This window comes from Electrophorus electricus, chromosome 11 (genome assembly GCF_041902795.1).
Source record: "Electrophorus electricus isolate QZ-2024a chromosome 11, ASM4190279v1, whole genome shotgun sequence".
Classification (NCBI taxonomy): domain Eukaryota; kingdom Metazoa; phylum Chordata; class Actinopteri; order Gymnotiformes; family Gymnotidae; genus Electrophorus; species Electrophorus electricus.
Window position 1 is genome coordinate 9100439 of NC_137507.1, and position 72089 is coordinate 9172527.

At 44.0% G+C, this 72089-nt stretch overlaps 1 protein-coding gene across 4 annotated transcripts; it reads right to left on the reverse strand.

Moving 5' to 3' along the window:
* Positions 1–2271: 2271 nt before the first annotated feature.
* Positions 2272–53755, reverse strand: camk1da (calcium/calmodulin-dependent protein kinase 1Da). 4 transcript variants are annotated; one of them, XM_081723017.1, is made up of 13 exons: positions 53107–53753; positions 22298–23381; positions 20663–20739; positions 19669–19800; positions 15900–15974; positions 12778–12916; positions 12424–12550; positions 10020–10095; positions 8080–8192; positions 7348–7426; positions 6455–6542; positions 6055–6310; positions 2272–5923 (listed from the first exon to the last, which is right to left on the reverse strand). In XM_081723017.1, the coding sequence occupies exons 4-13, from the start codon at positions 19749–19751 to the stop codon at positions 5793–5795; spliced, it is 1167 nt and encodes a 388-aa protein (XP_081579143.1). In that variant the 5' UTR covers positions 19752–19800; positions 20663–20739; positions 22298–23381; positions 53107–53753; the 3' UTR covers positions 2272–5792. The 4 variants fall into 4 exon arrangements, with proteins under 4 accessions (XP_081579143.1, XP_081579142.1, XP_026876355.1 ...); XM_081723016.1 differs by lacking the exon at positions 20663–20739 and having other exon boundaries at positions 53107–53755; XM_027020554.3 differs by lacking the exons at positions 20663–20739; positions 22298–23381 and having other exon boundaries at positions 53107–53752.
* Between the last annotated feature and the right edge of the window lie 18334 nt (positions 53756–72089).

Genomic DNA, 72089 nt, shown 5'->3' on the forward strand with positions numbered 1-72089 from the left:
CAAGGTAAACCTCTGTTTTTATAGCCTGTCCTGCAGACCTTATACTCACCAAACCCCTGCTGGAGAAGTCATCACTCCGGTGTTTGTGCAGGTGTGTGTGTCAGTGTATAAATACTCAAGTAAGTGGATAAAATAGGAGTTTAAAATGTTTGTGTGTGTGTGTGTGTGTGTGTGTGTGTGTGTGTGTGTTTGGGAAGCCTGATTCTTTTATGATCACCCCTTATTTTCCTTTAGCCCTCAGGCAATGAAAGCCTCAAATGAGCAAGAGAAATACCACAAACACAAACTGCAACATTCTTCAAGGATTACCAACCTGGAACAGCCCTCAAACTCCAAGACCAACAAGACTCACATATGTGAAGATACTGACTAGGTCACAGATAAGGAATATGGGACTGGTGTTGCTGGATGTATAAAATACACACTTATAATAGCACTTTAATGTTAGTAGCTCTGGTCAGGTTAAAGGACAGAGCAGACTGTCCATGAGAGAAAAACAATAAAGGATGTACATATTACATTTACGTTTACATATTAACCTTAAAGTCACTCAAACCCGCTCACATGTGCTTCAAGTTTAGAGCACTCCATGAGCCAGAGACTTCTGAAGCATTTTATAAACAGCATATTTGTGCATAATTTATGAGACTACAGGAACACTATGATTGGAACATGAATTCAGGCCTGAGCTGTGGTTCTGGTCTGAGGATTTAGGGGGCATCCGGTGGAAGCCCTCTCCAGCCTTGCTCACATGGCAAGGAAAGGATGCCCATTCTGCTGTTGCTATGCAACATACCAGCCAGGAAGGTCTGCACAGTCATGTGATCCAGCAGAGCACGCTTTAGGGTTGCCCTGCTGAGTTCATGCATGCTGCTCAGTGCTACATGCACGGCAGGCTCAAAAGACGATGGCTGGCCATATACCCATACGGCCAAGGCAAGACGTCATTCTCCCTTTACACTGTATCTGTAATATCAGTAGTTACTCACAAACAATATATGCCACTATAATGTAATTACTGAGGACATGTGCAATATCACATATGGATCACAGCAGTGCACTTTACGGAAATGCAAAAGTATCAGTAGGTTTCCACAGCAACAGCACAGATATTGTCTGTTTATCTCAATGTTAAAGTTTTATGTCTGTTTGTGTTGTAACATCAGCCCCCTCAAACAAACAAACAAACAAACAAACCATGGATTACTATGAACAAGTGAGAGAGTACTTGTGATGCTGTTGTGTAAGACCTGTCAAATCAGATTGGGTTAAAGCTCAAATCAGCTGTTAGACACAACCTAAAGAACAGCAGGCTACACTGGGGACTACACTAGAAGGTAAAGCAGGAAGTTACTCTGGACACAGTCCACCTTCACAGCATAAACACTGGAAAGGAATTGGAAGGAAGACACACACACACACACACACACACACACACACACACACACACACACACACACACACACACACACACACACACACACACAGGTGTTGCTGGTTTTATTATTTCCTTATCGTTCCTTTTACTTTACTTTAAGTATTTATTATTATAAGTAGTACTAGAATTTCCTGTATATGTTTCCTGTATATTTTTGGATGTTTTGAAATTCCATTTTCCTCGTGTGGAAGGGACGGAGCGAGACGCGTGTGAATAAGGAGTTTCTTTATTTTCCACTTTAGCAAAGAACAAACGAAAAGCAGTCCAGCAGTGCGCTGGCCAGTAACAGGAAGAGTGATTCAACAACTCAGAGCAGTGAGCCACGTTAGGGCACCAGACGTGATACGCACCCTGGAGGAGAGAACCTGGGGCTTTAAACACCACACAACAAAGCACAGGTGAACATGGTCAGAAATACGCCGATTGGGAGCGGTACAGGTGCGATGTGTGTGTGTGTGTGTGTGTGTGTGTGTGTGTAGCAGTGGGCGTGTCCCTGGGGCAAGGTGCCTGACGGACCGTGACAATTTGCTCACCAGCATTTATTTCTTTTCTTTGATTTTACATGACACTGTAATGTAAGCTGCATTTTAAATGTATAAAGTAAACAATGTATAAGTATTATATAAATATAGTTTATTATTATTTTTTACATTTTATTAACAGCTAAGAGCTAAGAGCAACCACGCCTGCAGGCACTAAGAATTGGTGACCTTGTTAGAATTTGTGACTTCATTTGTGACTTCTGCCCAGAAGCCCAAACCAAGCCCTACACACATGTACGTATCCTGCCTGGCTATGCTACTCACATGCCATGTAAGTCATGGAGACGCTAGTCGTGGTCATTCAGGATTTATTAGAGGGAAAAACAACATCCATTCCTTGTTTCTTTACAGCATGGTATATAAAGTCTGATATGTGCAGATGATTGTCAAAGGCATTGGATATGCAAGCCCCATGTTAACAGAAGTTTCACATCACAGTCACGTTAGCATTCATGTGCCACTGCGAAATATGGATCGTCTTTGTTACATGCATATAGAGTATATATTTCACATTTCACGGGGTGACTTTTGTTTGAAGAGGGTTGCCATGGAGATGCGGTGATCACAAGACCTGCAATGTCAAAGCTTTTCGAAAATACATCAACACTTTGAATGTTGAATTTATAAGCGCTTCAAACATGCGTTGCATTTCTTTATAAAACCATGTGATGCCTTCATGACAATTTCATACATTTTATATCAGCGGTGCTGCTTGCCTGTCTCCAGGGGTACCATGTTGCTCTTTGGAGGATCGTCAGCAACTCTAGGGATAGGTCGGAAAAACTGCACAGTTTAGAGGGTGGCACAGATACTTTCAATCACAGCTTTTCATTTAAAGAGGCAAACGCGACGCCTGAGTAGATAGAGACATAAGAAAAATGTCATTGTGGGACACATTTCCATAGAAGTGCTTTTAAACCAAGTACTATGTATAAAATGCCCACCATTAACATGGACTGGGAGATGGACTGTGGAATGCACAAGGTTTGGTTTTGTCCAATAGTGGCATGATATTCTTGTGACAGCTAACAAGGAGACAGACAGACGCTGACTATCAGACAGTCAATAAAACATACAAAGGCAAGTGTACAAGACAGGGTGAGCATTACAAGACAGAGTTGAGTGCGTATGGGTTTGTGGGTGTGTACCTTACACTGCATCAGAGAATCAGAGAAAGGCAGCATTCAGAGACCAGGACAAGAAACATTTCATAATTTAAACATTCCAAAGATCTCTCTCACACACACACACACACACACACACACACACAGACACACATGCATACACATACACAAACACACACACCCACGATTAGAGCATGCTCTTTTCAGGAGCAACAAAACGATTGTACTGAACACAGTCTATTTACAATGCCTTTGGACCAACAGGTTGATAACTCTCGACATAAACACAGAAAAGACCACAAAAGCAAACACTCAAGAAATAATGACACAGCTTAGGGTGTATCTACATGGTTACACAAACGTCCACAGCCAGCAGTGAACCTGCAAGTGGGGGTTTCGCAGGCATGGCTAAAAAGACTGGATGTGGGTGTTGAATGCACAACTGTCCCAGTAATTGGCCCAACTCCCAGTGAACACGGCGTCAGATGTCAGGGGTTTTTCCTTCTGATCCTCTCAGCCTGTCAAATGTGCTGTGGCCATTAGCTCTTTCTGGAGGGATTGGACTTTCTGATTAAAACTCCCTGGACATGACACATACAACAGTCATAACACATTTACACTTATGGACACACACACACACACACACACACGCATGCAATCACACCCACGAATACCTTAACAGAAAGACAGAGATACATACAGAACTTCATGCATCTCACTGACCAAAGAGCAGTATAAAACCCCCCTCGACAGTAATGCACAGAAAATCGGTCGTCATTGAATTCTGTGAGTCTACTCTCAGCTAACTGCACACACACTCTTTGCAGTCTTCGTAATAACGTATTAACGTCTGGTCCATACTATTTCTTTTCCAGCAGCCATGACAGAAACTGCCAAGAAAGAGCCAACACCTTTCAACATGAACTATGGACAAAGACAAACTGGTGTACAGCAGTCGACTAGTGACATAACGAAGCTATGACTATATTATAGAAACAAATCGAGAAGACACTCCTAAAAGACAGCAATGGATGTTGCATGCAGATTCTGATGGCACTTAGGAAAATAGGATGTCACTTTCAGTCTCTCTCGGAACAGATATTCCCAACAGCAACATGCCATCCAGGCTGCAGGAGGAGTGCTAGGAACTCGGAATCACTTCCGGTCAGGGGGACCAGAACCTGTAACCCATCTGTGCACCCACAGCCAAAAACCCTGCTCCCTGAAAACCTTCTGGGCGTGAATGAGTAAGCCATGACTTAGCCCTTTTCTGATAATTTAAGCCCAAACCTTCTGGATTTGTGTTGATACAGGTCCTCTCTTATTTACAGTATACTTTTCCAGGTATTTACCATCTGGCCAAATCAAAATGTTATACTGTTAAAAGGACATTATGATTATAATTATGGCCTCACTCAGGGCCTCTGATAGAGAGAACAAAGACAAAGTTGGTGTAATGTTAAATTATGATATAAAGAATATCCCCTAATCCATCAAGGGCTCTGACCTGGGTGTCCAGTCACTATGGATGTAACTGTTCCAAGGCATGGAAGGGTTGCTATGGAGATGAACATTATGATGCCCAGTGCAGCTGTGGAATTCCCTGAGAACTCGGAACACTGGGTAAGCGAACGTGTTGCCATGGCTTTTCAGGGGCTGTGTGTGTGTACGTGTGTGTGTGTGTGTGTGTGTGTGTGTGTGTGTGTGTGTGTGTGTGTGTGTGAGCGCGCGTGTGTGTGTGCGCGTGTGTGTGTGCGCGTGTGTGTGTGCATGTGCATGTGTGTTTGTGTGAGAGTGTATAACAGTTCTACCATCTTCAATAATCACTGCTTGGGTACCTATGGTGTAATAACTAAAAAAAAATATATTTGAGGCAAAAATTAGCATGAGTGTCTTAGATGACTCATCACTCTTCTGTTGCGCCATACTGTCATGATTTAGAAAGTTGAATAAAAAGGGAAAAGTAATAAAACACACTGCAAATTCAATTAAGTTGAAGTCTGCGGTGACCCCAATGTGAGGTTATAGACCTTAACAATCTACTCACAGTCAGACACTGCAGGACACCAGCACTTCCCACAGCATTCACTCACAGCCCGGGACAGTCACACAGGGTTTCTAAAGCACTTCTGCAGGGTCACGAGACAAAACCAGAGAAAGACTCTGGAAATAAAGATGCCAAAAAAACCCATCTCTGTCCAATCAAACGGCGAGAGAAAAGAGAAAAGGGAAAGGTGGGAGGAGCTAGAGACGCAGAGTAAGAAGGTGTGTTTTAACGTCGGTCCGGCCCAGTACTACGGGCAGACGCGCTCACACTCACTCACGCCTTCCTCTGGTCCTGTCTGAGTCATATCTGCAGGGTAAGATGGCTGCTGTGATTCATAGCACATACAGAACACGCTCCTTCCAGCCACACAAGTGTCACTTCATCAAGTCTCGAGCTGGTCCTGGCCGTCCCGCCTCCGCATGCGCCGTGCCCTCCCCCCTCTTATGGCTCGGAGGTCAAATGGCGGGACAGATTGGTGGTGAGCGTTGAGTGGCGTGCAGCGTTGAGTCTCTCAGTGTTCATTATGGCGATCAGTGGGTGGGTGAGTTCTCTGCCGGTCCTTGCGGCAGGGCGGGGGGTGGGCTGAGGGGCGTGGCTTAAAGGGCAGTGGCCTCCCAACTCTCTCCCCGCAGGACCTGGCGTCACTTGGTCCCAGTTAGCACAGTGCTCACCGGGGCAACTGAAGAGGGGTGTGGCCTGCAGGGCTCTGCCCCCGTGACTGGGGATGTAGCTGTAGATGCCAAAGAGCAGGAAGTGTGGGGAGGGGCCGTACCTGGAATAGAGAACAAGGCACGTCGATGATTCACATGCATACACATACACACACACACACACACACACACACACACACACACACACGCACAAGCGAGCCACACCACCGCATCTCACAAACTTCCCACTTACAGTCTTTGCGTGCTATGGTGGGAGACTCCGTGGTCACGTTGTTGATGTGGTACTGGTTCTGGCTCTGAGCGGGCTTCTGGTTGGGGCTGGCAGTGGTGGTGCTCTGGTTAGACGGCGGGGTGGGCGTTCGCTTGGTGGCCTGCGCGCGGGCGTTGGGGGTCGTGCCAGGCTGGCTGGCATCCATGCTGCTCCCCATGCTACTTCCCAGCTGCAGACGGCGCATGTGCCTCACCACCGCCGTGGCGTTGAAGGCTTGCTGCAATGGGTATGCAAACACAACAGCACTGGTCAGGGGCTGGGGGCAGGAGGGACCACCTGCAGGACATTGGTCAGGGGCTGGGAGCGCATTTATCTCCTAGGCTGAACGGCGTCACAATATCAGCTCATGAGCAGGACTTACCCTCCATTTACTTTTTGCAAAGTTTTTGCGCATTTGACGGCTGACGGACTCGTGGATGTTCTTACAGAGCGCAGTGTCTCCAGCAATCCTGGAATACACATTTACAAAATAAAAGCACAATGCAACGCAATTAGTATCCATGGGGCTTTTACTTTGTAAACCCGATTCTAGTAGCAGGCATAACATTTCTCTGGAACAGCAGCCCCAAAAAGAGTATGCAAATCAATCAATCAAAAATCTTTTTTCCATAAGAAAAACTGTAATTCAAAAAACACATAAATAGCTAAGACAACTGATGGATTAACTGCTTATGAACCAGAAGGAGCCACCAATCAACCCTTTTCCCAAATGATGTCATTTATTCATGTTATCACTAGTCAGTGATCACTGTCGATCAAGCTCTGCCCTCCCTCTCAAACACACCTTGGTCTACTGCGGTTTCTCATCTCTGTCCCTCCATTCCTCCTAACAGCTTCATAAGTCGGGCACTACACAACATGCTAACTGGTAATAAGAATTTCAGCACACATGGTCAAACTGCCTGACCCATGTTCTGATTGGCTAGTATTTACTCAGCAGATTTCCTGTGCCCTGGACGGGAGAATCAGGATGTGGTAATGGATCGATTGCAATCTGCTCAACCCACACATCTACCTGTCTGTGGTGGACACGCAACATTGTCTTAATGCAACAAACACCATCCTGGTAGAGGATCAAAAGCACGCTGGATCTGCTGACCTTGGCTCTCTTCCTCATATGCACGCATGCATGCGTGCACCACCCAACACCCTTGCACCCTCAGATACTACAGCAGTGTGCATGCTAGATGGAGCGGAGGCCAGCAGTGAGCCCCGGCTCCAGGCCCGGCACGAGGCTGGGAAACCCAGACTCACCACGCGTGGCACAGGGCCTGTTCGCAGGAGTAGCGCTTGGCTGGGTCCTTCTCCATCAGACTGCTGATGAAATCCTTTGCTGGACAGGGAGCGAAGACAAACACCTCAGAAACGCGATGCGCCATTTCACGGCCACTTCAAGCAACCAGTAAAACACACAAAGCCACTCACTCACCCTTTAGTCATAAGCAGCCGCAAGCACTTGTTAATTCAAATATGCAGACTGATAAACATTTTTGAACCAGAAGGACCTGGTATGCGGTCATGAGAGATTAAAATTTAGGTTTAATATTACTGTTTTTAAAAAGGTACTTGTTCTGCGTCATAGCAGTAAAGAATTATTACTAAAATAGCAGTTCAAGGCAGGAGGCTTTATCAAATAACCATTACTATCCAAGACTGAAATTTTGGAAACAAATATAATAGATGAGTAATGTCCTAAAACTGGAACCAGCTGTCAGAGGATAAACAGGATTAGTAATAAGACACTTTACGGTAAAACCAACGTTTCCCTGGGTTAAAACCACAAGGTTACTCATACATAGCTATGTGTGTGTGCTTGTTAACCTATGTGCACATGTTTGTGCAGCATTGTGAACTTGCTTATATCAATACATTCCAGTGATGCTATGCCACACACACACACACACACACACACACACACACACACACACACACACACACACACACACACACACACACACACACACACACACAAATACAAATGATCACCTGAATCAGATATATCATCCCAGTAAGGTGCATCGAATTCATAATCAGCCTTTAAGATCTGCTCAAAGAGTTTGGAGTCGTTCTCATCGTAGAATGGAGGATAACCACACAACCTGAAAGAGGACACAGGAAAGACCATCCGGCTTCACTAATACACATGGACAAGGTGGATATGAACATCCTACAGTTCTGTCCTCAATCACCTCTCACAACTAGCGAGATTCTCACAGATTTTGGATGTTTAAATCACTTAAGGCCCACACCATACCACTCCCACACCCACGTAAATGCACGCATTCTCATTCGCTTGAGCAAAGCCTCAGACACGATCACTCTCAACACTTCCAAGGTTCCCTTCTGTTGCTTTGGCTTGATGTGCCAGGTTGTCCCTCTGAGTCCAGACAAGCTCTGTGGACAGCCCTCACAGAGGTGTGAGCCAAGCCTGCTTCAGGGTTTTTTATGGACTATAAGTGCTACTGGGGAAAAAAAACAAAAAACAGCTGTAGGTATAAAACTTCAACCTCCAATTTCACTCCAAGTCTGGAGGTACAAAGGCAAGAGAAATGGAAGATGCTACGAAGCCACAGAGTCTGTGCACGCGCGTGGTGCTGCATAGTAAATACATATAAGGATGTGAAATTAATTGGCTGTGGAGCCCATGGCCTGCTCGGAAAGAAGACGGATGATTAGGTCTGAGCAAACAAGCATTTTAAAACATACTTTTCCAGGAATAGGTCTCCCCCCAATCATCAAAGCAGTTAAAACGCCTTTGCCGCACGGGCGCGTCTGCTAGCCGTGCCTGGCAGGGGGAGACAGGGTGCAATTTCCTGCCCGATTTCAGTCCGATGAGCTTTGTGTTTTTCTCTCGTGACATAACGTTAGCTGCATAAATGCTAAGAGAATTAGAGCTTCTCTCCTGGGTGCCAGAGAAATCGTCACAGCTGAAAGGAGGCCAGCCAAGTGTGAGATGGGGTCAGAGGTCAGGGATCCTGTCTGGAGGCAGCTAAGGGAGGAGCACTGGCAACAGGTAGATCTTAACACAGCCCTGTATGTCAGTGTTCTAGAAAAAAAACCACATAGTAAACAAATGCAAGCCCCGCCCCCAGCGCACATTAACACACACTACTGGTGTAAGTCGTAGCAAACCCCTGCCTCAGTACAGCTAAAGGGAGAAAGCCAGGGTGGACATGATGAACTCTGATCCTGTAAAGTCTTGAGGGACTGAGAGCAGCAAGCGCGCAGAGAGTAAACATGTTTCAGGAATCTCTAATTGAGATAAATGCCTAAGTAGCCAAAATATGCTCCGTACCACGGCTGAGAGGGAGCTGTGTGAAGGTTTTATAGGACATGTCCGGGGAGGGAAAGAACAATGTACCATTAACTTATTCTCTCAAACACAGACACAGACACACACACACATACTCATGCTTGTGATACTCTCTTAATGGGAATAGGCTGAACATGAGAAAGTGACAGAGCAAGATGTAAGACAAAAAAATGATGATTCTACCATCTACCACCCTCCAAACACCACACACACACACACGCACACACACACTTTCTGGCAGGGGACATTAAATACCTTTATTAATGAATCATGCAGAAACATTAAACCAGCACCAAAACATAAACACTATATAAGGAGTGGTGTGGAAAACAACATCTGTGAGGAATCCGAAGTGAAGGCCACACAGCTCTGAAAGGAGCGAGCTTAGGGCCCTGCTCCTGGACTTCCCCTAGGCCTCAAGGGATTAATGTTGAACTTAGGCTAACCCACCTGATCCAGCCCACCAAAGCACATGAATGTTTGGGATGGAAGCTGGTAGATGTTGGGACACAGGGTTGGTCGTGGCTTTATTGTTTACATGGGCTGCCTGGTTGGGTGCTCATTTTAAACTGAGGGGAGTGGTGGGGGTAAGAAGGAACAGTGCAGTACTCACAGGATGTAGGCAATAACTCCGATGGACCAGCAGTCGACGGCTTTGCTGTAGGGCTTCTGAGCTAGCACCTCGGGAGCTGAGGAGAGGAGAGAGAAAACACATAAGCTTGGACGTATGAGCCTGGACGCGTGAGCCTGGACGCATGAGCCTGGGCACGTGAGCCTGGACACATCAGCCTAGACACGCGAGCCTGGACACGTGAGCCTGGACACCCGAGCCTGGACCCGTGAGCCTGGATGCATGAGCCTGGACACGTGAGCCTGGATGCATGAGTCTGGATACCTGAGCCTGGACACGTTAGCCTGGACATATGAGCCTTGACACGTGAGCCTAGACACGCGAACCTGGACACGTGAGCCTGGACGCGTGAGCCAGACCATATCCATTCACCTGCAGCACTTCCTAACCCTCTCAGGCTGTGACTGCACACAGAAGGAACACACCGACCGGCTGGCTCCATATACTCAGGGAGATTTCCCATGAGCATGTTGGGCGCTGGTGCAAACCTGAGTTTGGAGACCGATGCGATTAGCAGGTCACAGTAACACTGACGTGAACCCGAACAGGTAGGGGCAGACTTGTAGAGACGCTCACACTGAAAACTACAGAGGCTGTCAACGGTCCGCACCCACACAGCTATCAATCCCAGCATGCACCAGGAGGCTGGTAGGGTAGGTCTCGACTCGCTCTCGTCATCTGACAGCTTGTTCTCTTTTCTGCCTCTCCCTCTCTCTCCCCTTTTCCCTTCCTCCAGTCAGGAAACAAGCTTTCATTCCCTCCACAAAGGCCTCTATTCTGTGCTTCAAAGCCCATCTAATCCTAGACTGGCCTATTGTGTTGGGAGGAGAGCGAGAGCGATGGTGCGCTTAAGGACTCCGCTGCTTATGAAAGCCGTTCGGAAAAAGCGCTCTCAACATGAAAACCTGAGGCAGACTGTCATCACTAAGGAGAGAGGCAACTCTAAACAGAGAGGCAACCTCCTTAAGGTGGTAAACACACACACACACACCTGCATGCACGCACACATGTATATATATATATATATGTATATATGCATTTATATATATATATATATATATAGTGGTAATAGTGGTAAGGGTTTCTGTAGCTGCAATGTGCATTGTAAGGCATCAGCAATAAAATATGAATGTCTGTTGAGTCGGGCCAGCGTAATCTTGCCGTAATCTGGAGTAATGAATGGATGAATGGAGTTCTATTCCCTGACACCTATCTGTAGTAGAAGCATCAGCACAGTTCTCGCCATAAGAGAAGTGCAAACTGTGAGAGAGAGTGGGAGGGAGGCAGAGAGAGGGAGAAGACTGACATCTTTATATATTCTCCTGTGGAGTGTAAATCAAGTCAAATCTAAAATATAGTGTGACAAGAGTGTGAGACCACGAGGAGGAATACCTGGTGATTTAACGTGCACGCACGTGCATACACACACACACACACACACACACACACACACACACACAAATAGCAATTATCATAATGATGTCAACAGTGTATTTAACAGGACCAGCTTTATTTATCTACTTGGAAAACTCACACTTGCAAAAAAATAAGCGACAAAGATCTCTCTCTCTCTCTCTCTCTCTCTCACACACACCTGTAAAAGAAAAATGCAGCACAGGGCAGTTCAGACATCAGCACATGCTCCCAGTTCTGCCCACTGTGTGTAGTCACGGGTGTGCTGACGACACTGTCACCATGAATGAGCAGACGGGACAGGAAGACAGAATGTAATCACAGTGGAGGCCTAAGAGGTCGTTACCTATATGACCCAGCGTCAAACGTCTGAACAGACTGCAGAATCAAGACCAGCTAACAGCTCTCAGCATCTACTTCCATTATTATTCTGATATAAATTATGCTGTAAAGTCTTCTAACTTTCATCTTTTCCAAACAATGCAAGTTCTGTCCACAAAATAAACCCAAAATTAATTATACAAATGTGATTATGTGGAAATAACAGCAGAAAATCATGCGATAAACTCTATCCACACTGCTTTTTAAATGTAGCCTTCTCTGAAAGCGGACTGACGCTTAACTAAATGTTAGAGTGAGCCTCCAAAGCTGAAAAACACCCCCTGAAAAAAGACATGCTGTTGGCAAACGTGTGTGAGAGTGACTACAGCTCTGGTATGCTGCACCATGCCTAGCCATTCTGGCTCAGAGTGGTTGGGTTGCTCTAATCTGGAGGCTGTGATGAAAAGGAGCTCCAGATACAGGACACACACACACACATGATGTTATTTAGTCAACACCACACACGCGCATGCACACACACACACACACACACACACACACACACTGGGCACATGTGACCTTCACAACATTAAACACTGATGAATTCAACAAGCTCACACTGGTGTCAATATGAGTGTGTTTCTTCCCTTACCCACATATCCTGGCGTACCACAGGCTGTGGACATCACGCCCCCTGTGCCTTCCATCTTAGAAAGGCCAAAGTCACTGATCATGATCTTTGAGCCGTCCTGAGGGTTAAAATAAAGTAGATTCTCTGGCTGTGGAGGGAGAGAACACACACACACACACACACACACACACACACATACATCCACACAAGAAAGGTCAATTAATGTGCAAGAATGTAAACAAGTGTGAGTGTGAGTGTTGGGGAGGATGAGGGGGAGTCAGTGTGTGTGTGTGTGTGTGTGTGTGTGTGTGTGTGTGTGTGTGTGTGTGTGTGTGTGTGTGTGTGTGTGTGTGTGTGTGTGTGTGTGTGTGTTACCTTCAGATCTCTGTGTACAATGCCCATGCTGTGCAGGTAGTTAACTGCGTCCAGGACCTGTCTGATGAGCGTACTGGCATCTTTCTCTGTGTAGAATCCTTTTTCCACAATACGGTCAAACAGCTCCCCCCCTGAAACCCTACAGAGAGAGAGAGAGAGAGAGAGAGAATGCAAGAGACAGAGAGAGAGAGAGAGAGAGAGAGAGAGAGAGAGAGAGAGAGAGAGAGAGAGGGAGAGAGAGAGAGAGGGAGTCCCAGGACGTCAGCATAAAGTAGAGAGCTACAGAAACTACAGATGCTGGCGGACAGCCCGCAGCTCCCAGCGAAGCATCTCTTAGATGAGAGAGTGACGTGTGAGAGTGCATAATAAGCCTTTATAATAAACCACCACCAGGGGGTGTTAGAACTTAAGGAAACCATATCAAATCAAGCCCTATGAACACCATTAAAACATCAGACAGACTTGCTTCAAAAGCGATGGCATAAGGCAAGAACAAACCCACCCATCCAAACAGCAGGCTACATTTTTTATTTCATAATCAGCTGTTATCGTGACCTTTTTCTATCTTAACATTATTTTTTTCAGTTCATCAAATGAATATTTCAGAGGTTTAACGAAGAAAAGCAGACTTTCATTAGAACAATGTTTATGAAAATGAATAATTTTATCTGCCGCATGAGGTCTGCAAGACTGATCTTACAGAACGGCCAAAGCTGCAGAGAGGAGGAGCGTACAGATACGTCTTAAAGCCAAGAGAGATGATAGTCTGGGTCTGGATCTTAGTCCAAAGTGTAGCTCTAGAGATTAGTCTATAGTTTGGGTCTGGAGATTAGTCTAGAGTCCGGGTCTGGAGATTAGTCTAGAGTCTGGGTCTGGAGATTAGTCTAGAGTCTATATCTAGAGATTAGTCTAGAGTCTGGATATAGAGATTAGTCTAGAGTCTGGGTCTGGAGATTAGTCTGGGGACACTAATCCGGATGTGCTCCACTTTGGCCACTCTCCTTGAGTGTGTGATCTGCATGTGCGTGTGCACTCAATCCCGGAATTTAAACAGATGGTACAGTAGGACCCTGAGGGAGCGGGCAAGACCTCCAGGCTGTCTCCGGAGTACTGTCCACATCCCTGTCAGTATCCTCTCTCTCTCTCTCTCTCTCTCTCTCTCTCTCTCTCTCTCTCTCTCTCTCTCTCTCTCTCTCTCTTACACACACACACACACACACACACACACACACACACACGCAAACAGGCACACATAAATCATCCCTAAGATACATTTTACTTTTCATTCTTAAACACACAAATGCTTGCACATACACATGCGCAACCATTAATGTGAAATGCACGAGCAAGCTCCTAACGAGCTATCAAATTAACACTGGAATTTAAATTCTAATTAGGTTTTCTAAGGGGGGGGGGGGTGAATTGAGTTAGATCTTCTCCTGTGGTGCCCTCTTCTCCCACCCTCTTAGCATGAGTACCTAAGAGTGCTTTATACGCTACTACGTCAATCAGCTGCATCAGCTTAAACACTGACAGCAACCACGGTAACACGCTTCAATGTTTCATACACTTTTAAATGTATTTCTAAAGCCTCTGTTCATATGATTTCAAAACATTCTTTGTGGCACAAAAGATCTGTCATTTGATAAGCATTAAGCAAGAATAGGTTTTGGAAATATATATATTCTTAACCACAGTTTAATTACAGTTAAATACTACAAAAACCCCACCTGATCAGAGGTGCGTGGGTGCGTTGGATCACATAATGAGTGACCGTAGCATCACCCTATCACCACGGACACACCAGCTGGCTGATATTCAAGAACTCAGGCTTTCGTCATCATACAGCTAGGCTTGCTATCTAATTTAAACAGTGTGTTTGAAACTTATCACATCCAGTGTTTGCATGTTCAGAGCTGTATCAAACAGCTTTTCTATCTAGACCGCTAATGCTAGCTGGTTTACAGCTGGAACAATGGCAGAGTGAAGTGGTTTGCTGGTCGAAGCATGTCCTTCTCCTTCTGAATGGCACTTGGACCTGATGTCACCTATTCCATGATTGTCCCGAGCAATTCAAATTGACACAAGTTTGTGTGTGTTCTAGCGTAAATGTGTGTTAACCGTACAGTGAAAGCCTCCTCCTGTCCTTTTTTCTTGTGCTCCTTCTCTGTTACTCTTAGATTTCTCTCAACCCTTCTCTCTGCTTTCCCTCTCTCTTTTCTCAGCTTCAATAGCCACACACACACACACACACACACACACAGACACACACACACACACACACATATACACGTGCACATATTTCTGAGATAAAGCGCTGGTCAGTGGAAGGACATTCCTCTCGGTTTGTCTCGGCTTATAGTTGGTCAATGTGACCTTTGATCCCCGTGTTACTGGTACTATGTCCCATTTCTCAGCCCAGACTGCCTCACCTTATCATGATAAAACCATTACACCTGGGTAAAGATCACACTGGCCCACAGCTGACTGTGTGTGTTGTGTGTATGTGTATGTGTGTGTGTAGGAGTGTGTAGGAGAGTGTGTAGGAGAGCTGAGCCACCCACAGTTTCTAGAAACCCCCACAGTGGAAATTGGCAGTAAGTTCTTGAATACCAGTATGAGAACTTTATGTGGCATTTTGCCTTTCCAACTCCTCTTCCCCTGTAGGTGCAGCGAAACCCCTCTGCATGTAAACTGAAAGCAAATGCAAACCTCTGCTGCCTTAAAAGGTGCAGGTGAGTTTTTGCTCCTGACATTAGGCTGTTCTCCTCTGCATCTGCATGCCGAAATAAGTTTGATTGCTCACATTATGAAGCATTAGTCTTCTATTACATCCCCTGTGCTATTAGAGCACCAGATCACTGGTAAGGATTCTTATTTGTTAACAAGGTCTAATTACTGTAATGGCCTGCTTGAGTGGCAGAGCTCCACCTGCCATTCTGGATTTTACACACACACACACACACACACACACACACACACACACACACACACACACACACACACACACACACACAGATACTGAGAAGCTTAAATTAATCAGTATAAAAGCCTTCCAATCATAAAGTATCTAATTGACACTCATGCAGTTATGCACAGGGTGAAATGTATTGCATACTTACAGTTGCATTATCAGATACAGGTGATCAGAGCTTTCGTAGATGTCTTCTAGGGCTACGATATTTTCATGCTTAATTCTGAAAAGAAGGGGAAAAATAAACTTGAGACACACATATACACACACACACACACACACACACACACACACACACACACACACACACACACACACACACACACACACACACACACACATACACACACACATACCTCTCTATGCATGTACAAGTCCTGGGGCAGAGAGGGTTTAAGGTATCCTCACAGTAAGACTGCAAAGGTGTTGCTGACATCAGTATTTTAAGTCCGAAACACTACTGGGGTTATAAAACTGATACTTAGGGGAAGAAACAAACGAAAAGCCAAGATCACATAGATGCCATGTTGAGCTTCAAATCACGAAAGGTATTTGTCAAAATAAACTGGGACTTCTGAGCTCTACTGGGACTGAAATGTCAGTCTGTTGGGTGTCCATGGCAAGAACCATGTTCACTGCACAGGAACTCACGAGTAGTTGGGAAACAGCTCTACTTAGAAAGCACGTTGTGAGATGGACAGAGTGCGGCATGCGAGAAGTTTCCATCTGGCAGGTCTTTTCCCAGCCTCAGTGGAAAGCTTCAACACGGCATTTGACAGGGAAATCTCGGAATGCCTGCTTGAGCTTCTCAGAACTGAACTTGACCGCCGTAAGCTGCCGGGTGCCGCAGGAATGCCCACCACACAATGGACAGCTCACTAACACCATGGCTAAACATGGCTCAGCCTTCCTCCTCCCTCCTTTTCTTGCTCCACATCCATTTCTTCAGCACCTGTAGTTAATGCCTCTCTCTCTCTCTCTCTCTCTCTCGTCATGGTAACGGTTTCGCGGTGGATACGTGCATGCAGAATTGAGCGCTGCATTTTAAGCGATTGCTGATCGTCTTCCAGCTGGCACGGCAGGCCAGCCAGTGACACGAGCGAGCCGGGACGTGAGTACGCTCCCGCGGATAATGGAGCCCGTGCAGCACGTCAACAGCTGGAAGACGCGGAAAGGGAGACGCTGGGCTTGCTTGCACCAAGCTATTACCTGTGTGGCACTCACAGTGCACGTACTGAGCAGCAGGTGCACGGCTGTAGTGCAAGCAGAGCATGTGCACGGGAAAAGCAGACCCATGTTTGCAGAGAGGGGGGCCCTCTCATCTGGGTTTCGGATGATCAGAATGATGCAAATGCAAAATGCGGGCACACATCATAAGCTGTTGTTGATATAGCTTATGTATGTACAGGCCTCAATATCTGAGCCACAAGTAGCTATAAAAATGTTGTGTCCTAATGCCTAGGCGCCACTAGACTCTGGAACTGGTTTCAAACAACCGGCAGAGAACTAATAAGTGACTTGGAGAGTAACATTTATTTTCTAAACAAGCTTCAGAGAAAGAAAGGAACAAGTCTTTTTTTTTTTTTTTTTTGAAATGGGAAGATTACCTGCACATTGACATTTTTCTTTTATGAAAACACTGATTTTGTTTTTTCAATTGAGCTGTTTGGTGAGGCTGTGTTGTTTGAGTTGTTTGAGGCCGGTACCCGTGTCGTGTTTGGCAGACTCTCTGCTCCCTGTCCTCCCCTCTCGTCCCACCCCTGACAGCGAGTGGGCAGGAAAGAGCAGCATGACTCAAGTTCTGTTTCTGAGACCATGTCCTTTAATTACAGAGGGAGCGACGCAGAACAGACTGGGGGGGGGCATGGAAAGGAAGAAAAAGAAAGCGGGACTAATGGAGAGAACATCCTTATCCATGTTCAAATAAAAGAAAGAGAATTTCCACAATGGCTTGGCATGACAGAGCAGTAGCAATCACAATTATGTATCGTTGTAACAAACGAATGTGAGAAGGCCTAACAGATCAGTTGCCTTTCCTTTTTCAAATAAGCATGAGATCTCTTGCTGGGTGTACGAATCATGGTGCCCAGCGTCATCATGGGGAGTGAACTTGTCTGGCCGGCGACTGGGGTTGGAGGGGTGAGGGGTGCTAGCCAGCGTAAAGCAGGGCGTCTCATCACAGTGAAGTACAGAGAACCGTCTGTCACGGCATCTGCAGATACTGCAGATGCCATTTCTTTCTGCATATTTTCCTGAATGCATACTGTTATTATTCTTTTTTTATTTAATCTCTCTCTGGAGTAAAATCCTATTGATTACGTTTGGAGAACCCTCCCTCAGAAGCATGCCATAAAGATTACATCTGAAAAATAAATATACCATCACACACACACACACGCACGCACACACACACACACATACACACACAGATACACACGCACACACACACACACACACACACACACGCACGCACGCACGCACACGGGCGCACGCACGCACACACACACAAACACACATACAGTGTATGTGTATGTCCTCATTTAGTGTAAGTCCTGTTATTCATGTGTATTTCCTTAATCTAATAACAGGCCTATGGTGAGATGTCCTTCACGCATCTGGTTGCTAAGATATGACCTGAGGAAGACGGAGACAAAGCAGAGCATCAGTCACCTGAGCACGATTGCCGTGACAACTCTTAATCACACCTTCATAGGAGAGAAAAACCCTCCCAGCAAAAATCACACGGCAAACACCCAGGAGCAGACTTTCATATTCATTATAGAGCCGCACTGCACTGGCTATGGTCAACACACACACACACACTCACTAAGATGTGTATGTGTGTTTTTGCATGCAGCACAGTCCGCATTGTTCACATCTTGGCGGAGGAGTCTCACCTGTCTTTTAAACTCAGCATGACACAGGACGCTTTAACCAGCTACCCTGTGATGCAACATGAAAATCTGTGCTTTGGCGTGAACCAGTATACCAGTTATCAGATCCCAGTTAGGTGGGGGCAATGTTCTCTAAGTATTTTCCTTTAGCTTCCTAACCTGCGTGATAATAACAGCATTTATTCATGGAGCATGTGATCACGCTGAGCTGTCCAGACCACCTGTCTGGTGTGGGTTCTACTAGCAAAACACAGAACATCAAGCACAAAAGAAACATCACTTTCCATAATATCTGAGTGGGGGAGTGTGGTAGTGATACGTTTAGATTTTGCTAATGTACTGCGCTCTGTGTTCATAATCAATCTACGTTAAGTATTACGAAAACTTCATGTCTGACCTTCACTGCGCTGGAACAGGGATAACGCAAGGATTGCTAGACAAGTGTGGCCAGTGAAGGGTGAGAGCACCCACGCGAAGACCTTTAAAGAAGGTTCTTCTTCTGAGATGGTTTATGCTGAATAAGCACATGTTCTCCGGCTGTCAGCACTAAAACTTCACCAAGACTTTGCGTGTTTCTTCATCAAAGCTAAAAGGACATTATTATCCAGCACATGGAGAAATGAACACAATCGCAAAGTAGCAATCAACACATGAGCTGACAGAAGACCTGGCGAAGACCCCACTGAGAAGACCATGGCCTTGGTGTGGGCAAAGCCAGGCTGCCGTGAGTCAGGCCTGGACACACTGTGGACACGGGCACTGTGCAGGAGTACTGGGAGAAGAAGCTCTGATGCTTGCTGGCACTTCTCTCTCTCTCTCTCACACACACACACACACACACACTCCCATGAAAACAGATGACACAGTAGCCATAGAAACAGGGGTTAAATGGCAGTGAAGAAGTCTACCAGGTGCCCAGTGGAGGTACATGGTGTGAGATGTGATGTGTGTATGTGTGTGTGTGTGTGTGTGTGTGTGTGTGTGTGTGTGTGTGTGTGTGTGTGTGTGTGTGTGTATACCCACTTGCGGAGCACAGCGATCTCGTTCTCAATGCTGCTCTCCTTCCCCTTCAGGGCTTTTTTAGGGATGCACTTCACTGCAAACATCTTCCCGGTGGACCTCTCCTGAGCCAGGACTACCTCTGAGAACGCACCCCTGCAACACAACGAGAGAGAGGCAAGAAAATCGCTTTGCATCATTCATTACAAAGGTTGCGCTGAAATATAGGACCTGTCTTTCTTTCGCTTAATTCTCTGTGGAGCCCAAGGACGTTTTCTGTGTGTGTGTGCTTGTATGCAAGAGCACACTATGCAAACAGGGTTTTTTTTATGGTGTGATTTTAATGCTGTCATGACTAGAAGATGAATGGATGTCCAATCTCTCTCTCTTTCTCCTGCAAACACACACACACACACACACACACACACACACACACACACACCTTAATAGAAATAATGCTGTTCTGTCAGAATAACGATGGACTTTCAGGACAGGTGCTATACATTCACTGCCATTTTATCAAACCAGATAGTCCTAAACACACACCCACGCACCCCCACACACAAACACACAAAAAACTTCCACCTTCTCTCTCTACCTCCATCTCTGTATTCTTCTTTTTTCTACACTCTGCGTTTTACTCTGTACTGCACTACTGCATCACTTTGGCGGTATATGTCATTTTGGCAGTATTTCAGTAATATTGTGTGTAATGTCCTCACATACAGCTCATATTCATACTAATATCCTGTTCAAGTCTCAGGAAATACTGTCATCTTTTTACCACTCCAAATGCTGAGGCTTTTAAAGATTTTTAAAATTATTTCTACACCTCCTCATAGGTCACTAATGGCTGGCTTGCTAAATAACCTTAAAAAAGAAAACCAAATATCGGAGAGGAAAAAGTATGCAATTCTCATACAGTTAAAAACATTGCCTCCCCCAGCCCACCGTAGCTGAGTCCCAGAGTGACATTCACTGATTAATCAGGTCCATCAGTGAATTAACAGTTCCTCACCACCATAATGGAGCTCAGACAGCTCGATAATGGACTGGTCCGCAGGGTCAGCCAACATATAAACGCACAGGATCCCTCTGCACAACAAAGCACAAGGAGTGTCATCTGAGCACTGTTTTAAGATTACCGCCATGAACCCTGGTTTAAGATTACCGCCATGAACCCTGGTTTAAGATTACCGCCACGTACCCTGGTTTAAGATTACTGCCACGTAACCTGGTTTAAGATTACCGCCATGAACCCTGGTTTAAGATTACCGCCACGTACCCTGGTTTAAGATTACTGCCACGTAACCTGGTTTAAGATTACCGCCATGAACCCTGGTTTAAGATTACCGCCACGTACCCTGGTTTAAGATTATCGCCACGAACCCTGGTTTAAGATTACCGCCATGAACCCTGGTTTAAGATTACTGCCACGTACCCTGGTTTAAGATTACTGCCACGTACCCTGGTTTAAGATTACCGCCATGAACCCTGGTTTAAGATTACCGCCACGTACCCTGGTTTAAGATTACTGCCACGTAACCTGGTTTAAGATTACCGCCATGAACCCTGGTTTAAAATTGCTGCCACGTACCCTGGTTTAAGATTACCGCCATGAACCCTGGTTTAAAATTGCTGCCACGTACCCTGGTTTAAGATTACCGCCACGTAACCTGGTTTAAGATTACTGCCATGAACCCTGGTTTAAGATTGCTGCCACGTAACCTGGTTTAAGATTACCGCCATGAACCCTGGTTTAAGATTGCTGCCACGTACCCTGGTTTAAGATTACCGCCATGAACCCTGGTTTAAAATTGCTGCCACGTACCCTGGTTTAAGATTACTGCCACGTAACCTGGTTTAAGATTACTGCCATGAACCCTGGTTTAAGATTGCTGCCACGTAACCTGATTTAAGATTACCGCCATGAACCCTGGTTTAAGATTGCTGCCACGTACCCTGGTTTAAGATTACCGCCATGAAACCTGGTTTAAGATTGCTGCCATGTACCCTGGTTTAAGATTATCACCACGAACCCTGGTTTAAGATTGCTGCCATGTACCCTGGTTTAAGATTATCGCCACGAACCCTGGTTTAAGATTGTTGTCACGTACCCTGGTTTAAGATTACTGCCATGAACCCTGGTTTAAGATTACTGCCACGTAACCTGGTTTAAGATTACCGCCATGAACCCTGGTTTAAGATTGCTGCCATGTACCCTGGTTTAAGATTACCACCACGAACCCTGGTTTAAAATTGCTGCCACGTACCCTGGTTTAAGATTATCGCCACGAACCCTGGTTTAAGATTGTTGTCACGTACCCTGGTTTAAGATTACCGCCATGAACCCTGGTTTAAGATTGCTGCCACGTAACCTGGTTTAAGATTACTGCCATGAACCCTGGTTTAAGATTGCTGCCATGTACCCTGGTTTAAGATTACCACCACGAACCCTGGTTTAAAATTGCTGCCACGTACCCTGGTTTAAGATTACCACCACAAACCCTGATTTAAGATTGCTGCCACGTACCCTGGTTAAAGATTACCGCCACGAACCCTGGTTTAAGATTACTGCCAAAGACCCTGTTTTAAGATTACCGCCACAAATCCTGGTTTAAGATTATCTGGCCTAAAATGACTGCATACGAACCCTGGCTTTTCAGGTACTGCCTTATTAGCGCTAAAGCTGCGCTCTCTGAAGTTGAGACTGTAAGATGGTGCCATCGGTATCGGCCTGTTGGTTTGGGGGCTCTGTGAGCATCTCCGCCCTCCTGATCCTGGCAGCAGCACTGGTCACAGCGACACCATGCCAGACCAGGAGTCTGTGTCTGCTTGCTGGCATCTGAAAACACCCGTGTGCTGATGAAGTTTCTGAAGGGATAAACAGGAGCCGGGATTCATCTACCATCTGCCACAAGATGTAAAAGCTTTAAAGAACATGCAGTGGGGAATTAAACGGAATATTTGTCCAGGCAATCTGTGCGTGACACACAAACACACCAAGAGGGCTGAACACATAAATGCTCCTTCACACTGATATTTGCACACACTCTTGTACTCACACCCCCGTATGCAGAGGCACAAGTCAGATGAACAATAAAACGCCCTGTTTGGACAAGTGACAAATCTTTCCCTGAAATCCTCATTAAAATGCACAGATTACTCCCGTCTGCCTTCCTGCCTCTGCTACACGTTTTAGTGCGTGGGCGGACGTAGGTGCTTTGAGACTAAAACGCTACACCATCACCTGCACGACTGATCTCTACGGATCTGGATACAGAACGCATTCCTCAAGGCTCAATGTTGTGTGCACCATACACACAGACAGACAGACAGACAGACAGACACACACACACACACACACACACACACACACACACACACACACACACACACACACACACACAGTCTCCCATTAAGATGCCTGTCCTCATATACTGTATAATCCATTCATGTTTTAGGCAATCATTATAAAAGATTTTATCTGCCCATCCTTCCCACGCAAACACACACAAACCTAAGTTTATTTTTGTTTAGGTAGCTCATATGTTAAAATATGCATCACAGCCAAAATCAACTCATCTTGGCTCTGTAGCTTCCAGCCTTCTCTGTCTGCATGGAGGGATCATGGTAGACTCAGACAAAGAGAAAGACAGAGACAGAGAGAAACAGAGGGGCAGGGTAACACGCTCCAGCAACGTCTCCAACAAAGCCGTCACAGAAGATATTAGGCGCTGTGAAATGAATGAGAATGAAGTGAGAGTGGGAGAGGGGGGTGAGGAAGAGGAGGCTGTCTTCATCCTGCACTTCCTCAGTGGTCCATGTTGCCTGTGCTGTGGGCCGACTGCCAGTCACGGTAATGTGCAGGTGATGAATTCTCCAGTCTCTGTGGGTGGTTCCCTTCACGGTCATCACACTGAGTCATGGGTCATTACTGGACTTAACATCTCTGGCTAGGAGAAGCAAGCTTTACATTCACTGATTGATTTGCACGGCCCTGTTGAAGTAGCGGCTCAGTATCTCTTAGGACACATGTCCTCTTTTCTCTCAGACGATTATGTTGGCCTCTCATAGTGTAGTGTTAGAGTGTTTGCTAGCTATGAGTCAGTTTAAATCCAAATACAGATACTGAGCCCATTCAGTGATGTACAATTTATTTATTTTTGATTTCATCAGAAGTGATACACACGCTTTGCTTTGTGTTATTTGGTTTTTATACTGAGAATCATCTGTTGTGCTTTTTTTCCATTTGTTTTTTACTTGCTTCATTTTCCTTTTTTGATGTGAATACTGGTTGTACTTCTGCTGCTGGCCACTGAAGTCATCGACAGACACAGTGAACCTGAGGTCATGGGTCACACGTGGGCAAATCATTTCAAAACGTACAGCAGGATGGGCTCAATGAATAATAACCTAAACAGGTAGTAGCTGGACCAGTGGACCACAAACACACACACACACGCATGCACGTACACACACACACACACACACACACACACCGAAATCATGTAATTTTTCTCTCCAGACCACAGCTGTTGATCCGATGTAGGCCTCAGCTGTGTTTGTGATGTAATATCCATGTAGTTCACACAACAGGGGGTGACACAAAGAACAAATAACCCTACCAGGGTGTGTGTGTGTGTGTGTGTGTGTGTGTCTATGCACATATTTAATGTGTGTAAGAGGAGGTGTATGCAGCATGTAATGTACTGGTGGACCTCTCTCCCCTGTGCAAAACATTTTTCTCCCTTGTGCATAAAGACAGGCAGCTTGTGCCTGAACTGAAAATGAAACAGCGGTCTGTGTCTGGAACTGTGTCTGGCTCTACATGCGTGCCTGTGTATGTGTGTATATGCGTGTGTGTTCTCATGTCTGTTGGAGACAGAGATAAGAGCAAACCATGCAAACAGCCCTGAAACAAGAGGTACGATTCAACATCAACAGGTACAACTCATTAAAACTGGATGTGAGAGTGAACCTGAATAGAGTTAAAGTGGGAACCACTGAGTGAGTCACATTCAATCACTTCCTCTCTCTCTCTTTTTCACGCTCTCTCTCTTTCACATACACACAAAAACACACACACACACACACACTTCACTTAAAGGGAAGTGTTCCTATGCAGTCCTGAGGTGCTCTCTAGGGATTCACTGACAAATTATAGACATTGAATCCACTCGTCACTGTCTCATATAAGGAAACTGCAAGAGAGAAAAATAAAGAGAAAGAGAGTAAAACAGATGTCACGTCAAGTGTGGCCTCATTCAGGATTGTGGCGTCCTTGAGAACATTGTGATTTCAGGTCTTTTAGCTCCTTGAATACCACAGAAATGGCACTGACACTAGAGGCAAGGTTGCTCTAGTGCCAGCCTTGAAAGATGCCACCTTGACAGATGCCATGTAGTTTGATGCTAACATGCAACAAATGAAATGCAGCGCTTCTGAATTTTATGACGTGACATTTAATTATTTAACTACTCATTCTATTACTTGTCCATTAACCACAATTCAATGCACCATTCATTCTTAAATTGATGTCTTTATAAATTAGCATAATTTAAAACATTAAAAGACTTTTTAAGGGTATGGCTCTTGTCTGTGGTTGTTGCTGACTCAGTCCTAACGAGTTAGCACAAGTGAAATCAGAGCACATTAGAAAGACATCAGTGTAGGTGTGACCAAGACTGTACAGTACATCCACAGCAGTAGGCTGTTCATAGTGCATGATGGATGTTTAATACTGTGTTACATTTACTTTTAATGGACCTTGAGATTATTTCATGCATCAAAATGACATCAAAATATGTGAAACTCTAATAAACAAATATTAGAAAACAGAGTCTGACAGTCCAAGAGGCACAGAGACAGTCAGGTGTTCAGGTGTGCTGGGAGCTGGGTCAAAACAAAATATGGACTGTTAGTGGATCTCTGAGAACTGAACCGAGACTTATTTATTTTTGCAGTGGACTGGGTGCTATGACTGGGTGCTAGAAAGTTAAGGTTGCTCACATTGCACCACCTGAGCTTTAATGAAAGTGAGCAACACAACGTGACGAGCAGTGAACAGAGTGCAGTGCAAGTCTGCTGCTGGGAAGTCATCAGGCAAACACCAGGCCATTACCAGGCAAACACCTCCTGCACATATGGCAGTGGCCATTACCAGGCAAATACCTCCTGCATGCATGGTACGAGCCATTACCAGGCAAACACCTCCCTGCACGCATGGTACGTGCCATTACCAGCCAAACACATTCCCTGCACACATGCTAGGGGTCAATACCAGGCAATACACCTCCCTGCACGCACGCTAGAGGCCATTACCAGGCAAACACCTCCTCACACGCACGCTCCAGGCTATTAACAGACGACACCTCCCTGTGCGCACGCTTCAGGGGCCGCTACAACGGTCCCACTGTGTCGGTTTCTCAATGCTGCATGTGTGTAATCAACACTGGAGGGCAGTGCAGGGGAAGTGTGACCAGGCTCCCAGGTAACTCAGCTGAAACCCTGCCAATGGGCCACTCCATTCAGGCCTGTGTCTGTGCCCAGGCTGGCATACAGGCCGCACAAGGCAGCCAGATGGCAAGGGCGAGACGCCCCACACCCCAGTACCATGGGCAAGTGTTTTAAAGAGGCCCCACACCCCAGTACCAGGGGCAAGTGTTTTAAAGAGGCCCCACAACCCAGTACCATGGGCAAGTGTTTTAAAGAGGCCCCACACCCCAGTACCAGGGGCAAGTGTTTTAAAGAGGCCCCACAACCCAGTACCATGGGCAAGTGTTTTAAAGAGGCCCCACACCCCAGTACCATGGGCAAGTGTTTTAAAGAGGCCCCACACCCCAGTACCATGGGCAAGTGTTTTAAAGAGGCCCCACACCCCAGTACTAGGCGCAAGTGTTTTAAAGAGGTCCCACACCCCAGTACCATGGGCAAGTGTTTTAAAGAGGTCCCACACCCCAGTACCATGGGCAAGTGTTTTAAAGAGGCCCCACACCCCAGTACCAGGGGCAAGTGTTTTAAAGAGGCCCCACACTCCAGTACCATGGGCAAGTGTTTTAACGAGGTCCCACACCCCAGTACCATGGGCAAGTGTTTTAAAGAGGCCCCACACCCCAGTACCAGGGGCAAGTGTTTTAAAGAGGTCCCACACCCCAGTACCATGGGCAAGTGTTTTAAAGAGGCCCCACACCCCAGTACCAGGGGCAAGTGTTTTAAAGAGGCCCCACACTCCAGTACCATGGGCAAGTGTTTTAAAGAGGTCCCACACCCCAGTACCATGGGCAAGTGTTTTAAAGAGGCCCCACACTCCAGTACCAGGTGCAAGTGTTTTAAAGAGGTCCCACACCCCAGTACCAGGTGCAAGTGTTTTAAAGAGGCCCCACACCCCAGTACCATGGGCAAGTGTTTTAAAGAGGCCCCACACCCCAGTACCATGGGCAAGTGTTTTAAAGAGGCCCCACACTCCAGTACCATGGGCAAGTGTTTTAAAGAGGCCCCACACCCCAGTACCATGGGCAAGTGTTTTAAAGAGGCCCCACACTCCAGTACCATGGGCAAGTGTTTTAAAGAGGTCACACACCCCAGTACCATGGGCAAGTGTTTAAAAGAGGTCCCAAACTCCAGTACCAGGGGCAAGTGTTTTAAAGAGGTCCCACACTCCAGTACCATGGGCAAGTGTTTTAAAGAGGTCCCACACCCCAGTACCATGGTCAAGTGTTTTAAAGAGGTCCCAAACTCCAGTACCAGGAGCAAGTGTTTTAAAGAGGTCCCACACCCCAGTACCATGGGAAAGTGTTTTAAAGAGGACCCACACTCCAGTACCATGGGCAAGTGTTTTAAAGAGGTCCCACACTCCAGTACCAGGAGCAAGTGTTTTAAAGAGGTCCCACACTCCAGTACCATGGGCAAGTGTTTTAAAGAGGTCCCACACTCCAGTACCATGGGCAAGTGTTTTAAAGGCCAGCCAGCATCGACTGCATGCAACCTTCTATTCAAAACGCTAAACAAATGGATCTATAACATGTCTAACATTTCCAAGAGTCTTTTTTGGGGGGAGGGGCCCTTTTACACTGTGCTGCCCATTTGCTTTGGCTGACTGTATCCATTTAAAAGCCAATCACAATGATAGAACACTGAGAGGCTGATGATGTAACCTGCTCGCAACTACCCAACCAAATGTGAAAGAATTTGACCTCAAAGTTCTCAAACAGGGCTGTTAATAACACGAGCTGTGAAACCACTCAGAAAAGATTCACCCGGGTTTTCCCCTACAGATGTACTGAAGTGAAGTGTGACTGGAGGTGGGGGTCTAACACACCTCTCACACAGGAAAGGGGGGTTTAAAATTGCTGGGTGTGCTGCTCGGGAATTCAGTTGTAGTGTTGCTGTGGGGCATGCAGCCAATGGAAGCAAAGAGCATCCACACAGCAACGCTAACAGTAAGACCACCTTACAAAGCAGCACTAGAGACCCCAGAGCTTACACGGAGAGAGAGAAACGAGTGTTTACTGGCATCCAAACGCAGGCCTTCATAAAGACCAGCAGACCAGACCAAGCAGGAGCATCAGTGGCAAACAGGACCAGAAAAACAGTCCAAACAAAACCCAATACACAGCACAGACATGGTTATGGTTACGGGTTAGGGAGAAAGAAGGAAGGAGGAAAAGACTGTAGTTCAGAATTCTGTAGCAGCTAAACGACACTCCTATCTGCCAGAAGGCGATTTAGAAAGAGTCTGCAGGTGTGGAGGCAGGGGTGTGGCCAGGGGCCAGCGAGGACAGTGGGCGGGGTCTAGGAGGGGCTCTTCCAAATCACCTTTCCCAGAACCAGTCTTCCCTCTTTCATGAAACAGGCTGGGTAGTTATGTAAAGGGAATGCTGTCACTGCATGTGTTATAAACAGGACTAAGCGAGCCTATTTTGCGAAGCTGTCTGCGGTTGCGTAACATTTGTCACACCGGTGCTAACGGCATTTCGCCATCAGGAAAGCCAGTTATTCGTTTAAGGTGCAAAAGGTAAAGCCTTTTTCGAAGTCACTGAGTCGTGCTTCAAAAGAAGTGTGGTATAAAAAGGGGCATCTGTTATGTTTCATGCCTTATTTCATGAGACCCAAGGTTCTTCTGCAGTAGACTATAGATATAAATTACGGTGCCATACAACTGTTGTGTGCTCTGTAGTTCGAAATGAGATTTCAGCTAGCCTACCTCTCGTCTCTGCCAGTAAACGATACACATGCGAGACACTTGTGGACAGACCCAGCAAATGCATACACATCACTCACCGCTTGCTAGCTAACCACCCTGAAATGTGACTGACGTTAGATAAATAGCATTGAACATGCATTTACACTCAACGACGTAACATAAAGGAATGGCAACAACACCAGAAACAGTACACAGCCCATCCTTTAGCTCATGTCATACAATTTCAAGCAAGCACACGTGCCCACACGAAACACGAGCTACTTTTTATACTTAAAAGAATAGTTTGGCCAAACTCATTTTCACACAGATTGTTCTGAGAAGAATCATTCTGAATATATACCAAATCTTCATATGCTGGCCTCAGTCATCGTCATGAAGCTAAATGTTGTTACTTTTACATATGCAGTTTCATAAAATAGCAAAGCTATAATGTACCTACAGTTTTTATGTTCAAAGTGAAAATACTGCATCTTCCTCATTACTTTCCATTTTTGAAACTATTTTGCCTTTGAACTGGGAGGGACCCATATGCTCATACCAAGGGATACTAAATTATGCGCCAGGGAAAAGAAATTCCCATTTTCCAATATGGCTGACCCCATCTGGAACAACCAGAAAGAAAACAAATTTGCAAAAATAACCCCATAAAGACTAACAACATATCCACACAAAGGTTTTATAAAGGGCATGACAATCTATTAAATACACTGCACAGGTTGCATTTTAATGGCTTTGCAAGAACTGTGTGTGTGTGTGTGTGTGTGTGTGTGTGTGTGTGTTTCTGTGTGCACTCATGTCTGTTTGTACGCGCATATCTGTATGCGTGAGTGTACACTCAGTCACACACACACACACACACACACACACACACACACACACACACACACACACACACACACACACACACACAAACACACACTCACTGTAATACAGTGACTTTTAACCTGCTTTACAGGTTAAAAATAAAGATTAAATCCCTAAAAGGTTAGCAGCATCTCCAAAGCTGATCTGACCTCCACCAAATCCAACAGCATCCCTGTGAACACAGTGTGCTCAGCCATTGCCCACCCAGACATAGAGCCTGAACTTTAGACACAAGAGCATTAGCAGGATGTTAAAGCGGTTTGGAAACACTAAGGTCTCAGAGCAGGCCAACCAGGTCTCTGCTTAAAAACAGCACTAATTTAAACGCTCATGGCTCATGTGTACCAACCAAATCTAAATGAACTGACTTGTGTGGCTCCATAAATGCACATATAAAACTCATATAAATGAAAACCAGCTCAGTGTTCAGAAGTGTTCAGTACAGTGCTATTCACTTTTAATAGCTTAAACAGCTTTTGGTGTGTGTGAGAAAACAGATAAAAAAGACATTCATTGATATTACAACTATATAGGTTTGAATTTTGATAAAGTGTTTCATTTGTTTGTCATGAATATAAATTTTAATTTAAAAAGGGAGAAAAAAAAATTAAATACTCAAAGTCTGCTATGTGTACTTGCTAACATTCATTTATGCTGTACTGTGGTCCATTCACTGTGGCGAGGAGGCTGTACTGTGGTCCATTCACTGTGGCGAGGAGGCTGTACTATGGTCCATTCATTGTGGTGAGGAGACTGTACTGTGGTCCATTCACTGTGGCGAGGAGGCTGTACTATGGTCCATTCATTGTGGTGAGGAGACTGTACTGTGGTCCATTCATTGTGGTGAGGAGACTTACTGTGGTCCATTCACTGTGGCGAGGAGACTGTACTGTGGTCCATTCATTGTGGTGAGGAGACTGTACTGTGGTCCATTCATTGTGGTGAGGAGACTTACTGTGGTCCATTCATTGTGGCGAGGAGACTGTACTGTGGTCCATTCATTGTGGTGAGGAGACTGTACTGTGGTCCATTCATTGTGGCGAGGAGACTGTACTGTGGTCCATTCATTGTGGTGAGGAGACTACTGTGGTCCATTCATTGTGGTGAGGAGGCTGCACTGTGGTCCATTCATTGTGGTGAGGAGGCTGTACTGTGGTCCATTCATTGTGGTGAGGAGACTGCACTGTGGTCCCTTCATTGTGGTGAGGAGGCTGTACTGTGGTCCATTCACTGTGGTGAGGAGGCTGCACTGTGGTCCATTCATTGTGGTGAGGAGGCTGTACTGTGGTCCATTCATTGTGGTGAGGAGACTGCACTGTGGTCCATTCATTGTGGTGAGGAGACTGTACTGTGGTCCATTCATTGTGGTGAGGAGACTGTACTGTGGTCCATTCACTGTGGTGAGGAGGCTGCACTGTGGTCCATTCATTGTGGTGAGGAGACTGCACTGTGGTCCATTCATTGTGGTGAGGAGACTGTACTGTGGTCCATTCATTGTGGTGAGGAGACTGCACTGTGGTCCATTCATTGTGGTGAGGAGACTGTACTGTGGTCCATTCATTGTGGTGAGGAGACTGTACTGTGGTCCATTCACTGTGGTGAGGAGGCTGCACTGTGGTCCATTCATTGTGGTGAGGAGACTGCACTGTGGTCCATTCATTGTGGTGAGGAGACTGTACTGTGGTCCATTCATTGTGGTGAGGAGGCTACACTGTGGTCCATTTATTGTGGTACTGTGGTGCATTCTTCATATCATGGAGGCTGTGTGCTGTACACTGTTGCTGTCTGCACTGTTGTAGCCTGGATGAACTTTGTAATTGGCTTGAAACAAGTTAACATCTAAGATTTTTTCTGAGCTCATGTTCTTTCTCCTCATCAATTCAGAAATATATTTTTAAATCTGAAATTAAGCAACTTCAGAAAAGAGCGCACTTAATTTTGTGTTTGTATTTTTAGGGACTTGATTTAATAATCTATGAAATTCATTCATTCATTCAGCACAGGGCACAATGCAGGAACCAACCCTGGACAGGGTGACAGTCCAACAAAGGACAAAATTGTGAATCTGAAACTTTGAAATTTACTGTCAAAGATTTTATGAAGCATAATACAAACAATTTATATTTGTAATAACTTCAAATTAGGTTAACAGTAGACTTTACACTCGACCTTCATGATTCCAGTAGTTAACGTTCAGAGTCAGATATTTTACTTCCATATTAGTGTGCCATATTATTGTTTGGCAACGAATCACTGGCACAACCAGCATTATGGCTACTCACAATGTTTGCATGGTGGTTAGTTATATCTTATCAAAATCAAATCAAATGAGTTTGGCTGGTCACGTAATATGCACATGAACCTAAATGTAAATATGTTGCATATGCTGCAGCCATGAGATTGCCAAAGGTTACTCAGCCATTTAACCGTGTAGTATGTGCTTAAGATGCAGCTCATCTATAGCACAAAAGCAGAAGATGAGTGGTTTGTTATGCTTCATTTGAAGATAAACCACTTGACACTTACAGCATTTGGCAGACACCTTCATCCACAGCAACTTATGGGAGTCTCAGATAACGTTGATTGCATTGGTTCAAGCACTTCGATGCAACTTTGGCCTCGGCAAATAAAAACTAGACGAAGATGGAGGTCCAGGAGGTGGAGGTCCGGAAAGTGGAGGTCCAGGAGGTGGAGGTGTTGGTAAAACTTCAGCTATGACTCAAGCAATGACTCCAGTCTTTCTTCTGATGTAAATCAGTAAGTGAATTTCCTCTAGTGCACAACTTTCCACTGACCAGTTGTGGCAGCCCATGTAAATGTGCACTAGAAGCACTGTAGTGCACACAGGTGTGCACATGCATAGAAGTGTTTGTGCATTCAATACATATGCATTAAAAGTGGGAACACTTGGTATAATGTTCTCGTTATCTCTGCACAGAGGCACTTGGTTCAGGTAACACACTCCGGTGTTAAGAGATTCATAGGCATGATGAGGCTGAAATGAAACATGTCACCTATAGGACCACTACCATTTACAGCATATGACTACAGCTGAAAATGATTTCAGGGAAAACTAGAAACTTTTGCTGTTAAAAGCCTGAGTTAATATAAAGATATTGTAAGCTGAAAAATGGGGATGGTCAAAAATAAACTGCGTTTATGTAGAAAAGGGCCTCTGTGGGCTTCAGGGTAAGGGCTTGGATAGCCTCTGCGTCAGGCCTTCAGAGGTCTCCGTCAACATCTCCGCCTGGCACCAGAAGAAACAATATTATCACGATGGGCACCAGGTGGCCTGAATGAGGTCAGCTTTTAAAAAAATAAAACAGTTTATGGTTGAATATAATGGAACCAAACTCTAACTGGTATTGAATATCAATTTGCATAATGTAAATAATGCATTAACTGGATATAATGGTGGAAACTCTGAAGAGTACTATGTAAAAAAAGAAAAGTGGTTATGTAACTGTCCTTGAAGAAACTATAAAGTGTTATGCTGAGGAGGCAGAGCAGAATGCAGGGACGAGTTGCAGAACAAGGAGCATATGTTTATTGATACACAAGAACAACTACGTAGCTCGCAATCTATCAGGGTCAAACATCAACAACATTCACACTTATATACATGCACACTAATGATACACAACGATGAGCAGGTGTGAAACACAGGGAAGGCGTGGCACACACACACACACACACACACACACACACACACACACACAGGAAGATGTTTGGGAGGAGGGGCCGTATCATGACATAAAGATAATGCCCTCCTGGGACTGTTAGACATATTGTGGACTATGCCTCAGTGGTATGCTATATTGATTTGGGAATAAACATGGGACCTGCTATTCTATTCCATTAATTCTTGAGTCTGCATCTTTTTCTATTTAAAGTGTACTTAATAATAATACTGGATTTGGGAAAAATCAAGGAACCACAAGCCCACTGACAGCATTCTCACACACAGTGGAAAAATAAGCTTTAACTTTCAAATGGAGAAATGACTGTATATTAGCTCTTGCAGAAAAGTCAATCTCTATTTGACCAGTTAGTACACCAAATTGACACAAACACACATACACACGCACATGCACCCAGGGACACACTCAAACACACACAGCACTGAAATTGACACACCAGGCAAAGCAACTGCCCACAGTCCTCTTTAAACGTCTGAAGTTGTGCAGTGTGTGCGCGCGTGCTGGTATGTATGTATGTACGTATGTATGCATACTAAAGCTGTATGAATTATATTATTGTCAAAAGCGCTATTTCTTATATATAGGTTGCTACATGCTACTCAGAAATATGATCAGTCAGGAAAAGCGAGCGTGTGATTTTTCAAAGCATTCTCCTCTAATTACTATTTTTTTATATAATAAACGTCACGTCATGGAAGCATTTATTATATAAGCTGCTAGCTGCAAGGTTTCCTGCAAACCAGGTGGTGAAGGGATGAATACCTGCCACCTAGAGCAGACCAGTCATTCTCAATCACTGCCCGTGATTTTGCAAATGCATCCGCTTTCTTCTGTAGTGTTAAGGTCGCCCTTGGAGCATAAGTACCCTAAAAGGATAATGGCGGTGTGTTTTGGACATCAGGACTCCTAAAGAAAACAGGAACAGTGCATATACAGAGCACCCCAAATCTAAAAAGTTTTTACTGGAGTGTCTTTCAGATAGCCAAATTTATGTTTGAGTGGTAGGGAACTTTGAATTGCAATAATTCAAAAGATCCTTTCAAGATCTGCACACACACCCATGCACGCACACACACACACACACACACACGCACACACACCCACACACCCGTACACGCACACACACACACACCCTATTACATCTTGCCCTACAGCACCCTTATTTTCCAAAAACATCAGTAGCTTCTCCTGCACACCCCTGATCAGATCAAAGCAGCTATGTATGGCTGTTGCTAGGGAACCTTGCAAGAGAAGCTGTTAGCTGCCCTATTGATCTAACTTTCGAAATAATGTATTGCGTTGCCTTTCTTAATGGCCAAGACCCCAAGCATGTATCCCTGCAGTGACAGGCTTTACACAAAGGGCTTTACACACACACACACACACACACACACACACACGCACACAAATTAGTGTGTTTGCCTACAGTAGCCACAATACAGAGGTTTCTCAGGGCTTCAACTCAACATGTGTATGCTTGTTAAGTTTGTATATGTGTGTGTCCGTCCGTCACTGGATAACAATTATTTTGTTTTACTGCACACAATAGTAAGCACACACACACACACAACCAGCAATAGTTTATAATGGTGTGTGATTCATATCAACACCTACGGCTGGCTGCTCGCAGGGATAACTGTGTGGGTGCATTTCTGAGGAGGTGTGATCTGAGATGTGTGTGAGTGTGTGTGTGTGTGTGTGTGTGTGTGTGTGTGTGTGTGTGTGTGTCCACATCACTCCAGGGTCGTGACTGAGCTGAAAAGCAGCAGGCTCTCGAAGTATGTAATTCTGCCATAAAGCTCTGAGTCATAGACAGACAGACAGACAGACAGACACACACACACACACACACACACACACTCAGACAAACACACGTAGACAAACAGATGCATGCACATATACAGTCACAGACATAAAGACATACACGGTTACAAGAAAAAAATCAAGTGTTTCATACCACTGCTAAACAATCAATGAGTTGCCTTTGTGTCAAGATCCCAAGCTTCTAGGAATGACTCAGGGCAGGGATTCATACACTCCACAGCTTACCTTAACTGGACTGGATGTTGGAAGCGGAACAGGGCTCTCAGAGACCAAAGAGGATCATGGGTAATTACTACTGCTATGGTGTCTTATTCTGCTCGGTCTCATAACATCACTTCTTGGTAATTGGCCTTTGGAGTACTGATACATTGTTACCATGGTAACAATAGGACACAAGACAAGCAGACTAGGTAACGGATAAGATTATGACAAGAGGATAGACAGGTCCAAAGATAGGAGGATAGACAGGCCCACAGACAGGACAGACCGGCCTAGAGACAGGAGGATAGACAGGCCCACAGACAGGACAGACCGGCCTAGAGACAGGAGGACAGACAGGCCCACAGACAGGACAGACCGGCCTAGAGACAGGAGGACAGACAGGCCCAAGGACAGGACAGACCGGCCTAGAGACAGGAGGACAGACAGGCCCAAGGACAGGACAGACCTGCCTAGAGACAGGAGGACAGACAGGCCCAAGGACAGGACAGACCGGCCTAGAGACAGGAGGACAGACAGGCCCAAGGACAGGACAGACCGGCCTAGAGACAGGAGGACAGACAGACACTCTCGTTGCCTGTGATGTCAAATCCAGGAAAAGCCAGAAGAGTACTATGGGTAATTACACAGTCTCGTTATCCTCAGGCATCCTAGCTCTACACTCTCTGTCCCAGAAATGACTCACTGAATCTCACATCCCTCTAACTCCCCACATCTCCTGCCCCTCTGCCTGGCTTGCTTGCTCTCCGTCCTGTCTCTGTGAACTGGTGCAGTACCAGCTGATGCCCAGTCTGGCTAGCTGTTAAATCCAGGAGCAGGGCAAGGTCAGTTGCACTTAAATACGTCCATTACCCATTAAGCACACACACACGCACATACACACGCACGCACACGCATGCACGCATGCACACACACACACGCACGCACGCACACGCGCATGCACACACACACACACGCACATACGCACGCACACACACGCATGTGCGCGTGCACACACACACACATACACACACAAACACACACACACACACACACACACACACACACAAGGTTCATCTGATCATGACAATGTGTGCTTTACAGTGCATAGTCCATTCATTCTTTAATCCTGCAACTAAAACTCTTAAACACCCTTCACATTCTCCCCAGAATACTAAGGGTTTTTTAGAGCATATCCATTAATATAAGTTATTTCTACCAAGTATAAACTATAGGAATTGCATTTTTTATATTTTATGTAATGAATATTTAACAAAATTGATTTATGCATTGATTAGTTCAGCAGTCTGGCCAGTGTAACAGATTGTACTATGCTGACACTGGACAGCTGACAAACGGGCTTTAAAATGTGAGTAAAATGATTGCGAGCTGAAATCAGTTTGTTATGGCTGTTTCTGCTGCTGTTGTTGTTTTTGTTATTGATGATGGTGGTGGTCGTGGCAGTGTGTTTGATTCAAGGTTAAGAATTAGAATGTGAAAGGGAGAACTGGACTGTGATAGACTATGTGTGTGTGTGCGTGTGTGTCTGTGTGTGTGTGTGTGTGTGCGTGTGTGTGTCTGTGTGTGTGCGTGTGTGTGTCTGTGTGTGTGCGTGTGTGTGTCTGTGTGTGTGCGTGTGTGTGTGTGTGTGTGCGTATGTGTGCGTGTGTGTGTGTGTGTGTGTGTGTGTGTGTGTGTGTGTGTGTGTGTGTAATTGTAGGGCCAGGCTGCCTGTGAAGTCTACACCAGCAGCTGGCTTTGATGGAGCATCCAGCTGAGCAGACACACACACACACACACACACACACACACACACACACACACACACACACACACACACACACACATACATACACACATACACACACAGCTGAGCAGCAGAACCCACAGTGACTCAGCAGGCTGCACCTCCAACTTATACACACAAACATGCAAATGAGGTGAACGGATCATGTACAGATTCTCACACACACATGCGCGCATACACACACTACACTGTTTGCTGTAAAATGCTGAGGCTTAAGTTTTTAGCACCCTGTTTTCTGTTCAGTTTTGTTTGCCTGTATGTGTTTCGGCTCACGGGTTCAAGCCACAGGAAGCCTACCCAACCACTTTAGTATTGCACCTGCAGTAAAGACAGCAAGAGTGCAAAGGCTACAGAGCAAGAGTGCAACTGTGTGAGAGAGAGAGAGAGAGAGGGAACTAAAGAGCAAGATAGCATGGGTGCCAAGGGGGAACACTGAGGATTAAGCTCCATAGAAACTCTATTAACATATGATCAAATCAAAGCCAGTATCTGACCTGAGTGTTCCTGCTGCATCAAGCATGTGACAAGAGTCTTTCTCGCTCTCTCTCTCTCGCTCTCTCTCTCTCGCTCTCTCTCTCTCTCTCTCTCATACACACACACAATCACACACAAGTTCACCTACACAAGAAGACGCGTTCAAACACAAACCAACCACATACACTCTCCCCCTACCACTGTGTGAGGGTACAGAGCGGGGGAGGCGTGATGCACTGCACCTCTCACCTGGTTCCTCTTCTCTCCTTTTATAGTTTGATTTGCTCTGCACCCGAGAAGCCAAACGTCCATGAATATACAACAGCAGACGAAGACAACACACACACACACACACACACACACACACACAGACAGACAGACTGTCTTCTTCAAATGATGATCTGATTAACCAAGAGATATTCTTACAGCTTCTAGAGAACACAGCCACCGCACACACACATGATCTGGGCTCTGGAGCCACCAAGACTGCACGATAGACCAAATGTTAACTGTCATCACAATATTGCCATTTGCAGTACTGCTAACATGATTATATTCTCTATTTAACCCAACGTAAGCTTCATCCAAAGCATGTGATAATAATAATAATAATAATAATAATAATAATAATAATAATAATAACAATGTACTGACAAATTATATATATATAAAAAAAACAGATCTTAATTTGATGGTGGATTAAATGTTTAGAAAACATTTCTGTTAACAGAAATCAGGCCAAACAAGCTATTAGGAGTGAGAGGGTGGAAATGATGCTTCAGTTAGTGTTGCCAGTATACGTGTGATGATGTCCACAGTCAGTCTGTGTTATTTCCAGTGGCAGGGTGAGCTGAAAGCTTAGCTTATGTGCCACAGTCCGAAAACCCTTCAAACTATGTTGCCTTAGATGAGAAAAATACTCATTCATGTCCCACAAGTCCCATGTTTTCATTGGCAGGGCAAAAAAAGGACATTTCTCACAAAGAAGCCATGTTTTTAACAATTCAGTCAAATTTTGTAGGTTACCACTGGTTAAATAATTAATACTTAAATGGTAAATGTTCAAAACACATTCATTTATCTAAACTAATGCTCCTTAGCTAATTACAAGCTCATTTAAAAAATAATGCATGTTCATATTCGCAACTGACACTGAGGTCAAACAAAATCCGAGATTACTCTTGTTATATCCCCGGCTATCTTGAGCAGAGTATTACAGCTGGGTCTGTTCTCATAAGGCCTGTCTACGCTAATCTCAGATCAGTGTCCTCGGTGCAAGCAGGCTTAGCTGTGTGCCATGGAGCCACACGATGACCTCCTCTCTCACCCATACTGTCCGCAAAACTGTTTGACATTTGTTTATACTCTGCCAGGGTTAAGGACTGAACCAGACATGCAAGTGGACACCAGCCACCTTAAAATAGGAGCCTATGTAGGCTAATGTGTGGGCTGTCCTGGGGGTCCTGTCCGCATTTCTGTTGTCACAGCTACTTGGCTGGGGGCCGAGGCATTATTTTGAAATTTGAAAGGGCAGGATCAAAGGGTGGCTTGGCAGTGTTGCCATGGCATCCAGACTAAACAGAACAATGCTATATTACATGTGACTAAAGCATCATCTCAAGGCCAAACTGGCCCTAACCAATTCCATTCTTATAGACTCCAGAACTGCTGACCAACCAGTGGCCAGAACACAGTCTAATGGAGATTCAAACTATTAGACCAACTGGAGATCAGAATAGTTTTACAGAGACTGGAACTACTGACCAAATACTGTATAGAACACAGTCTTATGGAGAATGTAACTGCTGACCACCCAGAGTCCAGAACAAAGCCTTATGAGATTGTCCTTAAAGGGGAGGCAAAGCATGATTGAAAGCTGCTCAACAAAGTACAACAATCAGTTTTGACTGAAACTCACACAACTTCCCCTACTGGACCAGTGCAGGCTATTATGCAAATACTAACACTGCAGAGCATTAAAGGCTAAAAGCAAGGCATACAGTAACAGAACATGTGATTCATGGAAACTCACTCTTAGAGGAAACGCAGACATATGTGAACACGGTGTGTTACTTTGTGATATCTGTTTTAGCACTGATTAGTTAAAACATCTCTCATATTTCATAGCTTTGCAGGAAGATAAGGGCTTTATCTGATAGACACACACAAAAGAGGCAGAGCCAGACGTTCCTGATAAGAACTATTTAGGCTTCTATCAGCTGGAGTGTGTGTGTACATGTGTGTACATGCATACATGCATGTGTGATATGACGAGGAACATGCTGGAAGCAAGTGTTCACACACACACACACACACACACACACACGTTTTACAATTTATAAGTGATTTCTCATTAATGGGTAGATGTAAAATTTAAATATAGACTTGAAATTTCCAAAATTCCAGGCAGGGAAAACCAGAAACAGGTTTTTGTTTTTGTCACTGGCATTACATTCAATCAAAATCAAGACAGACTGACGAACAGTCAAATCTACTGGCAGCTGCAATGGCAACCAACCAGGGCTGTTTTGTTGCTCACTGGGCAAGCATGCATCAAAGTGGATGTGCTGACATGAACACCTGCCCCTTCGTCACAAACATTATCTTGGATAATGAGAAGTGGCACTAAAACCCTAGCAATCCTCACGCAATTTTACCTAATTTTACGGCTTAAGGTCAAAGACTGAATGGTCTGGTCCCTCAGTAGAGGGCTGTACTGTGAGCTGGACATATCTGAGGCTCTTCAACGCTGTGCTGGTCAGTGTCTTCACCACTTCTTAGGCAGTTCTCTTCCTGAGGTTGGGACGACAACAGCAGTTCAGGTTGGAACGACAACAGCAGTTCAGGTTGGAAGGACAACAGCAGTTCAGGTTGGCACGACAACAGCAGTTCAGGTTGGCACGACAACAGCAGTTCAGGTTGGCACGACAACAGCAGTTCTGGTTGGGATGACAACAGCAGACCAGGTTCAAAAGACAACAGCAGTTCAGGTTGGCATGACAACAGCAGTTCAAGTTGGCACGACAACAGCAGTTCACATTGACACGACAACACCAATTCAGGTCAGCACAACCCGGCTCACAATCTCTGCTGAAGTATTTTTCATTTCCAAGCATTCGTTTCCTTTTAATTCTAATTCCAACTTTCCTTTTAACGCTTTTCATTTCCAAGCACTAATTTCACTTCAACTGCAGAAACACTTTCATTAAGTGAGGAAAGGAAAGGGAATCACACAGAGGCAAAGAAACGATGGAGATCAGCTTCAGCGAGGCCCTTCTGACCTCAGCACAGCTCAGGGACAGCAACCCCCACCTCTCATCACCCGGGGTGCCCAGGATACTCACCCTAACGTTCATTTCACAGATCCTTTCTGAGAGTTATGTGCTACAACAACTTTCTCAAAGATGGTTTCCAAAGACTCAGCGTAAGCGAGAGAGGAGAGACACGTGAGAGGGGAATCAAGGGAAAATAAGTGAATGAAGGAAAAAAAAAACAGTCATTCTAAAAGAGTGGTGTGAACAAAACTTGCTAAGGATTGTGCACGCAACACTTCTGCAGTGGTGCATGGAAACAATTTCCTCTCGCTCTGCGGTTGTATGGAGTTAAGCGTCATTACCGCTGAAGCACATTGTGTGCTGTGTCCGTTTTCAGGCATGTCTGTTGGTGTTATCTAATTTACATAATGTGTTTGAATATAAAATGTTATATAATGTGTTTGAAATCGATATGCACCAGCTTTTCTCAATGACAGGAAAATAAAAGTATCGGTTTTGCAGTAGAATGGACCGTGCATTTTAAACAAATCATATCGCTCCAAGCTAATATTTCCTCACGCTGCCTTGGTCATAAGAGGTAAATGCACTCGGATCAGATTTCATCTTCTACTGCAGAGCCAAAAAGCTTAGCAGGCCTTCCTTTTATCAGGCTAATCAGTAACTAATGGCTTGAATGACAGAGCTGTTATTCACAAGCCATGAGCCTTGAGCCGAAATGAGCCTCGAAATGAAAAAAGTGCACAATTTGTGCAGTCGCACATTGAGAACTCTGCAGGCGTCCTCCACAAACAGGTGTGGAAACAACGCCGTTGCCAAGAAGAGATGTTATCAGTGGGGGGAGAAAGTGTGTTTACCAGAGCAGGCCTGGGAAAATGACAGCAACTACAGGAGAAGGTCCTCAGACTGGAACTGCTGGGACCTGCATGAGGTCGCATGGGACCTTACAACCAGGGCCTTGTAACAAGCTGTGCAGTTTGGTGGCACGGCTCAGAGGAGACGTTTTTTGTTCCCATGCTGAAATGAGGCCTCCCCGGCGGTGTGACAGAGAACTGCAGAAACAGACATGCAGAGCATGGGAAGTGGGAGACCAGAGTTTCAAAACGCAATAAGGAGGTACAGCCCCGGGGTGATGCCAGAGACCATAAATCAGTGAGAAGAGTAATAAAGAGGTGAGGAGAGTATAAATGGTCTGGGGTCTCGCGGAGCAGTCAACCACAGGCTAACGATTCACGCTTGGTGATATCAATTCCGTTTTGACAACCAAATAATAAAAAGAAAAGCATCCCAGTATTACGGTACATGAAATCATTCACGAATTAACTAAGCAAATAGCTATGAGGCTGATTTGGGGATTCTAGGGAACAATATTTGGCCAAATAATTGAAGATCACTGATGCGGTGGTCACTCTGTCGAGGCGCTGTGCTCTAGATGACAGCGTGTGGACATGGAAGTCTGACAGCTGGTATGGTTTTTCAGAAAAGAAGCTGTCACCAGGACTGACTTTTGGTAATGCCTTGTGATAAAACTGTCTGTTTCCCGGTATTAGAAACAAGGGAAACCAAGGAACCATGGAAACCAATGGACTCTGCTCCTGCCACGAGGCATTTAATGGCAGCATGGCCAAGTGTACCATGCACACAACCTCCAACTCTCCAACAGCTGGTAATGCAATTCAGCTCCAATGCTAAAATGGCATTTTTTATTACCTAAAGTGCGCCGCCAGTACACTGAGCTGTCAAAGGGAATATTACTGTGTTTGATGTCATGTGGCCAATCTCAGACAGTTATAAAAAACTTTCAAATAAAGTACAATTTCACTGGCATAAAACCAAGAAGATTAGAGCCAGTAAAGAACGTTTTCATTACTGGTAAACCATGCTAGTTGAACCATAACACTTCCATTTTACATACTCGCTTTCTAAAGATAGAAATCTACGTAGAAACCCCAGCATCCCTGGACAGCATTCAACACAGACACCTGTACAGACCCCGGCACTGAAGTGGTAGAGATTCAAAATCTAAGAGGAATGTTTAGTTATTAGCATATTCAAATTCGATGCTCAGGAAAGAATGTCTGAACACTGGTGTTACAAATCATTTTGATCTCCGAACCTGTTAAGTGCATTTCTACTGTGACATATCAATAGCATGTTTTATTTCTTTGGTTTTGAAACAAGTGCTCGGGCTGTGTGGCCTCTGAGTGAGGGGGACTCACAGTGTGATTGTGAGTCTGGGGACACAGATTAGAGGAGCACCAGCTCGTCCCTGCTGGAGACGAACGCCAGCACGGAACACTGGGAGCTGGGATTAGGTATGACACGGAGCGACCAGGGGAAAGGAAAGAGAGAGGAAGAAAAGAAGCAGGGATGAAGGGAAAGAAAGCGAGAGAGAGGGAGGGAGAGAGAGAGAGAAAGGGGGAAAGAGAGGGACACAGATATAGAAGAGAAAGGGAGAGAGACAGTAAGAGAATGGGAAAGAGTGAGAGAGGAGAGAAAGCGAGAGAAGAAAACAGAGAGGAAGGGAGAGGGAGGGAAAGAGAGAGAGAGAGAGGGAGGGAGGGGGAGACAAAGAGAACATCTATTCCACACAAGTTGCCAATCCCTGTGTGCTCTAAAATCTGTGACACGGGAAACACACACCCCTCCGTCTCATCCCCTCATCTCTGCCCTCCCTCACCAGCCTTTTATTGCGAGACCCATCTTCTTTGTCACCTCTCCATTCCGGTCTCGTACACTGCTCCCGTGCATTGCAAGGATGGAACATGAGGAATTCCAGCCCATCAAGTTGATCACTCAAACGGGAGGGCTAATAAAAATATAAAAATGAAAAGGACGATAGAAACGCAGTTTCATTCCCGATGTGAAGGCACAAAAAGGTTTAGTGTGGGAAAATATGATTAGTTAGATGAAGCCATGTGGAACCCACAAGCCGCTGCTCTCGGATCAGAAGGGTGAAAAAGCCATACAAGCCTGCTGTAAAATGGCTACAAATTTCCCAGAATCCAACCGACCAGTTGTTCACGCATCGTGTTCACACACGAGGCTTCATTCATTATCAGCGCGTCCGCTTGGTGTCACGAGGTGGGGGAGGTGGCAGCAGCGGGAAGGCAGACGCTTGACGCTTTAAATGAAATTCAGCTGGATCTGCAGTATTCCGAGACCGTGACGCATCTCGGAGCGCGGTGGCTTACTGACCACGGCAGGCTGTCGGTCCGCGACGCTGCAGCAGGGGAGGTTTGACTATGCATGAACATCTGCTACTGTGGTGCAAATCCCTTCAGTCAATGGCCATTTATCAATTATAATGGCTTAAAAGCTGGTAGAGGGAAAAGACAACCCCCCCCCCCCCCACTGCCTTCCAAAAAAACCCCAAAAAAACCCTGTGGTGGGTGTGCCTGCATTCTCAAAACATCAGTCAAAATCTTATATAGAGAACAAGCCCTGGCCAAATACAGAGGCCGGAAATGAGCCTCGTCTGGCATTTAATGGCCACCATAACTAACTTCTATGTTTTAATCTCTCTGATGCAAACCCTCGCCCCAGCAATGACTATGGACTTGGAATTATTTATTTCTCTATGCTAACAGATTCTTTCCATTTCAGACTTCATCACTTTGGAATCAAGCAAGCTTTCTCCCAGCTTCAGTACAAGATGTAGAGCAGACATAAGGAAAGGACATGGACATTTGAGTTGGCCAATGAAAGCTCAGAGAACTCCAAATGGCTGCCACTCCGTCACAATACCCCCCAGATAGTAATCAGGCACGCAAACTGAGAGCCAGGACAGGAGCTCAACAGACTTCAATACAGATTAATTGCATTCATGCAAGAAACACAAAACTTCTTTATCAATAACAAGATAATCTAATATTTACTCAGTGGGTTTTTTAATGATGGCTCCACAGTAAAGAAATAGACAGTGAATCTAGTGAGTCTTTCTACTTAAGTTACATTTTTAAGTTATTTTTGAGCCAGTTGACTATGCTACATAAATTCAAACTTCTGTCTTAATACAGTATTGGCTGTAAGCCAATAGTTGTGTCTCAGCCTGAGGTGAGTCTTAGTTAGTTGGTAAGCTGAATCTGAATGGAAGTAGATATAATTACAGTTATACAGCCTAAAAACTCCAATATTTAAACTCCAACTCCAATATTCCAACTCCTCCAACACCTCCAATATTCTAACTCCCACAACTCCAATATTCCAACTCCTCCAACAACTCCAATATTCTAACTCCTCCAACTCTCCCAAATTCTCCAAGTCTTCCTGAGTTGCAGAGGCACCTACTAATAACAGAACAGCTCTGTCCTTCTACTAACAGAACAGCTCTGTCCTTCTACTAACAGGACCGCTCTGTTCTTCTACTAACAGAACAGCTCTGTCCTTCTACTAACAGGACCACTCTGTTCTTCTACTAACAGAACAGCTCTGTCCTTTTACTAACAAGATCGCTCTGTCCTTCTACTAACAGAACAGCTCTGTCCTTCTACTAACAGGACCGCTCTGTCCTTCTACTAATAGGACCGCTCTGTCCTTCTACTAACAGGACTGCTCTGTCCTTCTACTAACAGAACAGCTCTGTCCTTCTACTAACAGGATCTCTCTGTCCTTCTACTAACAGGACCGCTCTGTCCTTCTACTAACAGGACCACTCTGTCCTTCTACTAACAGAACAGCTCTGTCCTTCTACTAACAGGACCGCTCTGTCCTTCTACTAACAGGACCGCTCTGTCCTTCTACTAACAGGACCACTCTGTCCTTCTACTAACAGAACAGCTCTGTCCTTCTACTAACAGGACCGCTCTGTCCTTCTACTAACAGGATCTCTCTGTCCTTCTACTAACAGGATCTCTCTGTCCTTCTACTAACAGGACCACTCTGTCCTTCTCAGGTCTCACACTGTGGGGTGAGGGCTGCAAGTCATGTGGAAAAACAATGCATTTACAAACCAACAAGGACAACAAGGCCTACAAAAGAAAGCACACTGCACCTGCACCCACACCCACACACAAAAGGAATTCTTTGCTGCTCCATGAATCACACAGCTGAAGCCAATTGAGCTGTATTCATGAATAATTCTGCGTAATTTCAAAAAGGTTCAATCTTGCTTGTGGGCTCTGGTGCCTGAGACAAACACCCCATGTCACCCCTTCGCTTTCCTATTAAACGACAGCAAGAAGAAGATCTGGAAAGATAAAAATACGTAATATGTTTTTTCATCCTTGTTATAGCACATTACTGTGACATTCATTTTGCTGGGAATTACTGACGCCCCAAAAAGGCCTTTATAATGTTATGTCCTTTATATTGCTTTATAATACTACTATAATACTATAATACTTTTCTAATCGCCTACCCTATGCGCTACATAGTCATAGTTATAGGTTCAAAACCTTGGTGACCCATTCATGTGCACTAAAGCTAATAATAATGATTAACTATAAGAACCCTGTGGTCTGTTTTGAGTGAGAGCTCCTGCAGGCAGCACGGGGCCTCTGAGAGTGAGGAGGACTTCTCGCCGCCACCCGCACAGCCCCGACACCTTTAGAGCGGGGAGAGACACTGGAGCAAGCCTGCTGAACGAGGACATCTGTTTCTAGCCCAGCAGGTCTGAGAAGTGTGTGAGGAAGGCTCTCCCCATGTTCTGTCAGTGCGTGCATTTGGGAAAAAAAAGCATGTGTAAGGCCACTGTGTGTGTGTGTGTGTGTGTGTGTGTGTGTGTGTGTGAGAGAGAGAGAGAGTGTGAGAGAGTTAGTGAGAAGGGTGGGTGTGTGTTTATATATGGCTAGTAGGTTCCAGTGCTGAAGCTACACGCTGCCGGTGACAGATGGGTTTGAGGTCTTAATCTCATCAGGATTCTGCCCGCTCTCGTTGTTAGAACGAGGTGTGCAAACAATAACACCATGTGCGTGCACGAGAGAGCAAACGGAAGGACAAAAGAATGCGACCTGCACCCTGGAACCCCACGCACTCGTCTGGCAGGGATACATGAACTGACGGTTCAGAGAGCGATGGCGTTAACTGGTGCCTTAGTTAGTTAAGAGCGTGCATGGAATTATGGCTGGTAGCTAACGGGAAGAAGTGCCGTTGAGAGGGATCATGGTGCCACCTGACAAACACAGTCTGCTGCGGTCCAGGCAGAAGAGGTTCTGAAAGGTTTTGTGTCTAAGATAGAGAGGATGGAGCGTGACAAGACCGATCCTGTTGTAAACGCCCAAAGTTAAAAGACTTGCATCACTCGCCGCAAAGAAAAACAAGAGTGATGTCACTTACTGCTGGCAGGACCATGAAAGTGCTGCTCTCAGCTCAGATCCACCACAGACGCAGAGCAGAGGAAACTGACAGGCCAGCAATACCTCAGCTGCTTGGGACTCCTGAAACCTGTAACATTTTTATCAAACCTAACATGACATTATGTGAGATAATGCATAATTATGTCATTATGTGAGACAATTATGTCAGACACTCTGAGATGATTTCCTTCGGTTTATGCAACCACCTGTGTTGGACCTTCAGAAGGACCTTTGCGGGCTATACCAGTTTTTATACATGCACATATATACACAAGCTCTGCACAGCCTGTCAGAAATTTCCTGTTTCTCTGGAAACCTTGTGTACTACACTGCAATTTTTGCACCCTCTACATCTTTAACTATAGTACACTACAGTTAGTCTATGCCCTGTGCACCTGTTTGCCACCGTCTTTACTGCAGAGAGAACTGCTGTCTTTACTCCAGGTAGAAGCCCTGTTCACAAAAGAAGGGCCTGTAATCACCTGAGCAGCATTCTAGAGCAACAGCCACGTTTACGCTTTCTTCTGCAGGGCCCGTGACACATGGCATCCTCCACAGATATCAATGTGCTGTTTGTTCCCAGCCTCAGCCACAGCTGAAGACCGCACTCAGGACTACGGGACTGCTGACTCGGCACAGCAGTCATTAAACAGGTCATCATGCATCGGCGAATTAAATAGACCGTCACACGGCAGTGTTTACAAGCCGGAGCACTCGCAGAGAAACTGAGGAACGCTTGAATGCAGCCACGCATTCATTTTAACTGGCGTAAAACAATAAGGTGAGGAATTGGATATGTTGCTCGCGGAAGAAAAAAACTGCTTTGATGAAAAGGGTTTCCCCAACAAATCGTGCACCTTACGCCACAGTGAATGTGTGTGTTAGTGCGACTGTGTGTGTGTAAGCCAAGGGAATGTGTGTGTTAGTGTGACTGCGTGTGTGTGTGTGTATGCCAAGGATGACTGCATAATAGTCACATTTTGTACTGACATTCCACATTAAAAGACATTTTAAGTGAAAAGACCCGAAAGAAAGAATCAGATGGTGAGATAGCGCAACAGAGAGCAGGAGCAGGAAAAAGAGAGAGAGAGAGAGAGAGAAAAAAAGGAGAAAGAGAGGTAGGGAGAGAGAGATGCTGGAAAAGAGGGCAAGACCAGGAGCAAGAGTGAAAGTGGAGCAGGCAATTAAAAGCTGCGTGGCCTCGATGTCTACCCTGCTCGCTCCTCCCCTCTCATGCAGTCTCCTCTGATGTCCGCACCCTCCTTCTCAATGTGTGTGTGTGTGTGCGCTTGAAAGTGAGACAACCGCTGCGTTCACCTCTTAGGGGATTTTTCTTTAGCAGTGACTCACTGCACCTAGCACACAGGCTACACCTGTTGAATGATCACGTGATCTTCCAGCCTGTGACTGGTCTGTGGGCTGAATAATTCAGTGCCAAGCTCAGTTCATCAGCAACACAAACACACGCACACACACCCCCCCCACACCCCCGTTGAACTCAAAGCTGTATTATCATGTCTGCATTCTCACAACGGAGAGTTAAGACTGCCTTCTTAATCCAAACAAATTCAGAGGACAGAACAAATCTTAGTTCCCGAAAGAACACTTCCAGGTAGTAACACCTGCTTAAGGATTAAGAGTCGCAAGGGTAGATTTACGTTATCCGATCAACTACATTAAGCACACATGGCTTGAGACAACATGGGCCAAAGAAGTTATTAACTGCTCTAAGAATTGTGAAATATTTTGTTATCTGATTTGCAACTTTGGCACATGAAAGACAGCCATGAAATGGCAATACTGAATTTGACCATTTCTTATTCAAAGTCACAGATATTTGAAGCACGCAGAGCACCCAGACCTGAACATCTCCTACACCTTTTCTCACCTTTGTAAATTAGAGTATTAAAGTATACTTAAAACCAGACAGATTTACTATTAGTGGCCATTGATTTCACCACTGTCACCGTCTAGGCTAGTGAAGGGATGCACCACTATTATACAGAAAGAGGTATTTTTTTTAGTCCGTCTGATCCAGATCATCATACGATGCCAGTCGTTCTGAAATGACAAACTCTCACCACTGCTCCCCAGGTAAAAACAAAGCAGAGATAATCTGAGGACGAGTAATCTGGCCTTCATATGGATAACAAAGACACGGTGTGAGTGGAGGTCCTGCATGCTCCACCTGCCCATCCTGTGCTACACTCCTGTCGTCTCATGGCTGCGGCACGTCCCTCACGGTGACGGCGTCAGCCGTAGAGGCGGGTCAGGAAGGTCCGGCAGAGGGGGCGCAGGCAGGGCACTTCTCCCAGCTGCCTTCTGCGTCGCGTGCTGAGTGGCTGTGCTGCACTGCATGGGTGGGTGGGAGGTTGTATACATGCGGTAATTAGCCCACTCCATCCTGGGCTGGTGGCACAGCCATCTACAGTGGTGGGAACAGGCTATGACTAATACCTGGAGGTGGGGGGATCATGCACATATAAAACGTCATTTACATAAAATTGTGCAGAACTGTAACATAGAGGAACCAAAGCACAGGGAGCTGAAGACCAACCCAGAAACCCAGATGGATAAAAGGAATGCAGAGATTAAACTCGTTCTTATTAGATTAGTCATCTGTGTGTGTGATGGCGACATCCCATGGAGCAGAAACAAACTTGTTCCTACAGGGTGAGCAGCTAGATATGAGTGTGTGGGGTGTGTGTGTGTACATGTGTGTGTGTGTGCACGTGTGTGTGTGTGTGTGTACGTATGTGTGTGTGTGTGTGTGCACGTGCGTACGTGTGTGTGTGTGTGTGTGTGTGCATGTATACATGTGTGTGTACATGTGTGTATGTGTGTGTGTGTACGTTTGCGTGTGTGTGTGTGTGTGCACGTGCGTATGTGTGTGTGTGTGTGTGTGTGTGTGTGTGCACGTGCGTACGTGTGTGTGTGTGCATGTATACATGTGTGTGTACATGTGTGTATGTGTGTGTGTGTGTGTGTGTGTGTGTGTACGTATGTGTGTGTGTGTGTGCACGTGCGTACGTGTGTGTGTGTGTGTGTGTGTGTGTGTGTGTGTGTGTGTGTGTGTGCGTGTGTGTGTGTGCGTGTGTGTGTGTGTGTGTGTGTGAATGGCTTAGGGCAGAGATGCAGACTAATGTCAAGCCCCAGAGAGCACACAGGGGAAAGCAGGTAAGGCAACTACACACATCATTTTGCACAAGCAAACATGTCAGCAGAGTCACAGGTTGTGTGAGCTGCTCTGCTCAGCTGCAGAAGATGAGGCGACAGGGATGTCTGCATGACCTTGAACAGAATAACTAAGAAGACTGAAAATGGCAAGAGCCAAACACGTCTAACAACGAGGAGCCACACCGTTCTCTAAATGAAATCTCTGAGTGGTTTATTAATATTTATTTCACAAGCACTGTGATAACAATTCCTTACTGCTGCGCTTCCATATTTGAACATGTTTGATGGCAAGATCCCATGAAGCAGAAACAAACTTGTTCCTACAGTGTGAGCAGCTAGATGTGTGTGTGTGTGTGTGTGTGTGTGTGTGTGTGTGTGTGTGTGTGAGTGAGTGTGAGAGTGTGAGTGTGTGTGTGTGTGTGTGAGAGAGAGAGAGAGAGTGTGCGTGTGTGTGTGTGTGTGTGTGTGTGTGTGTGTGTGGTAATGGTGAGGTGGGTACCAGAATGCTAACAGACAACTGCACTTATATGAGAGAAACACAAAGCTTGGGAGGGTCAGTTTGAGTTTCCATGACTCCTGGCTCTTAGGTTGCTATGACGGCAGTGTCCTAGCACCAAGCTTAGAGTCACCTTGTCAACAGTGGAAGAGATGTAGATTTCCATGTGCACTCATAAACATAGCTCCTAACAAACAAAATGAAACTATGGCCACTGCACAATTACGTTAAGGGAATATTCTAGGATTATGCAACCTAATCTCTACCCAATACGTAGTATTACATTATTGAATGACTAGTACAGGAAATTCAAGTTTATCTCCCAACTGCAGCAGGTAGACTAAATTAATACCCTAAAGGAAAAGTCCATTTTAGAATATAATAGGAAGATCCCTTTTGCTCAAAACACATCTATAATGAAAAGCCCACGAGACAACAACTGCTCTTAAGTCTCTGGCAAATGTATTTTTACTCAAATGGTTTCTGCTCCTTTCATATTACAGGGAATACGACAGATAGAAAAATCATGGGATATTCCTTTATGGTATTCAATGCATTAACCTACCTGCTGCAGCGAGGAGATAACTTAAATTTCCTACTAATGTAAATTTCCTACATAGCGTTGAAAGATTGTTTTAACCCCCCCCCCCCCCCCCCCAAAAAAAAAGAAAAAAAAGAAAAAACCAAAAACCCACGCGATTAAACTAACGTGCACCGGGCGTCTGAGGGTGGTTGTCTGTGTCATTACTGTGTCGATGCACTGTGCCCCCGGAGCGCCTCTGCATCCCACACGACCAGGACAGTGGCTCACGCGCGGATTCGCGCGCTGCTTTCGCCACGTAGTTTCCAGGGACAGGGACAGTGGTACACGGTGCGAAACACAGCCTGGGCTGCGGCTCTGCGCTTACTGAAGAGCTGCGGGGCAAACAGTCTCTGGTCTCTGCTTACGGAACACATGCGCCCATGCCTCGAGGAACGACTGCAACCAAAGCGAATACCCACGAACTCGCGTGACCTTCTCACGCGCACGCTACACCACGCGTGCCACAGCTAGAGAGGAGCACGCGGCGGTTTGACTCTCCAGCTATAAAGATACAGAATTAGCTAGCGGGCTTGATAGACGTGTGAATAAAATGTCCGCGGTGGTTAAGAGACCAAAACAGACAGAGTAAAGGCTGACAACACTAAGATAGCTAATGAACAGGCGTTAACATTATTGGTGTTGCTGGCCTAGTCGATTCATGCCGTTTTTAGGCACCAAAACATAAGAACCAAAACAATGCGCAGGCTACCATTTCCCAACATTTAACAAATAGTAAATTATTTACATTTACATTTTCATATAGTGATGTGAGTTAACCATCACTGATTTAGGATGACCAGATCTGTCAGTCAGTTAGCAGAGCAGATGAGGGGTAAACGTTAAAGAGCCTTTTAACCCCACACGTTATGGCTCCTACCCCACCTCAGATGAGGGGTAAACGTTAAAGAGCCTTTTACCCTTACACGTTATGGCTCCTACTCCACCTCAGCTGAGGGGTAAACGTTAAAGAGCCTTTTAACCCCACACGTTATGGCTCCTACCCCACCTCAGATGAGGGATAAACGTTAAAGAGCCTTTTAACCCCACACGTTATGGCTCCTACCCCACCTCAGATGAGGGGTAAACGTTAAAGAGCCTTTTAACCCCACACGTTATGGCTCCTACTCCACCTCAGATGAGGGGTAAACGTTAAAGAGCCTTTTAACCCCACACGTTATGGCTCCTACTCCACCTCAGATGAGGGGTAAACGTTAAAGAGCCTTTTAACCCCACACGTTATGGCTCCTACCCCACCTCAAATGAGGGGTAAACGTTAAAGAGCCTTTTACCCTCACACGTTATGGCTCCTACCCCACCTCAGATGAGGGGTAAACATTAAAGAGCCTTTTAACCCCACACGTTATGGCTACTAATGCCACCTCAGATGAGGGGTAAACATTAAAGAGCCTTTTAACCCCACACGTTATGGCTACTAATGCCACCTCAGATGAGGGGTAAACGTTAGAGTCTTTTACCCTCACACGTTATGGCTCCTACTCCACCTCAGATGAGGGGTAAACGTTAAAGAGCCTTTTGCACACAACACACTGAGCTAAAACACTTACGTCCCGAGGATCTCCTTGAATTCAAATATCTTCTTGATGTCATCCACTTGCTTCTTCCACGAATCTCTCGCCGACTCTCCGTTCTCCTGAGCCATGGCGGAACCGGGAACACTTCAGCTCTCGCGGATCCGCGGAGAAAACGCCGCTTTCCCACGCTTCGGATTACACTTCCTGCTGCCGGCCACTACCGCGGGCATGTGAACCGAATAAATAATCTGTCGTCGGTAGTCGTCACGTCAAATCGCAGCCGCCCTCTCTCTCTCTCTCTCTCTCTCTCTCTCTCTCTCTCTCTCTCTCTCTCTCTCTCTCTCTCTCTCTCTCTCTCTCTCTCTGTTTCTCTCTCTCTCTCTCTCTCTCTCTCTCTCTCTCTCTCTCTCTCTCTCTCTCTCTCAGTATGTTTCTTTCGTCGTGAAGAGCCCTCCTATTAACCGGTGCGAGCGAAGCACGCGCTGCCCCTTGTCGCACCTGCAGCGGCTTAAAACGGTTTGAAGTAAATTGTTCAAAGGGGGCGCGTGCCGCTTTCCGTTATTGTGAATGCGGCTTGCTTGCACGCGAGGAGAGCGCGCGCCCCTCTGGAAAACTACGAGCGCCTCAGTAACGCGAGACGGAGCGCGGGCTCTTCGCGGAACCGTGCCGATCGTGCCCACCGGTTGTTATGGCGATGGAGAAAGTAGGAGGATGCTTCACCGCACGAGCTGATGCCAAGGGGAGAGGGCGGACGGCGCGTGGAAATGAGTGCTACGGATTATTCGCATTGCACCAAAAGGGAATAAAAATGAAAGAATGCACATCGTTTCAATGCAGTTTTAACAACGTGTGTATAATATAACCGCTCATTTTAAAAGTCACGTTAACTATAGTGCAGGACTCTTCTGTTCAAATAGGCAATTTTGGTGGCTTTTCAGAAGTGACATTGTCCTAGAACAAAAACAAATCTTTGAAAGTGCCAGAGTACAAGCATCTAAGACAAGAACACTTTAAAAAAAAAGAAAAAAAGGACGTAACCAATATTAATATGCTTCTCAATATATATAGGCCATTTTGATGGCTATATATATCTTACTGCCACTAACCAAGATTGTCAAATATTGCAGACTGATTTATGATGAGTCAAAGTGTGTGTGCGTGTGTTTGAACGTACACCACTGCTGTAGTCATCTATACTCATGAGTATTCCAGTAGCAAACTACTGCAGCTTCTCAGCTCAGGAAAAGCTATCCCACTGCTCTTCTCCCTCCAGCTCTGAGTCAGCAGTTCGAACCTCTTTGACAGGGCGTCCTTCTGGCAGACCATACGTTCAGTCTCTCGTTCTTTCTTCTCGAGGATATTGTGTCTCTCATCTGACAAGACGAGAGGCTACAGCATGGCGAACATCGATGGTTAAACAGAAATACGCTGCTGACCACTAATCCATTTTTAAAAATGCAGTGCAAAACACAATTTTGTAATCAAATAACAAACCTGGTTGAATTGTGTCGAGAACAGTTTTTGTTATTGTTATTATTATTAATATTGTTGTTGTTGTTGTTAGCCAATAGAATAAGAGTATTCTACGAGTGGTGGATTTAAAACCAGCGTGTGCCCATGATGCTACTGTGTAGCTGAGGACACGGGACTTCAAATGCACGTGGAGGCAATAAAACGCGCATGCATGCATTACTGTGTAATTAAACACCTGGTACCACATCGCTGAACCCAAAACAAGGCCATTTTTTATTTCATATTTTTAAAACATAGATCGGGCTATACAGTGTACAGTGTATTTTGTATGCACGTAAACTGCTACTACAGAAATGCGACTCTAACCGCGCATCCATCATCGGTATTGAGATCATTAGCCAATATAACATGCCGGTCCTTTGCCGCCCCCCAGAGGCTGAGTGAGATAAATCCAGTACAGGCGACGTTCCTTTTTGCACTCTTTGCTACGCGTAATTCTGCGGGAAGAATTACGTGGTTATCTTCCGGTCTGAGAGCGGAAGTTGCAAATATTTTTAAATTAATGGTTTTATTCAATGAAATCAATGCATTTTGGTGTCCAAATGTTTTGCTACTGAAACGTTTGCTATCGCAGTTGGTAAATTGAAAAAGGTTGAGAAATCTTTAAATGTCTTGGTTTATGAACAATAACATCAATAATATTGTTGTAATGTATGTAAAAACATTGCTATCTAAGTTACAAGATTTACTCATAAATTTTGTTTTAACCATTTTCTTGAAATCTATTTTTAAGCATTTAATAGGCTATTCAACAAGTTTATAAATAACTGTAAGATATTATAAAGTTGTTTATGTTATCGTACCAGCATTTAAGCGTGAACAGGGAGAACAGGGTTTTACCCGTTATACTGAAACGAACCATAATCTCTTATTTTGTAGTTTTCGGTACTCTGCCATTTGGTATAATGCCAGTTCTGGAGCTGTTTGTAGGGACTATTTACATGTATTTACATACATCTTTATATCTTTACATATACCTTGCATTGTGTTACATACCACTGTTTATAAGTGATCTGGTGGAATTTTGAATAAAAAGCAAGTCAGACGTGATTAAAAGAGTAATTTAATAAAGAAAATAGGACATACAAAACACAGCTGTGTGAGAGCTAATGCTCTAAAGCGAAAGCTCTAAAGGGGTAGACTGACTCTGGTCCTTATATCTAAATTTCACATCCCGGAAGAGATGTTCTATCATCCTGTTTACCCATTTCCTGCTCCTTATCGCAATAAACACTCTTGCACATACCGGGTTGCTCTGTTCCACCAGGACGGACACAGTTTGCTAGTTTCTCTTTATCAGCATTAGTCGCATGACACATGCAAGATCACGAAGCAACTGATTCAGCAGTCGTTTTGTTCACACAATATACAGACAGAGTATGCAGACTAAACTATTCATATAGGATTATATAGTAAAAGGATTAACATGATTATATATGAATCATTACATATGAATCACATGATAATACATGATCGAATAATATTTTCCATCACAGTGATTACAGGTTGTCTTAAACATTATTGGGGTGTTGCCCCTGGTAACACTGATTGTTCTTGATTTAATGTGCTCATAAGGACATAAAGAAAAAACTCTACAGAAGCACATGCATGAATGAGGACTGTGTGTGTATCATCTTTAATTATAGTGAGAAGACGATGTAGAGAGGTGTGTTTGTGTCCTTTGAGGATGTAGGTGAATTATCAACTGTTTTAATCATATCCTTATTAGTCAGTAGCCTACTGCATCCCTAAGAAACATCAGTAATGTTAAGCTGATGTTAAGAAACATCATCACTGGAAATGATTTGAGAATAATGGCTACCTTGATTAGTCAAACAGCAAGGGTAGAACTCTCAAGCAAAAACACCATTAGCAAAACATTCATATTAGCAAATTTGCCAAGTAACATTAGCTGTACTGTCAAAAAAAAATTCACAGTTACAAGGGTACATAGCAATACATTACAGGGGTAGCATTAAATTCCACCATAACAATCTGGCTGGCCAACCCAGCATCACTCCTGAATCCCTTCAAGTCAGAACCTGCTGTCAACTCTGAAAAGCTGAGCCAGTGTTTATTCTGGTTTAACTTTGTCGCTGTCCCTTTTAGCTTTCTTCTGTTCTGTTTCTTTGCTTTGACAACAGGGAGATCCACAGAGGATGTCTGGGTTCGCGATTCCAATGTCACCATATTCAGTAATGTCTCTCTGTCTCATCTTGTAGCACTGTACAGATCATCACTGTGAGCCAAGTCTAACAGCTCAGCCTTAAGATTTAAGATGAAATCTATGAAACCGAAAACCCTGAGTTTTCTTTGATTTTGAGTCAGCTAGTGTGGTGGAAAAATGAGAGCACATCAAACACAGACAGCCTTATGCAATGAGTAGTAAAAAGTTTATTGAGTTTTGTCCCCTGTATAACAGAGAAAGAGACCTGTCTCGCAGTACAAGTACCCCTCCCCTTATACACAGAGAAGAAAAGAAAGAAAAAAGAAAAAACAGCTCCTACAAAGTATCTGAACTTTATGTTTTGGTTAGCCTGAGCGCAGGTGGTGTCTTCTATCTCTACGGTTAGCACAGTCTTCTTCTGTCTCTATGGGTAGAACAGCACGTGAGCCGCTGATGTCCTTGCCTCTCGCGCCTATCTACGGACTGTTATGCTGTGACTGTAGAAACACAAAGCAAAGTAAAGCGAAGCAAAATAAATTCCCACAACAGCTAGCAAAGTCACAAAACCCACTTTCTGAAACAGGCCAGGTCTTAACTTTAATCATTGTGGTTTCTTCCCTTCGATAAAGGTTTGGATTTTTTCGGACACGTTGTATGCCTGGTCGATTAAAATTTACTGTGGGCTACTAAAACTCCCTTACTTAGTTTTTTTTTCTGAACACAGTCCTGAGTTATAAATACAATTTGAAGCTGGCTTGGCCCTCTTTGGATGTGGTCTAGGCATAAACAAACTGATATGTCTCCTTTATGTTGTGTTAAAAAAGTGGGGGTGGGGGTTGAGACAATACATCTCTTAACATGCTCTACGTAATGTTATTTACACATCCATCAACGATGTGTGCATGTCCAGGTGCTCTGTAAAAGTCTGTGAAAACCTTGACAAGAATGAAAAACATTGGGATTGGATGGACAGATGTGTTGCTGGTTTTGTTTTCAGCGGCAACAAAGTTTTCACTATATCCACGCTGGGTGATCTCTGGCGGACACTTGTGGATCTGTGAGTTCCACCGGGGCAATTGGAAGGAGTTTGGAAAATGGTGCTCTAATGCTCATTGTTTGTCAGATTTTAAAAGATAAAAAGCTTACCAAGCCAACCTGGGAACTTTAACACCTTCCGCAAACACCTTCAAGTCTAGACGTCATTCCCCAGACACTGGGGTTCTCCCCACACCCCTAAAAATGTCCTGTGAAGTTTTTTTGTCACTCACTTGGGAGGCATGGGGGAGACTCAAGAGAGCCATGAGGGATGCAAAGTGCAGATACAAACTGCACACTGAGGATCACTTTAGAAATAACAACCCACATAACCTGTGGCATGGTTCAAGGCCTTGATTGATTCGAATCCCAGAAGTACGCTGCCCAGTGACATTGCCACACTGTATGATGTCCTCAACCAGTTATCTGACACTCAGTTGGGGCTGCTGCACTCATCAACCCGCCTAGCAGTGAGCTAATGCTAGTTCTACAGCACCACCCCGAGGAAGGTCAGTGAGCAGGTCCAGACAGAGAGTCCCGTTGGTTACTAGAAGGATGTGCTGACCAGCTTATAGAGCTGTTTACTAATATATTCAACCTCTCATTGAACACGCTGATGTTCCAGCATGTCTTAAATCCTCCACCATCATGCCAGTGCTCAGGGAATCAGCTGTGAAGTGTCTGAATTAATGTCCAGCAGAGGATACCGTCACACATTCCACACCACTTGTCATATTTCAAAGAACTAGACATACTTTAGATCCCAGCCAGCCAGAACACATATATACATATACATTTGTACAGTACAATGAAAAGTTTCTCTTTGCTTCTTGGTGAGGTGTGGTCAGAGATTGTACAGCACCCCTGGAACCAAGAGGGTACAGCACTACTTAAGGGCCCAACAGTGGCTGCATGGAGCCAGGAGCCAGGATTCAAACCCACAACCTTTCAATTGCTAGCCCAAAGTCCTACCTAGCAGGCTACCACTGCCCCACTAGAACATCAAAGAGCCTAAAGATTCTCATTCATAAACTGGTTTGGATTTTATTTTCATTAAATTCAATGGCAACTGCATCATTCACATCTTCAACTCCATAATTAAATTCACTGACGGCACAACAATAGTGCTGAATTTCAGACAGTGGGGAGACAGCCTACAGGCTTAAGGTGGTGTATCTGGTGTAGTGGTGTAGGAACAACCTGGTCCTTAACACCAATTAGACAAAGGAAATTATCACTGATGTCAGGAGAACCAATGAGACACCACCACCTCTATAGGAGAGATGCCATGCCAGATTTCATTGTACCTGAGAATAATGACAATAAAGATTTTATTCAATTCTGTTTCAGTTCTCCTCACAAAATGAAGGCACCTGGAAGTATATCCTGCAATTAATAATGTTTATACATTAAGACAAATAGTAAAAAGCTGCATGAACACAACAGTGGTGAAACATCCAGCTACTACTATAGGTCTTACATTGAACGTAAGAATAAAGTGCCTGGCAATGAAATAGCCTTTTGCAAATAGATATAATGTTTAGAAGCAGTGCTTTTTTAAAAGTATCCATAGGATTATGGTGCCCTTTGTTGTTGTTTCTAAGGTTTAGATTCCCTTTAAGTTTCTAAATAATTTCAGTTTAGTAATGGAGATATAAGATGGGTATAAATGTACATTAATTGGGCCTCACAATAATTAGGCACAAGAACACAGACTTTAGAATATTCTGAGGAAAACATCAGGATGCACAAGGGCCTTAAACATTACATATTTGAGTTTCAGCTAATGAAGACTCATTCAAGTACGCTAATATTTCTAACCACTACCATCCATTAATGAGGGTTTCATGTTATGATTCATGATGAAAGCTCTGTGGCAAGGGATGTTTCTCACACCGCCCTCACCTGGCAGTGAGGAGACAGGTAGGCAGGGAGGCGGTGGTTTGAGACTCTCTGTACCCACAGCACTGCGTTCATCATTTGCACCCAGAGCAATATCGTACCCTTCCCCAGATCCTCTTCCTTCATGTGCCTTCTTCAAAGATTTAGTAAAAACCAAAAAGTAAGCAATGTGGACAATTGGCTAGTTTTCATTTGACATTTATCTGCTAGGGGTCACATGTAAACTTGTAAAACAGAATTTTGGAGGTAACCAAAAAATATAGAGTGTCTAAGTCATCAGCCCCTAAACTATGCAAAATTGTCTGAATAAATGTGGTTCATGACTAGATTGCAGGACAAAGGTGGATTTCACATTTCTGTACAGAAATTATAGCAATTGTGAGGGACATCTCATAGCTGCATAGTTATGCTGGACTGTCTTTGTACAGGACCCTGTGCAGATTTTCCTATGGTATCTTAAGGGATGTGTAGTTCTGGCATATGAGAAGAATATAAAATAAAATAAATAAAATTGATGCATGTCTAGCTCAGAGTTAGAACAAAGTTATTTTTTCTGTGTGTGCGTGTGTGTGTGAGAGAGAGAGAAAGAGAGAGAGAGTGAGAGAGAGAGAGAGAGTGTGCCAACAACCCCTGACTGTAGAGTGTGTGTCAGAGAGGATACTGAACAAACATAGAAAGTAGAGAAAAACTGGTGTAGCATGAGACTGAAAACTTAAATTTTCTTTAATCACAATAACATTTCTCAATTAAAGAAACCTCTTTTACACAGGTCTGGTTGGTTGGGTACAAAGAAAAAAGGCAACAAAATGTCATCTTTCTGGCCTAGATCTGACCCAGGGTGGGATTTAGTTTTAGGGAGGGTTTCCTGCATGGTAAGAGGGGAGGAGGTGTGACTTCTTAGAGAATCAGCAAATGGGAGGGGAGTGGGATGGGTGAGTGAGTGGGTGAGTGAGAGAGAGAGACACAACTGAGACCCATATGCATGTTTGAGTATCAGTACATGACCGGCAGCGGAGCAGAGTGGACATTAAAGACTGGGTGGTACGTATTTGTTTAGGACTCGTAACTTTTATTTACTTTAATCACGTGAATATTTCTCAATTAAATAATTAAAAAAAAAAAGTCAATAAAACTATTTTGAGCATCCCTCATTGTGTTTTAATTTATTTTCATATAATACTGTCACATCATAAATCATATAATAATAATAATAATAATAATGATAAATATTTATATATAATATATAAATATATAATAAATATGTGGGGGTGGGGTTGGGGGATGATTGACAGTTGTCAAATCAATCAATGAAATCAAGCAATAAATCATTTTTGACAGTTAGTAAATACCATTACTCTCTCTCCTAACAATCACACAAAGATGCCACATCTTTATAATTTTCAGAAGTGATTTTGTAATCGTCCCACCTTCTTTACATATTAGTGTTTGAAATCTCCACCATTATATACAAACATACAATATATCAATATATGCAAATTGAGATCCATCATTATGCAATTTGAAGCTTGACACCATTATATCCCATTGGAAGATTTTTCTTTTTTTTAAACAAAAATGATGTCAACTCACGCCACCAAACATGTGCAAGAAAAATACTTTATTCTGCATCACTCTGTCCTTGGTAGGATAACGAACCTTGTTTAGCTGGAGAACTCTTAAAGTCTTGTAAAACAATAATCTTTCCCAGTACTAATGATGTTATTTCTCACAGGAACAGTCCAGAGTGATCTGCCTTAGACTTCCACAGAGGCCTTGAAACCACCTGCATCAGAGCCTCTGCTCTGCACTTACAGACCAAAAAAGGCCTCTGATCTTATTCATCTTTATGCTGTCAAACACAGTCTTGCACTACTCTATACCTGTGACAGAGAGCCTATTATAATTATATCACAGATTGCCTCATGAAAATACAGAATAAGTTTTGGCCTTTCCTTTACCCCAAAACATTTTATTACTTTACAATACCGAGACGGTCTCCAGCCTGGCTTTTCAGAAAGCCATTCCCTTGTTGGTTAACACCAGATACAAATGGTGGAACAGCAATTTGAAGAAACACAGAATGTTTGTTGTTGTTTTGTTTTTATTTTAAAAAAAAATCAAAATGCATTACAAATTGTAAAAAAAAAAGAGTATAATAACAAAAGGGAAAAAGGCAACAAGAGATCCCAAATCCCCCCCCCCCCCACCAACCCCCCCAAAAAACCAAGCAACGAGATCCTACCAATGACTTCAAAACATGGTCTGATGGTTATATTTAATGCAATCTAGCATACTGTGCGCCATGCATAAAAAAGAGTAAGCTTGCATGGCAAGTATTTTAAAAAAGTATATATTACATACAGTATACTTCAACAACCAGCTGAAGGTTACGTTACTGGAGTTGGAAAGAGAACCAACATACTTTTATGTTAGCCACTCAGTAACTGATGATTTCTGGAGGATGCGCTTTCATTTTGACACCAGCCATAAAACGAAATCTTGCAATTTACTTTAGAGATGTTCATTCATAAGCAGTGGCCAACAGACTTCCTTTTCATAGTCTACTTTTGAAACGCGCATACCGCACAAGGCCTTAGCAAGCTACTGTGATCATTGTGTGATGGAAAATATTGTTCAACCATGTATTATCCTGTGATTCATATGTAATGATTCATATGTAACCATGGTAATCCTTTCATCATATAATCCTATATGAATGGTTTAGTCGGCATACTCTGTCTCTGTATATTGTGTGGACAAAGCGACTGTTGGAATGTTGCTTTATGACCTGCATGTGTCGTAAAGAGGGATTAGGCTTATCTTATCTTGCAAATTGTGTCTGTCCTTTCAAGTGTTCTGGTATTGCAGGAAACAGGATCACAGAGCACCCCTCCCTGAGGGGGCTGAAGTTTAGATATAGGGAGCAGAGTCGGTCTACCCCTTTAGAGCTTTTGCTGTAGGCATTATCGCTCATGTAGCTACATCTTTTCTTTTTTCTTTAATAAATTACTCTTTTAATCATGTCTGACTTGCTGTTTATTCAAATTTCCACCACAATTGTTATTATTATTGTTATTATTTTTCTTGAGATCAGTTACTTTGTTCATGTGTACATATTTGAATTTTGTCACAGTGATAACGCGGTGCTTCCCTATTTTGGGTTCTTGTTCCATAACCAGGTCCTCTTGAACATCTGTATGCTTAATTACTGTGTCAATTATTTTCAGTCATTGCTTTCATTCTGAATTTCAGTTTATTCTTCAACTGTTTATGGCATTTCCTACGTAATGAGGTATTATTTATTTTCACAAATGTACTACACCAATTGTTGTAGACCTTTTGCCTAGCTGTAAGCTTATCAGTGTAGGTCTTGCTAGTAGCAGAACTTGAAGAAATGGTTACGTAAGCAGGCGCTGCTGAGATCTTGTCTCGGTCATGGCATCGGTGCACAAATTTGTCATCTGAACTGTTGCTCTTGGGCCCATATAATACCAAACTGATTTTCACATCTTCTTGTTTGGTTTCTTTTGTATCATTAGGTGAATTATGTTGACTTTTATTAGACATTGTTAGTACAGAACATGCTGGCCCCTTTTTTTCCTCAGAGACTGCATTCCAAGATTGAACAGTCTTACAAACATTTGGCACTTCGTTCTGGCGCTTTCGGTAAATCCTATTAGCATCCAGTTCGGTTGGGATGGGATGCTGATTAGACGGATTTGTGATCTTGACTAGAGAGTGTTTTTCTTTTCCACTTTGTTTCTTTCCTCCATTTCTAATCTCTTTTTTAACTATGGAATTCTGTCCATCACAGGGATAAGTACAGAGTTGGATGCCTGTTTTGTGTTCATGAGCCTTTTGAGGATTGTTGACCACAATGTCAGGGGCAAAAAGATCATCCGCAGGTAAGGGCCCTGTGTGGGTATGTTTGAGCTTTTTATGTGGTGGATGTCTTGATGGAGAACCTTTTCGTCTTAAATTTATGGTCTGGGATGGAAAGACTGGCTTCACATTTTCTATGTTTCCCATATCTGAGAGGGTGCTGCACGACTGTGATTCGGGGAAAGTCATAACCTCATATATTTCATCTGCAGCTGATTTAATAAGCACACTTGATGGACATAGTGGCTGAATTGATTTTTGGACTTGGTATTCATCAGATATTGAGTTATAGCTTTGTTTCTCATCTGGTTTTGAATATGCTGTTGTACTATCTGATCCATCATACTTTGGGGTTCGTAGGTCTGCTATGGCTGTGGTTCCTATGTCTGAGAGACCTTTGGGTGACTCTGCCCTAGGGGAAGCTCTTACATCACACATTTTGTCTGCAACTGTCTTGGTAATGCTGCCACTTGTTAGGCATATTGGCTGAAGCAATTCTAGATATTGGGGTTCATCATACACTGGGGTATAGTTTTGTCTCCCATCTGGTTTTGGAAAGGCTGTCATATCTGATCCATCACACTTGTGTAGTAGGTCTGAAATGGCTATACTGTCACTGTCTAGGCATATTGGGACAACTGGTTCTTTAACTTGTTTACCATATTGTGGACCAGAGTTTTGCCTTTGATTATCTGGTTTAGAAGGGAATTCTGTGATACTAGGTTCACCTTCTTTTGGGGTGAATTCAACCTCATCCAGATCTATATCAAGCAGTGGTGTCTTAGCCCAACACTTGGGGCAGAAATGGTCATCATCACAGGCTACATAGGTTACATGAGGGCAGGTGAATCGAATATGACTGTGTGATCTGCTAGACACAAGTTCTTTTTTACTTGTCACATGATTTGGCTCAATGGGAGACATCACTGAATTCTTCGGATCATCCTGGCACGACTGAGGGGAGTCGCTCGGCTGGTTAGAGTAAGAGTATTCCTTGAAGATCATTTTAGTATCATCAAAGGAAAGAAGAGTGAGTTCCATCAAGATGGAGTCACAGGAAGAATTGGCATCATCTGAAATTTCTTTCCTGTCACATTGATCCTTGTCGTTACTACCATTTTTTACATGTTGATCAGATGTAGAGACAGATAGTCCTGCATGTGCTTGACAATCTTTCCTCGCTTGCTGCTCGGTGATGTCATTAGCTTTGGATTTTACAATCCCAGAGGGGGAAAGAGGATCCTCACCAACAATTTTGTGGTCTTTGTTATCATGTTGTGATCTGTTGTTGCTCTCAGTCAGCATACATGGTATCTCAGTTGGACGGGTCAAATGTACAACCTTATTTACTTGTCTGCGTAGTTGTTGATTCTCTTCTTGCTTCTCTGACATGTCTTGTTTTTTAGAGGTTTCACTGGGGGATTTTCCTTCACACACTGGCAAGTTTGAAAGTGCATTGTTAAGGGTCATTGCATTATTCTGGCAATCAGTCACTGCAGGTATAAGAGCCTCTGAATCAGGCTCTGAATGGCACATGTCTAAAATGATACTCTTCTTAGAAACGGTTTTTGATGTAGTGTCAGATATGTCCTTATGGATGGTCACAGCAGTGTTTTCAGGATCATCTGCATTAACCTGGACTAGACTGTCTTCATGATTTACAGTACTGCCAAGCAGGGAGTGGGAAATGTCCTTACACCATGTGAAGTCATAGTCTGTAATGGGTTCTGCAAGGACACTATCTATATCAGCTAGTTGTCCATCAGAAGACAATGATGACTTGAACTCCTCAGTGGGTAAACTGGTTTCATTTTCCAGAATGTGATAACGATTTGACATCTTCAGGATTTCAAGATCAAGGTACTGAAATACCACAGTGTGGTATTTTTTCTCATCTGCTTCTGAGGATGTTTTTAATAATCCTGTTGCCAGTGCTTCTTTCACCTTTTTCTTTATATTTTGCTCATCTCCACCCCAATAAAGATCCAAGATGCACTTTGAAACATCTGTTGCCTCTTTTTCTTTTTCTCCCTCTACTTGTGTTAACTCTAAAGACTTTACCAAATCTTTTACTTTCTCCAGTGTAAAATCAAACAATGGTGCCTTGGCCAAATCAAAAGAATCATTCAAATGAGACCCAATATTTTCATCATCATTTTGTTGTATTGTACGTTTTGATGGAACACCAGGAGAGCACATAGGGGCTTTGGTATGGTTTTGAGACATATTAGAGGATTGGGGTGTAGATATAGGTACATTTTCAGACTGAGGAATGTCAGCACTTTGAGATCCAAGTGTTGACTCATTTTCAGATGAAATCACTTCACGACTTGGGATGTTTACTGTAGATCCATTTCCAGGTTTGACACACTCTTTGATGACTTTGGGTAGTGGCACAGAAGGTACTTGAACCTGATCTTTAGTTTTTTTAGTGGGCTGACTCGGTGAATTTAACATCATCTCCACATCTTCACTCTCCTTCACAAGACTCCAGATAGAATCAATCTTGAGGGACTGGCAGTCGTCAGTACTTTGGGTAATATTCTCCACAGGACTTGTAGCCTGCTGAGAAATTGGCAGAACCACAGCTACTGCCCTGTTGTGTTGTCGAACCACTTTTGGCAATGCCATTATTACCTCTATACAATCAGCTGGATCCATACAGTACTGCACCTCTCCTTGTCTCTCTTCACCCATCTGCCCATTACTCATCTTTTTCTGAGTTTTCTGAAATCTGCTGAACTGTGCCCTTTCACATCTTGTTTTGGCATCTGGAGCTTCCAAATGAATACCATGTCCATGGTCATGCTCCACTGAAACAACTGTTGCTTTGTCACATGCCTGATGCTCATTAATCTTCTGCATTTCTCCATTACATGGGGTGGCTGGAATACCATATTGTAATACAGATGTCTGCATCTGAGAGTTTGCCACACCTTGGCCTGCTGTTTGCCACTGTGCAGCCTGCAGGTGCTCACCTTTGTTCCCAGAAACTTGAGACTCAAAATTATTACTAGACAAGCAAAGAGGACTGATGTTATGCCTCTTGCCAGGCACTTGCCTGCCATCCTTTGAAACACTGGTGGGAGTGATACAAGATGTTGTGTTCTGAGAAGTCCTTGTCAGTCCACTGGTCAAGCTGTTTGACTGCTGGACATGTGGCCCTGTGTTGTACTGATTTACAGGAAATGCAGGGCAGATGCTTTTACTGTGATGGCCAGAAACAGAAATGTTGTGGTGTTGTTGCATGTTCTGTCTAGACTGTACCTCTTCCAAAAGGTCTCCAAAAAAGTGAACCTGTGATGGGATTTTTTCCTGAGATAAACTTAATGATGAATTTTGATTCGTCATATGTGTTGATAGGCTTTGAATAACATTATGAATACTTTGGTATGGTGGAGGCAAATATAAGGGTAATGATGAACTTGGGCCAGTATTCGATGTGTATTTTGTCTGGCTGGGACTGACATGACTGTTCTGGGCACTGAGTGGTACAGGCTGACTGTAGAATGGAGATGAGCTTTGAACCTGATTTACAATACTTTGTGACTGACCCCGACTAAAAGAACCCTGCTGTGTTCTGTAGTGTGGGGGCACAGATGGTGCCGTGAACCCTTGCAAAGCAGTAGAGGACTGTGTGTAAGAGCTATAGGAAGCACCATTCCCAACTGTTCTCATCTGACCTTGGCGTTTGTTCATTGTCTTAGCTGCCTCGCTGATTTGAACACTTGGAGCAGTTTGTTGGTGATGACCTGCGGGTTGGTATGGGGTCTGCATTAGGTTATGTTGAACATTCAAAGACTGGAAAAGAGGTGGCTTTGAAACATACCTGAGATTGTTATCTTTAAATGCAGTGCTTCCATTGCTAGAAACAGAAGGAAAGCAACCCGCGGCAGAGGTTTGCATTGCTGTTGTATTCTTATAGGTCTCCTGAAGTGTTTGAAGACTGGGGACAATGGCTAGGGATGATAAATGTGAAGAGTGGGGATGATGGCTCAGGTTTTCCACATGGGTTCCAGGCTGACCAGATGGCAAAGGTACATTCTGTACAGCAAAATTTGGACAAGCAGTTCTGAAAGAAGCTGAATTTGAGTAAAACCACAACTTAGGAGTTTGGATTGGTTGCAGATTAGCTGGCCTTAACCTAGGCTGAGAGGCTGAACTGATGGAATATTTGTTGCCTAAGCAACAAGACTTATAATTTTTCCCTTTGTTTGATGTCCTTTTTTGTAGACTGTGATATCCATTATGTATTGTAGGGTCAGGCTGCCAGCTACCTGCATTCTCTGGGCTAGGCAGATCATTCGTTGAAGAAGATGAAGTCCAAGTAAAAGCTTGCATTGTGACAGAAGATCCCAGTCTCCCCTTCCTTTGATGTTGAGGTATGTACTGAGTCTAAGATAAACAATGAACACATGAACAAAACAAACAGTAATGAATACTTTTAATCTTAATTTTAAATTTTAAATCTTAATATTAAGTATTTTAATTTTAAACAAATATGGCTTATGTCATTAAACCAATTTTAACCCATAATATTCCATTTTATAATTCTATAAAAATCTGAAAATTATAAACATTTAAAATCTTTGCATGTTGTGTATTTAAGGCCTAAATCCTCTCAGGGGAGAAAATTGATATGCATGGATACATATTTACAGTACAGGTACAGTTTCAGTAGTAGAACTACAATCAGCCACCTCATGTACAGGGATGACATCAAGCTGTATGCCAAGATGGAAAGACACTGACACACTGATCCACCTTACCAGGATATACAAAAGACACTGGAGTGTTATTCAGGCTGAAGTATAGTCAGCTGATAGTAGAATGAGGAAAGCAGTGATCAGGACAGAGAGAACTGAACTACCACAAGGCTTTATGGCAGTCCTGAAGGACAGCTACAAATACCTAGGAAATATGAAGCAGAAATGGCAAGGAACATCAAAGTACCTCCAAAAACAGGTCCTCACGAACCAGTTGATTGGGAATAAGATCAAAGCCATAAACACCTATGACCTGTTATCACGTACCCAGCAGGCACAATGAGCTGGTGAAAAGAAGCTAGAAGCTAAAAACTCAAGCCCAGAATGCTCCTCACATTGCATGTGGCACTCTACCCAAGATCCAATATCCAAAGGCTATACACCAGCTGGAAAGAGGAAGGAGAGGGGCCCACAAGGTGTAAGATCTGCTGTCCAGGGTGAGACATGAACCATCCATGAATACATCCAAGCAATGGCCCCCAAGGATGAGCTGATGAGGCAGTGACTCAGTCAGATGGTCGACTTGGTCGCCATGGAAGCAGACGAGGCACCACGTCAGGATAAGCCCCTCCACGGAATGTATGATTGACAAATAGCAAAGGTCACTGACATAAGACTATCCTATCAATGGTTGGAGAAGGCAGAACTGAAGGATATCTCAGAGGCACTAATCATGGCAGCACAAGATCAAGCATTAAGCACTAGGTCGATCAAAGCAAGGGTGTATCACACCAGAGAGGATCCGAGATGCAGACTGCATAAAGATGCCTCTGATACTATCCAGCACATAGCAGCAGGATGCAAGATGCTGGCAAGAAAAGCAAACACTGAGAAAGGCAACTGCTCACAACGGAAGGCAGATGACCTGTCATCAAAACTACATGAATGCAATGCAAGTCATCACACATCTGCAAGTGAACAGATATTTGCATTTTATCTCATTTTAATCATTAATGTGAAGAAAAGCCTACAGTTGAACTCTGCAGCTATGCATAAGCTGTGTTCAGACTCATCACATGACCTGCTCAAACTAGCCTGGCTGTGATGCATGATCTGTTGTGCCCCTCTGCAAAGCACCGACTGCTTCCATGGTGATTTTCAAGATGGATTTATGACAGTATTAGATTGATTTCTTTAAAAAAAAAATTCTCCCAATATCCAATCCAGCATTTTTTTTTTGCTTATAAGCATAATTCCGATATGTGCTACTGGATCAATGCCATCTCTAAAATTGTGCAGTCCTAGGTACATCAAAATACTGTGCCAGACCATACATACTAATATGTGTGCAGCTAACACTCAAAACACAGTCAACTGATGAAAGAATACAATACTAGACTGCCATATTCAACTAAACTTTATCAAACTAAAACGTAATACTCAATATCAGATAGTATGTCAGACTATCCGTGTCAGACTTTGATCAGCACAAATTGTTTCCAGACAATACTTTTGGCATTACTGATTTCAAAATAAATGATTAACCATTCCTCTTAAAGTTGACTTTCCATCTAGTAACAATGACCCAAGATTTGCCAAAATGCAAACACGCCTCTCAGACGACTACAACTGTCTTTGAGCACAACTTCATCCATCATATAATGAAAAAAATTCAGAATCAGATCAAAGCCCTTAGTACAGAAGACCTTAACGCTTTCCTCCATACCCATTGTTGTTCCGAGATTATTATTCCGTTTTGTCCCCATACCCACAGAGTACTGCACATATCCACAATTTTAGCCATTTCCATGCAGCTCTACAAGCTGTATCTGCTGCACTATTGCTGGAGTAGTGTAAAGGCTATTTATCACAAAAATATATATTATTTATTTATTTATTTATTTATTTATTTATTTATTCATTTATTCATTTAATAATAAAATAAACACTTGGACCATTAACCCAAGACAATTGGTAACAACTTACAGGTGAGCTGATAAGGTCCAGTCGAACAGTCAGTTCGGCTCTGGACGCAGAAGCTTCCCAACATACCAGGGTCTACACCACAGCAGGGGTTTGCAACCTGGGGCTCTGTGAAGGTGTGGCAGGGAATGCAGGGAAAATTAAGTAAGAACAAAAATATTACTTTTCCACGGCAAACAAGGCTCAAACAGGTATTCAAAAGGTTGGTTTCAAAACGCATCATAATTGATTGCACGGCATCCATTGGCAAAGCACAATTTGCAATGCGAATAATATTTTCATCAATACAAATCCACTCAGTAATCCTCTCAGCGAAAAGCTGACTGGGTCCTAAATAGGAAACCTCCTGTTAAGGATGCAATAAAACCATCCACAGATTCTATAAAGGGACTGACTCTACGTTTTGCCGTTTCTTTGTTCACGCTACTTTACATAGTAAACGACTCATGTATTGTATTCCCTGGCTCACAGCACATACCAAGGTCTGGAGGAGATAACACTCCTGACTCAGGCAGTGGCTGGCTTCACTCACCCCTCCTCCTCACTTTCCCTTTGTTCTTAGTGCCCCTCACTTGTTTCTTTTCTGAATGGCTTGTTAAGACAGGTGACTAAGTATTACTGTGTTTACACATTTTAAATAATAAACATAAAAAATCTGAACCCTTCAAATGATGCTCTGGTTAGCTAGAGTAATATTAGAGGCCAGTTGAAACGGCAGCATATACACAATAGGAAGATATTCATATTAGGCTAAAAATGCATTTTAAAGGTGCAATAAGTGATTTTAGCAACAAGATGTAGCCACCGATATTTATGAAAGTGATTTTTGTTCTGTAGTTCTTCACTGAACCAGTTTATGCTCCATTAGAGCAGATTCCCCACATGGACTCCTTGACACAGCCAGCCATTATTTACCCAAACATGCATACTTAGTGGCCTCATAGTGATGTGCCACTAAGATGTTTGGTATAGTTCCATAAATAAAACTTAATCAACTTTTTCACCAAGTAGTGTAAAGCGTAATAGAGATTGTCTGCCAATATTACTCTGGTACCTGCTGTAAATATGGAGTCTATTGCTGTCTATAGATGTAACAACATTAATCAACACCTTTTCTTACACTAGTTGGTGATCTGTGATTACTAGGCATGTTATAGATCCATGATGTTTTACATGCATCTGAAATTAGGTCACTTTGGGTCACTCTTATAGACTATTATTTGAAGCTTAATGTACTGGAACTAGCTCGATTTTCAACAAATATTTTGGTCTACAGCCTGCCAAAAAATGTCCTAAGCTACGGGTCAAATCTACAAAAAACATTGCTAATGCATCGCTAATGCATAGACACAACGTCTACATCCAAACAAGTTTTTTTCTGCTTTTTTGTGTTGTTTACAAAAAAGGTAACCAAAAATTGTAAAATTAAATTTAATGTAGAATGGGTTTAAACAGAGTTGTAGGGATGTATGGAAAACATATTTACATTATTAAATTATTTATTGAAGAGACTCTACTATGAAGCTGCATCCACACATTCAAGCAAGCAATCAAAGGATTGGATATCTTTTTTCAAGTAACATTAAAGTTTCCAAAAAAACTATCACAGCTCAGCAATAACTGACATTTTGCACAAAGTATGGACACAATAATAAATTATATTTTTCAGAAAATCACTACAAATGAACAAACTGACATTTCAGTATATTGAGTCTGTAGTTGGTGCCAAGGGTTGCGTGCTTGACTTACTAAAACTTAAAAACTACTTAAATGTCATACAGACATTTCAGTACATTGAAGGTTCTGGT

Coding starts and splice junctions, on each gene's coding strand:
- camk1da (XM_027020554.3), bottom strand. CDS start 53,201: ATGGCTCAGGAGAACGGAGAGTCGGCGAGAGATTCGTGGAAGAAGCAA. Junction 10,096..12,423: donor TGGTACGCCAGGATATGTGG/GTAAGGGAAGAA, acceptor TCCTCTCCTCAG/CTCCCGAGGTGCTAGCTCAG. Junction 6,543..7,347: donor CAGGCCCTGTGCCACGCGTG/GTGAGTCTGGGT, acceptor TGTGTATTCCAG/GATTGCTGGAGACACTGCGC.